The sequence below is a fragment of the Cotesia typhae genome, unplaced genomic scaffold (assembly GCF_013202065.1).
Source record: "Cotesia typhae breed Kobodo isofemale line unplaced genomic scaffold, CoteBio_Ctyphae contig_4, whole genome shotgun sequence".
NCBI lineage: Eukaryota > Metazoa > Arthropoda > Insecta > Hymenoptera > Braconidae > Cotesia > Cotesia typhae.
Genome location: NW_027423748.1, coordinates 261,549 through 333,637, shown reverse-complemented (window position 1 = coordinate 333,637; position 72,089 = coordinate 261,549). Strand labels below are relative to the sequence as shown.

Genomic DNA, 72,089 nt, shown 5'->3' with positions numbered 1-72,089 from the left:
ACTATTTTTTTTTTCAATTAAGTAAATATTCAAATGTCATATCATTGACGGTTCCAAACTTAGTTTATTTTTCTATCTTTAAATATTCATATTCAATTTCGTTCATTTTTAGATTTATTTTAGGTTTACATTAAAGACTTGTTTTGTATTCATAAATTTTCATCCGTCCTTTATAAAAGATTTCTAACTTTTGTCATATTTAATTTTTTTAATAATAATTTCCATCGTTTAGTACAATTATAGTTATTTACTTTTAGAGGAATATTTATTTAATTAATATTTATAAAAAAAAATTAAGGTCTTCATTTCTGTAATAATATTAGGGGAGGAGGGTGTCAATTGAACTAAAAAAAGTTTAGCAATTTTTGATTATTGTAATTAAAACTAGATAATAAATTTTTTTTTTTTTTTGGAAATGGTAGTTTATTATGTCCACTATTATTCTGCTATTATTGGACGATACTCAAAAAAATTAAATCGTTATATTATTTCACTTTCTACCAAAAAGAAAAAAAGATAAAATTCGATGCAGCATCAATAATATTCGTCAATTAGTATTGTACATTCTAAATAACTACCCCATGTATTATTGCACATAAATCAAAATAATTACTTCCATTCCGTTAAAGTAACTCAGTATATGTTGAAAAATAAAAATGCACACAATTTTCAATAGGTATACATAGTTAGTAAATATTTTAGTAACGAACAATTTTAAATAAAGTAAAAAAATATGATGCTGTAAAATCCTAAAACAATTTGTAATAGATTCTTATACGTATTATAAAGTTTTTCTTCTTAATGAATTATTACGACTATTTTTTTATGACCTTAGAAAGTAAAACGGCGTACCATATCATGTGTTAAATAAAAATGTAACGTCAAATTAGGTTAAAGATGCATATCTTAGACTTTGTAAGAGTTTTATAACCGCTAAACAGTATTAGACAAACAGCACTTAGTATCCGTATTTATTAATTACAAAGCTACTTTTTTCCGTCAAACGAGAAATAAATTCCATTTTTATTGATACTTAATTGATTTCAGATGATCAGCTTGACGGAAAACGCACATATGGATCTAGACCATCCTATCATCGATGCTGATCATATTGATAACAACGATATTGATGTCAACATTAGTATAGTCGCCAATAATGATAATGGTGAAGACAACGATGACAACGATGCTGATAACTTTGAAGATGATAGTGATAATGACATTGCTGAAGATGAGAATGCTGAAGATGATGATGATGATGATCATGATGATGATGATGATGATGGTGATGGTGACAATAATAATGAAAACGGTAATGTTGAAAATAATAGTTCATATTGTAGTTTTAAAAATTTACCCAATGCGAACGTTCAGTTGGCTGCTAAACGTAACATGACTGCAAAAGACCTTATTCTTTCTGCAATTGCTATGTCAGCACGTCATCGACTATCGTACGATGCAACAATAGATTATTTAAAGTGGTTAAAACTTATATACCATCATAATTCCATTCCAACTAGTAAAGAAGAGCTTTGGAACTGTCTAGCTCGCAATGACAATTTATTGGAGTATCACCACTATTGTAAAAAGTGTCAAGATTATTTGGGATTGAAAAATTCAAGAACAAAAAATTTACCAAAACAGTGTAGATGTGGTGCTTGTTATCCTGATGATGAAGAAGAGTTGAATTTGAGTTACTTCATATACATCAAACTAAGGTCACAAATAGAAGAACTGCTGTCATTACCGAATATATGTACTTCTTTGAAATATAGATTCTGGCGAAAAAAAAAGATCCTGATAATTTTGAAGACATTTATGATGGTGATGAATACAAATTGTTGAGTGCACCGGGAAAGTTCTTGGAAGATTGGTACAATTTTTCTTTCACAATCAACACCGATGGATGCAAAGTTGCTAATTCATCAAATGCAAGTGCATGGCCGATTTATGCTGAAATCAACGAATTACCACCGCATATGAGGAAAAAACACATGCTGCTTGCAGCAATATATGTAGATGAAGAACATCCCATCATGAATAATTTCTTTAGGCCGTTTACTGATGAAATGAAAGATCTTTTTTCAACGGGTGTAAAGTGGCAGCCTTTGGAGACATTAGAACTGACGTCCAGATTTGTTATAACAACGTGCAGCTTAGATGCTCCAGCTCGAGCAGCAGTAGCTTGTGTTAAGGAGTTCAATGGAACATTTGGATGCTTATACTGCTATGCAAAGGGTAAAAGTCTCGGTCCTGGAAAATTTGTTTATCCTCTTTATCAGGGTTTCAAAAGACTACGAACAGATGAAGAGCTACGTCGGGATATGATAAAAGCATGCACAGAAAAAAAAATAGTAAATGGAGTAAAAAATATCTCATCACTAGCGGTCTTGCCATTGTTTAACATTACAAAGGGTGTTGTTATAGAGGCCATGCATGCGGTATTTCTTGGTGTAGAAAAGGATCATACAAAATTATTTTTAACCGAAAATAAATCTCCATACTACGTTGGGAGCTCTGATAATCAAAAAATTATAAATAAGAATTTACTGAAAATCAAACCTCCATAATGTCGCTCACGAAAACCTCGACCAATATCATCGTACTTAAAATGGAAAGCAACGGAATGGAGAAACTGGCTTGATTATGCGCCAATTTGTTTATATAAAATATTGCCAACGAAGTATGTTAATCATTTTGCACTTTTATCCGAATCTATCCATATTGTGAATAGTGACAGTATAGCCTCAGTTGACTTGGATCATTATGAAGTTTTATTGAAACAGTATGTGACACTTTTTCAAGATTACTTTGGCGTTCAGAAAATGACTTCGAACATTCATTTAATGACGCACCTAGTGCAAGTTGTACGAGATTGGGGTCCAATATGGTGTCATGAGGCGTTTGTATTTGAGGCATGGAACAAGAGAATAATGGATTTTATTACTAGTCCTCATGCCCGGATTGATCAAGTAGCAAATCGTTTCTTGATGTATAAATTTATCACAACCTCTTTGTACGATGAAGATATTTCTGTAGAAATTAACTCGAAAATTAATTGCGAAGCTGTTAAAAATATCCATTGATAATGATCGTGGTGACATAAGAAATCGTGTGATAGGATTAGGAAAGTGCATTACAAGATTACCATCAGAAAATGAACGTGTAGCTCTAGAAACTGTTGGATATGCGCCTTTGGATATAAGATATTACAAAAGAATGACATTAAACCGAGTGAGATATGAATGCATTAACAAGAAAAATAAAAAAATTTGTAACTCAACAGTATTTTGTGGTAATAATATATTTGGTAGCATCACTGCAATAGTAAACTTTGATCATAATAATGAGGTAATTGGTGAAATTCTTATTAAGAGAATGAGACAAATAGAGCAAGCATTCAACACCAAATATATTAATGTAGTAGCGATATCTGATGAATTAATATTCATAAAAGAATCAGACCTTATAAAACCAGCAGTCCAAATTACCACGTTCAACAAACTGTATGTTATAAAACAACCAAATAGTTGGGAAACCGATTAATAAATCTAAGTTTATCTAATGTGCACCATATCAAAAATAATTGAACTCCGAATAGTTTTGATTGTTGACAAATGATTTTAATAGTTTTCGGTATAATATATCACAATTTAAAGTCAATTAATAAAATTTAATGTCATAATATATTTGGCACAATTTTCATAGTGTATACCATTTTTATTAAAAAATCAATTATTTGAAATTGTTTGTAATGAATCCGGTGAAACTATAGTAATATTCCTCTAAATTAAAATACATGATAGTCTTGAAGTTAGTCAAAGGTCGAAACTCACAAAAATCGGGCCGCGATTCATTATTGGTTCAAATTTAGGCGCGCGCGTAGTGCGCTATTCAAATTTCTAGTATGATATTAATTTGTAATGATATATTGAAATATTTTCAATAGGAGCTTTTAATGCAAAAACTATAAAGAATAGTGATATTATTACAGATATTCAGTCATTTTTTGTATAAATGTACAATTTTTCTTCTAAAAAATATAAAAAAGTTTATTTTTACATATATAATCTAGTTCTAAAAATTCAATCAATATATACATATATTACTATAATAAAAGGTAATTTATAACTGTTATCACTGTTATAATGAACAGAATTGAACTTATTAATAAATTTTCACTAACATTAATATACTGAAGAAATTATTATTTTCTGGAAGACAATTGAGATTAAAAATTCTACATATAACTCTGTAAAAAAGTGAATAAATATTTATTTTTCTACATATATGGCGATATATTCATTTTCGTATATGCTAACTATGGTTTTTTGTATTAATTTAACATTTAAAACTTTCTGCTGTTTTTACATCAACGTTGCTAAAAGAAGTATCTTTGCTTCTGATATAGATAATACAAAAAAAAATAATTTCAGCTGTTCTAATACAGCTTTTATTTTGAATTAGATATTATAATATAAAAAAGCTGATTATTTGTCAAAGCAAAAAAAATCCCAGCATCAATTCGTCAAAAAATTCTTTTAAATAGTGAGTTAATTCTTGTAATACTGCATGTAACGATATGCTTCCAATATTCAATTCTATATTTAAAATAACCGCATTAGTAGAATGTTCGAATGCTTCAATAAATAGTAAGAAAGTTGACTGAAAGAAAATTACTTGTAATAGTTTCTTTTTTTTTTAATTTCTAAAAGCTTATTAATTAATAACTTTAGATACAGTTTAAATCTATCTGAAAATATGGGAAACACTTACTCGTACAATTATATTTATTAATTCGAGTATATTTATAAGTTGAGTATTTTTTTTTAAAAAAAACCATGGTTATTAATCAAATAAACGAAATAGAAATTTTAACAAATATGAATTCAATCATTCATAGAGTATCTAAAAAAAAAATTTTGTGACCACGTAGATTTTGCCATTCTTATCTGCAGATATTTATAAAATGAGCCCTGTAAATTGGGCAAGTTATAAAATTTGCCGATTATAAGCCTCAGAACTTTTGAACGGGTTGTCTGAATCAGTCTGAAATGTCAAGAAAACTAAATTTATGTGAGCCTATTCAGAGACCGTAAACTGCAATTTGATCAGCCGACTTGTTCAAAAGATATGAATATGTTTAAATGTCCGGTTTTATCATTCGCTAAATTTACAATCGACCGAGTTTATAAACTCCGTGGACAGAAATTGCTAAGTTGACGAGGCCATATATTGTATGTTTTTAACAACTTTTCAAATGACTGAATTCATATTTGGCAAAATTTACATTTCATCCATTTTAAATTATCTAAATTTTTAAATTTGGCTTATTGTATAAACAGCATAATTTGTGATTTTCAAAATTTGGTACTTATCTTCGGTCAAATTTACTATGGGTTACTTTTAATTAAGCTCAAACATATACTAGAAATAATAAACGCGATTGTAATTTTTAGTATGCATGTATCAATCTAATGGTATGAATTCACTAAAAATACTGTCAAATTACCTAAATTTTTATTAATTTCTATTTCAGAAAAATGATTTGTTCACTAAGAGCTTTGTTGACATCCGCATAAATTATACTCTACAGATATCCCACAATATTCTAAATATTTAATTATGTCATTCTGCAAACACTCTAATTTTATTCTGAATTCACTCTGAATTCATTCTAAATATGCTCTAAAAACACTCTAATTTTATTCTATATTCACTCCAGATTCACTCTGAAAATACTCTAATTTTTCTCTGGATTCATTCTAGATTCACTCTGATCTACACTGAATTCAGTCTGAAATCACTTTGATTTAATTCTAAAAAAAAGAGCACAAAATCACTCTGAAAATACTCTGAATTCAGTCTGTTTCTACTCAGACTCTGAATTCAGAGTGTTTTCAGAATGAGTTGAAGGTTGCAAGGGTTGATATATGCATTGCAGATGGGCACTTGAAATGTATAAATTTAACGTTATCAATTGAATAATGACGCATTTTCGTTAAATCTATGATCACAACAGATGAATCATCAATTAATTTTTCAAGCCATTCTTTCTTTTGTTCACCTTCAACGTAGAGATAGCTCAAATTCCTCTTTAAGATGTTAAAAATTTCCGCAAGTACATTATACACAGTTTTACCAACGTCCCAACTAATTCCATGACGAAGTCCATTACAGTCGAGATTTTGCTTAATAACAGATGCACTAGTAATCATCATTGGAGGTTTAAATAAATGGTAGTCACACTCATAAATACCATTGAATTGATATTCATTAGTAATCTCAGTGACACAAAATTCTTTTACTGTGAATGAACCGTTAGGCATAATATAACCGGTAAAATCAATTAAGTATTCCATATTTCACTCTTTTTTATATATTGGTTAATTAAAAAATTATAACTTTACAGTCCTTTACTGGACTATCCTCACCATCTTTAGGATGTTTAAAGGTTAACAATAATAAGTTTTTTACTTGAAAGAAATCTACTTTAACTTTTCTATTAGTATAAGTAAATTCTTTCTTCTCTACTATAACTATACCCTGAGGAGTATTACTCTAAGTTACACTGTCACTGGATGAAACACTGACTTCATCGAACTCGATTTGCGCTGAATGATCACATGAACCATTATTGCATGAACCAACATTGCATGAGTGAAATCTAAAAAAAAAATATAAATTCTTAGAAACAAAATACATAAATTTTAGTATAAATAATGATTTAAAAATTACCTCAATCGTTTACGATTCATTGTAGAGTTACTGTTGAAAGAAACGTAATTCAAGCTTTTGAAACTTCTGTGTAATTTCTAACAGTTTTCGGTTTAAATTAAGTTTATCCACACAGTTTAAACAAGATACTTTTGTATACGCAGTTTCAAGCAAGTCGTCAAATACATTTAGTTTATCCACACAATGTGATCAAGATACTTTTGTATGCACAGTGTTACGTAAGTTGTCGTTATGTCTATTAGTTTCTTAGTTATATCAAGTCTATCAGCACAATTCGAACAGTTCACTTTTTCGCGAGCAGCTTTGATCACCTCTAAATTTTTATGTAAATCAATAATTTTCCCAATAAATATCACGATAACTTCGGGTGGAATGTCACCACAATAACTTTCTATTAAATCGTCAAAATCCTCCCAGTAAGGTGGCTGACTTCGGAGAAAAGCGCGTTCTACATCGGTCAAGTTATCCATGAATTATACAACTAATTCAAATGACTGCAAGCAAAGGACTGATATTTGAAGGAAAGTAAGTATAATTCCTCCTCAGGAGAGATCCCCTCCCAACAAGCTTAAAAAAACAGGTTTAAACTTGTCGGATGATGTAAAAACATGATGTAATCGAGAGAGAGGGAGAGAGAGAGAGATTGATTGATTGATTGATTGATAGTTTATTAATGCCAAGGCACAAGCCAAATGGCAATTTTAAATACAATATGATTTACAAATACAATAATAATAGAAAAATTATATAAGTACATAAACTATAATAAAGATCTAATATAAAAATTTATATTTATTTTATCTGATTCAACTAACATACTCAATAAATTATTCAATTAATAACAGCTGATAAAAGAACAAAGTTGGAGAATTTAACACTTAGAATCTAACAGTAATTATCAGAGAACTTATCACTTTACAATAACAAAATTAATAATCCAAATTCAACAAACGGTCAAAAATTTTATTTTTGAACACTTCAAGACTAGATGAGTTTACAATCTCTTCAGGCAGTTCTTCCCACAATCGTATTACACTCACTTGGAATGACCGCTCCATGAAGGTCGTAGCAAAATGCGGAAACGTAAAAAGAGAGTGTTTTTTGGCTGCTAACCTATCTGAACGTCTGACTTCGGTCTCCTCAACAAAAGCATCTCGTAAGTACTTGGGTTTACCAACTTGAAGTAGCTTAAAGAAGTAACAACTAATGAAGTACATTCTACGATATTTCACAGTAAGCCATCCTAATTCTCGTTGATAAGGTGTTATATGCTCATCTTTTCTAAGATTAAAAATGAACCTAATTGAGCAATTTATTGCACGTTGAAGTTTCAAGTCATTTTCAGATGTTGAATCTACTAATACGATGGAACAGTAATCAAGAAGTGGTAAGATGGTGGATGATACTAACAATTTCCTGATGTCAGTTGAGAAAATGTTCTTCCGAACCTTGAGAGAATGCAAGGCTGAATTAACTTTGCTAACCACTAGCTTGACATGATGATTCCAACTTAGGTTCCTACTGATGTGTAATCCCAAGCACTTGGTAGTATCAACATATGGAATTATGACACCATCTATAATAATAGGTGGCAGATCAAAGTTACTCAGTTGTTTCAGCTTGCTATTTGAACCCAAGATCATTGCTTTGGTTTTGGACAAGTTTACCTCCAAGCCATGCTTCCTTGCCCAATCCGCAACTGATTGTGCATCAATGTTGACCTGTCTGACTGCCTCTTGTAGTTGATACATAAAGAAGTGTAGATAAATATATTTGTCATCAGCAAACAGACCATGGTTACAATACACTAACCATCTGACAACAGAATTCATGACAATTAAAAACAGGATTGGACCAAGCACAGAACCTTGAGGAACACCAGATGAAGTTCTAAGGAGCTGAATTGGAGTCCCAAGATTATTCAGTATTGACTAAGAGCGATTTGATAAGTAGGAGAAAAACCAGATAATTGTTTCCATTGAAAAACCAAGCTCAAATAACGCAATCAGTATGATCTTGGGGTCAACATAGTCAAAAGCCTTACTCAAATCAAATAAGACTATTATGGTAAGTTTATTTTTGTCCATCGCCTGCCTAATATCATCAGTGAGCCTCAGTAAAGCTGATTGTGTGCTGTGATGTTTCCTAAATCCGGATTGCAAAGGATCAAGTAACTCGTTATCCTCCAGATAGGTTATCACTTGATTTGCAATGATTCTTTCAAACACTTTGGCCAGATGGGATAGATTTGCAACAGGTCGGGTATCTGACGGAGATCTAGGTGGTGAAATTTTATTCAAAGGTATAATAAAAATAATTTTCCAAATGTCAGGAATATTCCACTATCAAGAGATCTATTAAATAATGCAGTAATAAACAGTGAAATTTGTAGAAGGTGATCCCGTAGCCATCTTAAATCCAATCCATCAGGACTTTTTCCTTTAGACTTTGAAAGAGTAATATGCAATGCCTTAGTAACATCTACAATGTCAATCATGGTCCACTTGAATAAACAATTGACTTGTCTTGAATAGTCCATCGGCAGCAGATCAACAAAATTTTTACTGCAAGGTGGACGTTTTCTTACTATGTTTGCGTAATACTCATTCAATTCAAGAGCATCAAAAAAGTTTAGCGGTGATGAAGGGTTAGACTTAATTAGTCCAAGATGTTTAAGCTTACTCCAAATAGATGAACCATATGAAAGATTTGAAAGAATAGTTTTTAAGTATTCTTCACGAGCATGATTTAACTCAGCTTTTAAGTTTTTTCTCTTAATTCTAAAAAGAGCAAGCAAATTTAGGTTGATAGTCAGCAACTCATTTGGATCCGAATTCTCTAGTATAGCATTATACTAGAGAGAGAGAGAGAGAGAGAGAGAGAGAGAGAGAGAGAGATTGATTGATTGATTGATTTCGTTTTATTATGCCAAGGCAGATGCCAGATGGCAAAATTTCAAGTACAATAGTAAAATATACATTTTTACATAATCAAAGAGTTATTAGAGCAAGTATATGATGTAAGAATTTCATACTTATTTTATAAATTTAAGCTAATTCATAATTTCAAACTAATTTTAAACTAATTCTAAACTAAAAATTCAACTCATAAAAATTTTAATATTCAAGAAGATAATTTACCACACTTCACAATATAATAGTCTATTTAATTATTAAATAAAGACAGCCACCAAAAGTGTAATTGCACTATATTAATTGTCTAAGTTCAGTAAATAGTCAAAAACTTTATTTTTGAATACTTCATTGCTACTCGAATTTATAATTTCATCAGGCAATTCTTCCCACAGACGAATCGCAGAGACTAGAAAGGAATGCTCCATATAGGTGGTAGCAAAATGAGGTAGCTTGAAGGTAGAATGTTTTTTGGCTGCAAGCCTATTAGAGCGTCTAACATCAGTGTCTTCTGTGAATTGATCTCGTAAATACTTGGGTTTTTCAACTTGGAGTAACTTGTAGAAATAACAGCTTATGTAGTATATTCGGCGATACTTCACAGACAACCATCCCAATTCGCGTCTGAAAGGTGAAATGTGCTCATCTTTTTGAGATTAAAAATAAATCTGATAGAGCAGTTGATTGCACGTTGTAGTTTTAAATTGTTATCAGAAGTTGAGTCGACCAATACAACGGAACAATAGTCAACGAGTGGTAGAATGGTTGCCGATACTAGTAATTTCCTTATAGGAGTTGAAAAGATATTTTTCCTAACTTTGAGGCAATGCAGAGCCGAGTTCATTTTACTAACTATTTGAGTGACGTGGTAGTTCCATGACAAATTTCTGCTTAGCTGAATGCCTAAGCACTTGGTACAATTAACGTAGGGTATTATGACACCATTTATTACTATTGGTGGTAGATCCAAGTCCTCAAGCTTTTTCAACTTACTATTTGAACCCAAGATCATAGCCTTTGTTTTAGCTAGGTTGATTTCCAATCCATGGTCTCTTGCCCAATCAGCGACTGATTGTGCATCCAAGTTGACCCTCCAGATAGCATCATGTAGCTGATAGAAAAAGAAGTGAGAGTATATATATTTGTCATCAGCAAACAATCCATGTTTGCAATATACCAGTCGCTGAGCCACAGAATTCATGACTATTAGAAATAGGATTGGACCCAGAACAGATCCCTGCGGAACACCAGATGACGTTTTGAGTAGTTGAATTGGAGTCCCAAGATCGTTTAATATTGACTGAGATCGATCCGACAAGTAAGAGAAGAACCAATTTATTGTTTCCATACAGCAACCAAGCTCAAATAGCGCAATCAGTATACTTTTGGAATCTACATAGTCAAAAGCTTTGCTCAAGTCGAACAATACTAATACAGTAAGTTTGCTGTTGTCCATTGCTTGTCGAATATCATCAGTGAGTTTGAATAACGCTGTTTGCGTGCTGTGGTGTTTTCTAAATCCAGACTGAAAAGGATCCAAAAGTTCATTATCTTCCAGATATGATGTCACCTGATTTGCAATAATTCTTTCGAAGGCTTTAGCCAAGTGCGACAAATTTGCAACCGGTCGAGTGTCTGATGGAGATCTTGGTGGTGTGATCTTGTTTAAGGGTATTATGTAGACGATCTTCCAAATATCAGGAAAAATACCGGTGTCAAGAGATCTGTTAAATAAAGCTGTGAGAAAGACTGAGATTTGCGGAAGATGATCTCTCAACCATCTCAGATCAAGACCATCAGGGCTCTTCCCTTTTGATTTAGATAGAGTGAGATGCAATGCTTTGGTAACATCAACTATATTAATCTTTGTCCAATGAAATGAGCAATCAACCTTCTTTGTATGGTCGATAGGTAAATTATCTATGAAATTTACATCACTCGGTTGATGTTTCCTAACTATGTTCGCATAATACTCATTTAATTCACAAGCATCGAAGAAATTAAGCGGTGACGAGGGATTAGATTTGATTAAACCAAGGTGCTTGAGTTTACTCCAGACAGTTGAACCATACGGCAGATTGGAAAGAGCAGTTTTGAGGTATTCTTCACGAGCATGATTCAACTGGATTTTTAATTCCTTTCTTTTTAATCTGAAGAGAGCAATCAAGTTTGGATCATACATCTTTTTGCTTTTTTGTAGATTTCATCACGTTCTTTACACTTAGCCTTCAGCTCTCTAGTAAACCAATGATTACTACGACGAGAGACCTTACTTGTAAGTAAGGGTGCATGCAAATCTAAAGATGACAGAATTTCAGTTTTAAAAATAGACAGTAAAATATTTGGATCAGAATTTTCAAGCACAGAATTTTCAACTTTTAAAGAATTCATTAGCGAAGTCGATAGGGCTTGATAATCGCATGATCTTAGGTTTCTGTAAGTTATAATCTTTGGTGCAGGCTTTGGGTTATTCAGATCATACTGACAGAACAAGTAATCATGACCATCAATATATGGAGAATCAGATTTCACATAGGAGACTAGTTTAGAAGCACTATCCAGCAAAATTACATCTAGCCAGGAATCACAATTATTTTTATGGAATGTAGCTCCATAGGGTACACAATACAACGATGCCTCAGTTATAAAGTCTCTCAGATGATTTGCAGTGTAAGTATATTCTAACAAGTTACAATTTAAATCTCCAGCTATAATGATATTGTTGAAATTCGGTGCTAATTTATAAAAGATATCAAAAAACTCAGTAAGAAAGAGTCCTTTCGGTCTGCGATATATACATGACAATAATAGTTGTGATCCAGTGATTAAGGTAATATTAACTATCAAGAATTCTGGTTGGTTTAGGTAATCTGATGTTGAGATATATAATACTTTGACCTTGAGTGATTTGTGTACTAGACAAGCAACTCCTCCTCCTTTTATATAACAATCATTATCTGGGTGTTTTAATACTCGGTCTCGGCGTATAACAGTATAATCATCTAATGAACAAATACTATTATCCAGTGAAGGTTTTAACCAGGTTTCAACAAGGATTATGATGTCTGGTTTTTTTTGACTTACGAGATCCAATAATTGAGCAGTGTGACCCACAATACTGTTTATATTTAGGCTAAGTATATTGAGAGGTAGAGAACTTGCCTGTAATGAGCTGTTTTTATGAATTGAATTAGAGATTTGTCAATCGATTTTAAGAAGATCAGAATCAGAAAATATTGCAAGTTTTTCAGAATTTTCATCTTTTTGACAAAAATTTGCCCGTTTCTAGCCCATGCAAACTTGAACCTTTTATTTTTGGCTTTCTCTTTAGCTCGCTGTAAAAGTCGATAAGTTTCTGGCGGCAAAAATTCATTGACGTAAATAACACCACTGGAAGTTTCCTCAACAGAATTTGGAAAAGCTGCTCTTGCAAATAAATTGCCCATCTTACGTTTTTTGTCAACCACATAATCGCGAACTTGCGAGAATTTCAAGAGAACAATATAAGAGTGGCGATTTGATTTGTTCTGGCTACCACTTGATTTACCTCGGAATTTGAGATGACGTGTGTTCAAAATATCACCAACCAAATGAGGAAGTTCTAGACTATTTAAAACAGCAGTCGTAATATCAGCGGGTGATAAACTATTTTGAACTGAATCAGGAATTCCGGAGATCACCAGTTCAGAGGTATCTTTCAACGTAGGTTGGACAGATTTATTTTCTGTAGACATTAAATCACTAAGATTTGAAAGTTTTTCTTTCACAATACTCATCTCAGCTTCTCGATCTATTTTCAATTTTCCCAAATCCGAGCTCAGAGTAGTAATCGAAGCAGCATTTGTTTTGACCTGTCTGGACATTTCACCCAAGCTTACTGCAGTAGCTTCTTGTGATTTTTAAGGTCATTAATCTGGGAGCCAAGATCCTCAAATTTCTTGTTAACGTTTAAATTTGATAACAAGAATTGCTCCATCAAGCTTGTCATCTTTTCATCAAGTGATTTATCCACCCAGTTAGCCGGTAATTGCTCCATTGATGTAGATGCAATAGGAAATGAGAAAACTGTATCAGCACTGGGCGATAGTAATGTAGTCGGCGTAGTTGGAGACTTGAAAGACGAAGTTGAGCTACGAGCCACAGACCTACGATCAACTGGAGAGGAATTTACCGACCTGAAGCTTGAAACCGAAGATGTACTCGAGTTAGTTGAGTTCACAGAAGTTGATCTGTTATAAGTTGCCAATCGAAGTCCGTCAGATCTTCCGTCTATACTTTCTAACAAAGAGTTGAATTTTTTCCTACAACAATTTGAAGTAGGTTTATTCTTTATAAATTCCCGCGCACAAGCTGGATGGAAAAGTTGTCCACACTTATCACAAGCACTTGGCGCTTTTACAGGTTTTTTGCATTTAGTACAAATATCAGAGACCAGCGGCATAACAGAAAAGAAACAATTTTTAGAAATAATTACAAGGCAGTTACTCAAGATATTTGCCAGCGCAGCATTATTAACATCAATTGATGGTAACTTAGCCAAATAGTATATGCTGTTCTGTATACAAAGCACAAAGCTTAACCTCTTCAATGCTGACAGTTTTTAGATAACTTATTCCGGGATCCACAAGACTTTGATAAAAACAGTATATATTTGAATATGTTATCAAAACTTGCAACTTAACAGGTAAATTTCCAGTCATGAAAATTGTAAGTCACAATTTACCAGACAATTTACCATTGGAGTAGTATAATGTAGCAACTTACAAGGTAATTAACAATCTAGGAAATTGCAATTAGCAATTTACCGGACAATTTACAACTCGAAATAGTAGCTGGTTGCAACCTACGAGGTAAGTGACCAATCAAAATAATTGTGAGCAGTAATCCACCAAGTAATTCACCAAGCAATTCACCAATCAGAATAGTTGTCACTAATATAGTCTTTTGTATTGTACAGTCAATGTTCTACACTAGATTTGAAGCCTCAGTAATCATCATAATGATGTTCCATTAGTAAACAACAAGTTGATGTTGACATCAATGTATGCTATCTAGGCCTAACTGACCATAAAACCACAAAACACTAAAGAATCTAACCCTTTCAATACAAGGAGTTATGACGTCAGTTCTTTAACAATTCACAGGTTCAATTAAAAATGAATTTTATATTTCAATTTGCAAATGTTTAAGTTATTCTAAATTTAAACTTTAGATGAAAGTTGACATCAACTGATGTTAACTTAGCTTACAACTCACTGTACACAGTACACAAAAGCCACTATCAAGTTAACCTCTTCAATATTGAAAGATGAATATTAAATCATTATGCAATCCACAAAGAGCAAAATAATACAATTTATATGTCAGTTTGTAGATCGCAATTTGTTGCTTGCAATGTATCTGGAACAGAAAATGCCCGGGGGCAATTTACAGCAGAAAATGTATCAACGACAGAGCGAAAAATTTGACGTATTTATGTACTTACTCTTAAGAGAGAGAGAGAGAGAGAGAGAGAGAGAGAGAGAGAGATTGATTGATTGATTGATTGATTGATTAATGATTTATTCATGCCAAGGCACAGGCCAGATGGCAATATTAAATACAAAATATTTACATAAAATATAAAATATAGTAAAGTATGTATATGTAAGTACAAAAACTTAATCTAATCTAATTAGAAATATATCAAAATAAAAATAATATAATAGATAAAAATAAAAATAATGTAATAGATTCAACAATAATTTTATATTAAAGCTTTAACTACTCAATTTTTAAAGTCTTATTAACGTTTTTGATTGCCAGTTTTTGACTTCTAACTTAATTATCTAAATTTAGCAAATAATCAAACAATTTATTTTTAAACACTTCACTACTACTCGAGTTTACAATATCTTCAGATAGATCTTCCCATTAGCGGATAAGGGTTACCACTAACTAAAGTTAAAAACTGAGTTAAGTGACCAATAACACTATTTATGTTTAAACTGAGTATATTTAATGGTGGAGCTAAGTTATTAGGAGAATTATTTGTTGAATTATCTAAGCGTTAATCAAGTTTCATAAGATCAGATTCACAATTTATAACTAGTCTTTCAGAGTTCTCATCTTTCTTTGCAAAGATTTGCCCATTTCTCGCCCAAACAAACTTGTATTTAGCAGTTTTAGCCTTCTCCTTAGTTTTGAGTAAAAGTCGATGGGTTTCTGGCAGAAAAAATTCATTAACATAAATAGATCCCTTGAATGCATCATCGACTTGCGTAGGAAAAACCTTCTTTACCGGACGATTGCCAGACTGACGCTTCTTATTGACAACAAAGTTACGAGCTTGGATCGACATCATTGAAATTATAAAAGAGTGAGAGGCAGGCCTAGTTTGATCTCGCACTTGCTTGTTTTTATTCTCAAATTTACGAGCATTTAAGATGCAGCCAGTTAGTTTTGGCAAACTCAAATTCGTTAGGACGGCTGTACAGATATCATCTGGTGTTTGGTTATTCGCTACCGAATCGGGAATACCCGATATGACTAATTCGGCAGAGCTCTCTGGTACCTGAGAGGAAGAAGATGCAACAGGAGTTGAATTTCCAAGGAGTAACAATTTCTCAGTTACCGCAGCCATTTCATTTTTTGTTTGATCTCTAAGATTTTCAAGATCTGAACTGAGCTTGATGATTGATGCAGCGTTTGCCTTAATATTGGCAGTTAGCCTTTCCTGACTCGCAGCAATAGAGTCTTGGGACTGTTGAACTTCTAGTAACTTAGCATCTAGCTTTTCAAATCTTGCATTCGTTGAGACTTCCAGACTACAGAATCTCTCCATCATTGCTGTTAATTTTTGATCGAGAGACTTATCTGCCCAACCTACTGGTAACTGCGCCATTTTTGGAGATACAACAGGTGATACGAATGCTGAGTCAGAAGTAGGTGATAGTGGTGAGATTGGTGTCGTTGGAGACTTCAGAGATGAGACCGATAATCGACGTGCAGACACACGCTCAGATGTAGAAGATCTCGCGGATTTGAAACTTGAAACTGAAGAGGTGTTGGAGCTGGTAGATTTTAGTGAAGCAAGTCTCGTTTTTGCATCTAAATTTCCCAGGAGATAGTTGAATTGTTTTCTGCAACAATCAGTGAGCGGCCTGTTTTTTACAAAATCACGTGCACAACCAGGATGGAAATGTTGTTGACAAGTGTTACAAATAACAGATGATTTGACAGGTCTCTTGCATCTAACACATGTGTCAGACACTAATGGCATAACCAGAAGATTTGAAATAAAATTTCTGTAAGGTGATCAGACAATTTAGTGCGAGGTTTCAAATTACCAATCAGAACCAAGATAAATAACTAGTTATTTTAGTGTCACTTAAACCTTCTCGATATAAATAAGGTAAAGTAAAAGGGAAATGTCCAAGTAAATAACCAGTGATAAGTATTGTCACTTAAACTATCTTGTGGTACACACTGTAGATCTAATAAGTTGTTGAGTAGTAGCGATTTGATGCCCAGAAACAAGTTGATAACAATTTACCGACGGAGTAGATATCAAATTGATGATATCTTTCAAATCTGGTAAACTTCAAGTGTAATTTGACATCAACTGACGCTAATTTGGCTAACTGCCCACTGCACACAATAACCACTGTCGACTTAACCTCTTCAATGATGAGAAATAAATATTTAATTATTTTGCAATCCACAACGAACAAATAAGTAAAATTTATATGTTAATCTGCAGATTGCAATTTGTTGCTTGCAATATTTCTGAAATCAAAAATGCCCGGGGGCAATTTTAAGCAGAAAAATGTTCTAAAGATAGAGTGAAAAATTTAGCGTGTTTATGTACTTACAAGAGAGAGAGAGAGAGAGAGAGAGAGATTTGATTTTTTGATTGATGATTTATTCATGCCAAGGCACAAGCCAAATGGCAATTTTAAATACAATATGATTTACAAATACAATAATAATAGCAAAATTATATAAGTACATAAACTAGAATAAAAATCTAGTATAAAAATTTATATTAATTTTATCTGATTCAACTAACAAACTCAATAAATTATTCAATTAATAACAGCTGATAAAAGTACAAAGTTGGAGAATTTAACACTTCGAATCTAACAGTAATTTTCAGAGAACTTATCACTTTATAATAACATAATTAATAATCCAAATTCAACAAATGGTTAAAAATTTTATTTTTGAACACTTCAAGACTAGATGAGTTGACAATCTCTTCAGGTAGTTCTTCCCACAATCGTATTACACTCACTTGGAATGACCGCTCCATGAAGGTCGTAGCAAAATGCGGAAACGCGTAAAGAGAGTGTTCTTTGGCTGCTAACCTATCTGAACGTCTGACTTCGGTCTCCTCAACAAAAGAATCTCGCAGGTACTTGGGTTTACCAACTTGAAGTAGCTTAAAGAAGTAACAACTCATGAAGTACATTCTACGATATTTCACAGTGAGCCATCCCAATTCTCGTTGATAAGGTGTTATATGCTCATCTTTTCTAATATTAAAAATGAATCTAATTGAGCAATTTATTGCACGTTGAAGTTTCAAGTCATTTTCAGATGTTGTGTCTACTAATACGATGGAACAATAATCGACAAGTGGTACGATGGTTGATGATACTAACAATTTCCTGATGTCAGTTGAGAAAATGTTCTTCCGAACCTTGAGAGAATGCAAGGCTGAATTAATTTTGCTAACCACTAGCTTGACATGATGATTCCAACTTAGGTTCCTACTGATGTGTAATCCCAAGCACTTGGTAGTATCAACATATGGAATTATGACAACATCTATAATAATAGGTGGCAGATCAAAGTTACTCAGTTGTTTCAGCTTGCTATTTGAACCCAAGATCATTGCTTTGGTCTTGGACAAGTTTATCTCCAAGCCATGCTTCCTTGCCCAATCCGCAACTGATTGTGCATCAATGTTGACCTGTCTGACTGCCTCTTGTAGTTGATACATAAAGAAGTGTAGATAAATATATTTGTCATCAGCAAACAGACCATGGTTACAATACACTAGCCATCTGACAACAGAATTCATGACAATTAAAAACAGGATTGGACCAAGCACAGAACCTTGAGGAACACCAGATGAAGTTCTAAGGAGCTGAATTGGAGTCCCAAGATTATTCAGTATTGACTGAGAGCGATTTGATAAGTAGGAGAAAAACCAGATAATTGTTTCCATTGAAAAACCAAGCTCAAATAACGCAATCAGTATGATCTTGGGGTCAACATAGTCAAATGCCTTACTCAAATCAAATAAGACTATTATGGTAAGTTTATTCTTGTCCATCGCCTGCCTAATATCATCAGTGAGCCTCAGTAATGCTGATTGTGTGCTGTGATGTTTCCTAAATCCAAATTGAAAAGGGTCGAGTAACTCATTATCCTCCAGATAGGTTATCACTTGATTTACAATGATTCTTTCAAACACTTTGGCCAGATGGGATAAATTTGCAACAGGTCGGGTATCTGATGGGGATCTAGGCGGTGAAGTTTTATTCAAAGGTATAATAAAATAACTTTCCAAATGTCAGGGAATATTCCAGTATCAAGAGATCTATTAAATAATGCAGTAAGAAACAGTGAAATTTGTGGAAGGTGATCCTGTAACCATCTTAAATCTAATCCATCAGGACTTTTCCTTTAGACTTTGAAAGAGTAATATGCAGTGCCTTAGTAACATCTACAATGTCAATCATGGTCCACTTGAATAAACACTTTACTTGTCTTGAATAGTCCATCGGCAGCAAATCAACAAAATTTTTACTGCAAAGTGGATGTTTTCTTACTATATTTGCGTAATACTCATTCAATTCAAGAGCATCAAAAAAGTTTAGGGGTGAAGAAGGGTTAGACTTAATTAGTCCAAGATGTTTAAGCTTACTCCCAATAGATGAACCATATGAGAGATTTGAAAGAATAGTTTTTAAGTATTCTTCACGAGCATGATTCAACTCAGCTTTTAAGTTTTTTCTCTTAATTCTAAAAAGAGCAAGCAGATTTAGGTCCCGAGTTCTCCTAGCTTTCTTATAAATTTTATCACGTTCTTTGCACTTCACTTTTAATTCTTTTGTAAGCCAGGGATTACTATGACGGACTATCTTCTTAGTGATTTCTGGTGCAAACAAATCCAGAGAAGATAGAACACCAGATTTGAAGATAATCAGCAACTCATTTGGATCCGAATTCTCTAGTACAGCATTATCAATTCTAAAAGTGTTCATCAAAGTTCTTAAAAGAGCTTGATGATCACAATTTTTTAGGTTTCTAAAGGTAATTTTCTTTGATGCTGGTTTTGAACAATTTAATTTATATTTACAAAATAAATAGTCATGGCCATCAATGAACGGAGAATCGGATTTAGCAAAAGAAACTAATTTACTATCACTGTCAAGCAGGATGACATCCAACCAAGAATCATAGTTATTTTTATGAAAAGTAGCTCCGTAAGGTACGCAGAACAATGACGATTCAAGAATAAAGTCTTTCAGGTGCCTTGCAGTGTAACTATCATCCAACAAATTACAATTTAAATCACCAGCTATGATTATATTGTTGAAATTTGGAGCAAATCTTGAAAAAATGTCAAAGAATTCGTTGAGAAATAGCCCTTTCGGTCTTCTGTAAATGCAGGATAATAAGAGGTGAGATCCAGAGGATAAAGTGACATCGGCTATTAAATATTCTGGTTGGTTTAAATAATCAGAAGTTGAAATATGTAAAACCTTGACTTTTAAGGACTCGCGGACAAGACAGGCCACTCCACCTCCCTGGATGTAACAGCCAGTATCTGCATGTTTTAGGGTTCGATCTCTTCGAACAATATTGTAGCCATTCAGTGAAAAATACTGTTATCGTGAAAGGGTTTTAACCACGTTTCAACAAGGATAATAATATCTGGTTGAGTATCATTAATCAAATTTAAGAATTGAGCAATATGGCCAACAAGGCTATTTATATTTAGACTTGTAAGTACATTTAGTGATGAAGATATATTTTTAGTTGAGCTATTAGTTGAATCAGTTGACTGTTAATCTAGTTTGGTGAGATCAGCTTCACAATTTATCATAAGTCTTTCCGAATCTTCATTCTTTTTTGCAAAGACTTGCCCATATCTAGCCCAAACAAACTTAAACCTCTTGACTTTGGCTTGCTCCTTAGTTTTTAGTAGCAGTCTATGCGTTTCAGGAGACAAAAATTCGTTAACATAAACAGATCCCCGAAAAGCCATATCGACTCGAGTAGGAAAAACCTCTTTAACTAAGCGATTACCTGTTTTCCGTTTCTTATCAATAATGAAATTTCACACTGGAGTCGACATCATAGAGACGATATAAGTGTGTAATAAAGGCTTATTTTGATTTCGTAGCTGCTTATTTTTGATTTCAACTTTACGGGAACTTAAGACACTATTAAGTAGATTTGGTAACTCTAGATTCTTGAAAACTGCAGCTGTAATGTCATCTGGTGTTAAATCCTTCGCCACTGCATCAGGAATACCTGAAATAACTAGTTCCGTGGTATAACTTGACGTCTGTAAAGAGGTAGATGGAACAGGAGCTGACTTCTCAAGGGTACATAATCTTTTATGGACAGAATCCATATCAGCTTCTCTAGTTTTAGTTAAATTTTTAAGGTCTGAACTAATTTGAGAAATGGACTCGGCATTTGTTTTAACATTAACTGCTAAATCTGCTAAGTTAACCGCAGCAGCTTTTTGCGAGTCTTGAACTTCACATAATCTCGTATTTAAGTCCTCAAGTTTTTGGTTACTTAAGAGTTCTGTGTGACAAAGTTTCTCCATTAAAAGTGTCAGTTTTTCATCAACCGATTTTTCGGACCAATTTAAAGGTAAGTTTGACATTGTCGGTGAGATGACAGATGGTAGAAAAACTGAATTATCACTTGGAGATAATGGAGAAGCTGGTGTTATCGGAGACTTTAAGGACGAGATTGATCCACGAGCTCAGAATGTACGTTCAAGAGGAGAAGAGCTTGCTGACTTGAAGCTAGAAACTGAGGAGGCGTTGGAGCTAGTAGATTTTAGCGACACTGGTCTCTTTAATTTTGTATCGAGATTTTCTAGAAGATGGTTTAGCTGATTTCTGCAGCAATCTGATTTTTGCCTGTTTTTTATATAATCGCGCGCACAACCTTCCCCTTGAAAGTGTTGCTCACAAGTGTTACAATTTACTGACGATCTAACAGGTCGCTTGCATCTAGCACATATATCAGACACCAATGGCATAACCAGAAGTTTAAAAGAGAAATATCCGTGAAATGACCAGACAATTCAACGTCAAGTTACAATTTGCTGGTTATAAACAAGGTAAAATAACTAATCACGATAGTGTCACTCATTCCTTCCCGGCACACACAGTCTCGAAAAGTCCAATTTATTTAATACACTTAATAGGTAAATATTCAGTCAGGAGAATTGTATGTAGTAATTTACCAGACAATTTACCATTCAGAGCAGTTGCAAGTAGCAACTTACAAGGTAATTTACCAATCTTGAAAATTGTAAGTAGTAATTTACCAAACAATTTACGACTCGGAACAATTTCAAGCAGCAACTTACAAGGTAAATTTCCAATCAGAGAAATTGAGTGTAGCAATCCACCAGGTAATTTACCAAGCAATTTACCAATCAGAGTAATTTTCACTAATATAATCCCTTGTAATATACACTTAATGTCCTATACCAGATTTGAAGCCACAACAAATTGACATCCAGAATTTGATAAAAATCAAGTCAACTTAGCCTCAGTAATCATAATGATGTCCCACAAAAAACAAATTAGTGTTGACATCAATGTATGCCGTCTACACTCCACAAAACCACAAAAACACTAGGAAATCCAACCCTTTTAACACAGACAGTTACGAAATAAGTCCTTTAATTGTTAACAGGTTCAATTTATGAGAATTTTATAGTTCAGTTTGCAGATGTTTAAGTTATTTTATGATATATTAAACTGATATTTAAGCTATTTTAAACTGGTAAACTTCAAGTGAAAGTTGACATCAACTGATGCTAATTTGGCTAACAGCCCACTGCACACAAAAACCACTGTCAAGTTAACCTCTTCAATGTTGAAAAATAAATATACAATTATTAAGTGATCCACAAAAGGCAATTTAATACAATTTATATGTCAGTTTGTAGATCGCAATTTGTTGCTTGCAATAAATGAGAGCGAGAGAGAGAGAGAGAGAGAGAGATGCCCCCCGCCATAAAACAGTTCATCTTCCGGTAACAAACCGACTGTTGATAACCCCAATCGATAACATAGATCACCACTCAACATACAGCTGTCGATACTTACGTCAAATCGGTAAACAGACAACTACTTCAATACCGACATCGCAATTTCACCACCAGAGCGTAAGTATCGAACTTTCTTGCATATACTTATACTTAAGAGTGGTTTATAGATAATTTACTGGTAAAAAGGGTTCCTTTCCTTCAGTAGTAAGCTCACCTGATAAGTACATTTTATCAACCGGATTACCGACTAATAAAAAGCCTAAATAACTAGCCTAAATAACTAGCGTCCTCTATGAGAGTGATGGCAATAATAATTTTTAGACTTAAATCGATAAGTAAGAGAACAATAAAATTTGATTGGAAGTGATTATAATACTCAATTAATTATTTTTTAGTTCAAGTTATTCTTGTACGATTATTTAATTTGAATAGCAACCTGACCGTTGATTTTCATGTAAATAATAATGACCTACTATTATTTTTTTACTAGGTCTTAGTTTCATGTCGATTAAAAAAAATTCCACACTACCAGACCTAATGAAATTTTTTCAATTTCATTTTACATTTTATTTTACAATATTTTAATTCTATTTTTAATCATTATTTAATTTACACTCATAGTAAACTATGAATGGATTAAAATTTTTTTACTAGGTCTTAGTTTCATATCGATTAAATAAAATTCCACACTACCAGACCTAATGAAATTTTTTCAATTTCATTTTACATATTATTTTACAATATTTTAATTCTATTGTAAATTATTTGTTAATGAATATTAACTTCCAAGTAATGATCTGGCTTAATTACAGATTAAATTTCGTCAATTTTATCCTACTTATATTGAGTACGATAGTGTTTATTGGCATCCGATTAGAGAAATCAACAAAAAAATTTTAATTAATTTTACCTAAAAATATTAATGTCATTACCTGTATTTGAAATTATGAAACGTCGCTCAAAAACTAGTTCACATTCAAGCGATAATGTTTTGTCCATGAATTATTCCGTTGCTTATGGCTGGAGCAGTCTGTTCTGGTACTCCACATTATTTTATTAATTTTCTACTGGGCAATACATTTCAAGCTTTAAAAAACAGAATTCATTATTTCGTTATCAATATGACTTGGTACTGTTAAAATCTTATACATACCTGATTTTTTATTAAACATAATTCGTTATTTTTCGTTGCATACACGACAACTCCTACCACCGTCTGCAATTTACCTGTTCAACTGATTATAAAGTAGATGAAAGAATCTTTTTTTTAAGTACTTAGTTACTTGCATTGAAGGTAATAATAATGAATAATCAAATAATTTTTCTGTCGAATGGTTTCTTTACAATTATTCGTGCAGGATTAGCTTTGAGACCTGACCATAATATACCGATTCCAACCGCGTGGCCTCGCTAAATTATCAAGCGAGAATCTCTGCTAACCCAGCGTTAAAAAAAATTCACGGAGAATCCCACCTGACAGAAATTTCAAGATGTAAAAGAAATTTTTTTTATATTTTCTTTTTTTATCCTCTTCACCTCAGGCTATTTTCTATCGATAATCAGCTTTTGTAGCCTTTTCATTGCTACAACGTTCTATTAGTTTTTCATGTGCCTATTTAGAAACTTGGACAAGCATAAGCTGCAAAAATAATAACAATTAATTACTGAATTAAGGAGTTCTACAATAAATTACAGCTAACAAGTTCTATTAAGTGCAGCCAACAAAAAATATGTAAAAATACAATAATATAAATAAAAATTATAAATATTTGGTTTTTATAACCTTTACTGTGCATCACTTTCTACACACTGCAAACCATGATTTCACTATAGTTTTATGTATGTGATATATAATGCGCACAGCAGAATGCTTCTTTTTTTCAAAACACTTATTAAATTATTTATTTTTGACGACTACTTTTATATTATTTAATTGTAATTATTCATATATATATTTATTTTTTTTTATTAACTCGTCTCCATGTTTACACTAAATACGTGCTGTCTAAAGATGGCCCACACCAGCGCATGCGCTTGAAACAAAAAATATATTAAAATTATAGGTGTCGCTTCGAACAAATTAGCGCGTAATTTAAAGATTTATGTTCAACAATACTTCGATAATATGTTGTTCATTTTGCAATATTAACTTTATTACAGAAATTTTTATTTATAATTATCTTCATGAATATTATCAATACAATAAGAATTAATTAATTTTGTGGGAATGATGGCGAAAAAAGGGATGGATAATTATTTGTTTCCAATGAATTGCTGTAGCTGCGTAGAATAATGTCCATTTTGAGACCATAAAAATAATGAATTATTATCATCAACAAATATTATTTGTGCCGTGACTATAGCGGCGGTACAATAGGCAGTTGATGCGATGGTCACCAATGAATATCGAAAGGGGTCATTTGAAATTAATTATTTTAAAACTATTTATTCTTTTACAACGATATAAAAACTATTTATCTTAACAAATAAATTTCTATAGATGAATTTAACAAAAGCATTTATTTATCAACAATATGTAAAACTTTTGATGCTTTCTTCAAGAATTATTTCTTCTTTAACGACAAAAGTTTTTTTCTTAAAACTTTAACGTCGCCAGTTGCTGACTAATTAAAAAAGGTATTTTATTCAAATAAAAACATTTTAAGGCACTATCTCATAAATACATGTATCTGATAAATACATATGATGACGTCTGGAGTTCCACAGGGGTCGCATTTGGACCCTATTCTCTTCGACATCTTCAACATCTTTGCAAACGACATTAGGATTGAGTTTGAGACAATACTGTACGTGGACGATCTGAAAATCTACAGAACAATAACAGGCGAACAGGACTGCGAGATCTTACAGCATGACATCAATATACTAGCTATATGGTGTATAAATAACAAACTCGATTTAGTGTTTGTTATGTAATCGTTATGTAATCGCCTGTTTCCGGCGCGGAATCGTGCGAAAATTTAACTTTCGAATTTCTCGAATTAAATATCATAATAGTGTTTAGCAGGTCATTTCCAAGCGATCTACACCATTTGCAACCTTCCAAGTCCTATACCAGCAACGTTATGTAATCGACTGATTCCTGCGTGGAAACGTTCCAAAATTTAACTTTCGAATTTCTCGAATTAAATATCATAATAGTGTTTAGCTGTTCATTTCCAAGCGATCCAGGTTATTTCCACGCCTTCACGACCCATCGAAACAAAGTAATGTAATCGACCGTTTCCAGCACGGAAACGTTCCAATATTTAACTTTCGAATTTCACGATACAAAAGTCATAATAGTGCTTAGCAGGTCATTTCCAAGCGATCTACACCATTTACAACCTTCCAAGTCCTATACCAGCAACGTTATGTAATCGACCGTTTCCAGCACTGAAACGTTCCAAAATTTAACTTTCGAATTTCTCGAATTAAATATCATAATAGTGTTTAGCAGGTCATTTCCAAGCGATCCAGGTTATTTCCACGCATTCACGACCCATAGAAACAAACTTATGTAATCGACTGTTTCCGGCGCGGAAACGTGCGAAAATTTATCTTTCGAGTTTCTCGAATTAAATATCATAATAGTGTTTAGCAGGTTATTTCCAAGCGATCTACACCATTTACAACCTTCCAAGTCCTATACCAGCAACGTTATGTAATCGACCGTTTCCAGCACGGAAACGTGCGAAAATTTAACTTTCGAATTTCACGATACAAAAGTCATAATAGTGTTTAGCAGGTCATTTCCAAGCGATCTACAACATTTCCACGCCTCCCAGACCCATCGAAACAAAGTTATGTAATCGACTGTTTCCGGCGCGGAAACGTTCAAAAATTTAACTTTCGAATTTCTCGAATTAAATATCATAATAGTGTTTAGCAGGTCATTTCCAAGCGATCTACACCATTTGCAACCTTCCAAGTCCTATACCAGCAACGTTATGTAATCGACTGTTTCCTGCGTGGAAACGTTCCAAAATTTAACTTTCGAATTTCTCGAATTAAATATCATAATAGTTTTTAGCTGTTCATTTCCAAGCGATCCAGGTTATTTCCACGCCTTCACGACCCATCGAAACAAAGTAATGTAATCGACCGTTTCCAGCACTGAAACGTTCCAAAATTTAACTTTCGAATTTCACGATACAAAAGTCATAAAAGTGTTTAGGAGGTCATTTCCAAGCGATCTACACCATTTACAACCTTCCAAGTCCTATACCAGCAACGTTATGTAATCGACTGTTTCCTGCGTGGAAACGTTCCAAAATTTAACTTTCGAATTTCTCGAATAAAATATCATAATAGTGTTTAGCTGTTCATTTCCAAGCGATCCAGGTTATTTCCACGCCTTCACGACCCATCGAAACAAAGTAATGTAATCGACCGTTTCCAGCACTGTTACGTATGAAGTTTTTATAATAAACGGAGTAATAACTTTTTTAATGAAAATCTAATCTAATGTCTTTTTATTTTTTAGGTAAAAAAGAAAATTTATTAAAATTAGCTCAAAACCTAACGTATAAATTACCTAAAGTTTATATTTCACGAATAAGACAAAAAAGTACATCAACTTTTTCAAAAGATGCAGTTTTATCTGATGAAGTTTATGATTCAACTCAAATAAAAAATTCTGCAGTTTCAGTAATTTCATTGACGGATCAAGGTGTTATGAAAGATCAAACTTGTAAAACTGAAAATAGTTTAGAGTTAAACTTGATTTCTAATGGGACAGATAGTTTGTCATCCCACTTAACTGATAAATTTAGAATTTATAATATTAATACTTCAAAGAACGTTTTGTCAATTAATACATCAATGAACGTTTATCTTAAAAATGATGAATCTAATATGATATCAATACAAATTTACAAAAATTCTCGACAAAACTCCATGCTAAAGTTGAAAATTTAATTGATTTTACCGATCGAAAAATAGAAGAACACAAGAAAGAAGTAAGCTTCTTAAACGTAAATGAAAATAGTGAAGATCAAGTGAATATAACTAGTTTAAATGAGCAAAGTCTAGAACCAACATGTAATGTATCTCCAGACAGTGAAACTCAGAATAAAAGTATAATTGCTGCTACAGAAATTAAAAAACCACTTGTAAGATCAGTAGTAGAAGGTAATTTTCTACCAATTAATAATGGTTTTATCACGAAAATTAATGAGCCTCTAAATTTGCAAACAATTGACAAAATCCCTATTATTATAATGAACTGTCCGATAGAACATGATAATGAGGAAAGAACAGCTCTCTATCCATCATTTGAAGAGTTACTGCCATCATCAGCCACATTAGGTGAAAATAATGATTGTTTTTCTCCTGCTAACAACGATTATGAAATAGACATAAATTCAAATAGTATATTTGAAAATAAAACAGTTTCATCTATAGTTAAACAATGTTCCAATGAATCAGATGGTGACCCTGATGACCCAGATTATGAAGTATGTGATAATGAAGACTCTGATTATGATTCTGAACATGATGACTCCCATATTAGTGAGCTTGAAGAATTAGATGATTTTGACGAGCCTGAAGATTCAAGACAAGACATCATAGTGAGGCACGATTTTGATTCATCAGCAGATTTAAATTTTGATCTGTCATCCATTCAATTGCAAGTGAGTCGAGTCAGTGATATCGACTCAAATGACAAACAGAATGAAGTTCTTGATGATGAACAAGTTTCAGAGCCATTATTATTCGATAACTCCCGTAAGTTGGCAACGTAATTACTTATAATTCAATTTCGAATTGCCTCGTTTTTTTATTGTCTTAATATATTTGTCCATATTTTGTAACAAATTCAAATTCAAATTGTAATTTTATAACAATTCTAGATACTCGTCTTACAATCATAAAATATTTTTTAGCAATATGTCGTATAGAATTTCATAGTTCGAACTTCAAATTCCATAAATTTACGTTAAGTGTGAATAAAAATTAAAGTTGCATAGCAATAATTTATGTTCTTGAAAAATTATATATAATAAATAATAAAAGCCACGATTTTTTTGTTTATTTTCATGTATTTTTAGGTTCAAGTATATCTACTCTTGATCAATCAAAAAATGACTCCACATTCGTGCCGGACTTAGAATCATACTTGAATGAATCGAACCTAACTAACTTACTTTCTGAAGAAATTGCCAGTATTGACTCGGTTAATAATGGGAATAATTCTGTTGACAAACTTATGGCTAAAGCAGTTGCACCCAATCTTAATGAGTTAGAAGTTCCTGAAACAGGAAAGGAAACCAAAAAAACTTTCTGCTGTTTCTGTCTTCAGTTAAAAGCAGTTCCAAGTCGACATTATAAAGACGTTCATAGTGACGAAAAAGAAGTTAAGCAATTTCTCACAATGAAAAAAAGTAAGTTCATTTATATGTACTTCTCAAGAATCTTAAAGATAATTGTGCTTTTCGAAGTTCTACTTATTTTTTAAGCATTTGTTATTATATATAAGTCTTATACAAAAAGAATAACAGATTATTAAAGAATCAAAATGTTCGTAACAAACGCATTGGTATCATCAATGATAAAACAAATTTTTTTCTAATTAAGAGGTTTAAATATTTTGTAGTATTTGAAAAAAATTAAAATCGAAAAAAAAAATGATAAATATTATTTCACTGTAAAAATTTTAAGACCACTTAGAATATTTAAGATATTATTTTACAAAATAAGCAGCTTGCTCAAAAAAACTCCTTAATTAGAAAATATGTTCGGTTTATATCTTAAATACTTCAATAATTCTGTTAATCTCTTGTACTTCTTGTACTTTAGTTATCTAAGTCCGTTATAATTAACTTCAATTAATAAAAGCATTTATGCTGTTTGATAGAACCAAAATTATAATTTCTGGTATGTGTAAATAAATATATTAACCAGAACTATTTTTATAGATTCAATAGAAAGAAAAGCAGCGATTGAAAAATTGAGACTGCGTGGAAATAATATTTACAATCTCAACAGAGATTTTAACAAAGGAAAACTTCTCGTCTGCCGGCAACCTCGTCAAAGTTCGATGACAAATGCTACTGATTATAAGCCTTGTCCTAAATGTGGCAGATGGCTACTTAATGTCAAACATCACCAATGTCCTCATGAAAGAGATCACTACGACGATCGCTCACATTTAGTTAAATCAAAAATCATGATGGCTCAAATCCATGAGAATGCTAATGAATTGACGAGAAAAATTCTTGCGATCAACAACGATGATGAAATTTCTGAAGCTGTACGATGCGATCCATTACTAATAGTCTTTACTAACGATCTGACGGAGCGATATACCAACCAACATCAACATAAGATGATTCGCTCTCGTTTGAGAATGTTGGGAGGTATATTGTTGAAAGTGATGGAGTACAATGAAGGTGTATTTAAAGGTGGTAGAATCAATCAGAAACCTAATCCTGTAAACGTGAACAAATTTGCCGATATTATTGACCCCAGGGTTTATGATAACATGATTGTCGCAATCCAAAGCATAGTGGGCATGAATGTCGAAAAAAGTGAGTGCAGAGCTCCATCGACGGCTACTACGGCTGGTACATGGGTGACAAAAGTAGCGAAGGTCTATCAGAAAGAATTAATTAAGAGTTTAGACTTTGACAAAGCTAAAAATGTAGAGTATTTTCTTAAAGTCCATGAAGTTGAGTTTCCCACGCGAATCAATACTCTTGCCAGAAGCGCACAAGTAAAACAAAAACGACACAAGCAGGAATTTCTTCCGACTATGGATGACATAAATTGCTTTCGAGATTATGTTGAAAAAAATCTTGTTTCAGCAATCGAGTCGTTGGATAAAGGTTTTACATATCGTGCTTGGAAAAAATTAGCTCAGTGTACTCTGATATTTATTTTATTATTTAATCGCAAACGACCAGGTGAGTTAGAGAGAATCTGTATTGATGACTATAAAAAAGCTGAGACCTTTGAGAAAACGAACAAAGACGAGTACGACCGATTATCAAGTAATGATAAAAAATTAGTTGATGAGTACCTACGCATTGAGTTTGGTGGGAAGAGAGGCCGCGAAGTCCCACTACTTTTATCAAGCAGTATGCGTGGTTTCATAGATTTAATTCTTGCTCATCGTAGTGCAGCTAAAATACACCCTGATAACCCGTTCATTTTTGCGTTACCAGGATTTGACGGTACGCGATACTATCATTTAGAAGCATGTGCTTTAATGAGCAAAAGATGTGATGCACAGTATCCGGAACGAATACGAGCAACGGGTCTCCGTAAACACTTCGCTACTACAGTTGCATCGCTGAAAATTGACGAGTGTCAAATTTATGATGTATCTAACTTCATGAGTCACGCCGAAAAGATACACCGAGATCACTATAGACAAACTGTAGTGACTCGGGACGTATGTGGCGTTTCTAAAATTCTAGAGGTAGCATCTGGTGTTAAAAGAGTCATACAACGTAATCAAGACAGTTCTGCATCTTCGTCGACGTCCTAGAAACAATCTAATGGTATGTTTCAACTTTTATTATCTCAATTGATATACGCTAATACGGCTGCCCAATTTTAAAACACAGTAACTAACATTTATAAATTAAAAAAAACTTTTCCTTATTAAATAAAAGTTTATTTGCCAAATTAATGAAAAATTTGGTTTATAAATAGAAAATACTCGAATATAAATATTTTAAGGAAAAAATACTTAGAATTAAGGTCTGAAAGTTATAAAAAATGGAGCAATATTAGAAAAAATTAGGTATAAAAATTTTGCAGTTATTGTGTTTTAAAATTGGGCAGCCAAATATACACAATAAATTTAGATCAATGAATATATATATTTATTTTACATTGATCTGCATGATTCTCATTAATTCTAAATTTAAAAACTTCTGTTAACTAAACTTTATATTTAACAGCTTGTGACAATGACAATTTAGACGTGGATGTCTCACTAGATGTAGATGTGGACCAACGTAGAGTAGAATCAAATTCTAATTCAGACGAAGACAATTCTACTGTTACGGCTCATATGAAAAAAGTTTTTACAAAAAAACGCAAATTATATGATATTGAAACGTCAGATGAAGAGTTTGACGACGTAACATCTAGGTCTGATAAAATTCCAAAGATTCCTAAATCAAAGCCTTACGATGATGCATTAACCGGTAAAAATTTTTTACTTGTCTTGAATGAATGAGTAAATTGATTTTTGAACATAAATTTCTCAACTATTTTTGATATTTTTTAGCAAAAAAAAGACAAATAAATACAAAAAAATTATGGTCAAGCGAGGAGAAGACGCTTGTACTAAGAACATTTGGCGATTTCATTAAACTAATGCAAACTCCTTCGGCAGATGAGATGAGGAAGTTCTTTAAAGATAATCCAAGTATTAAAAGATCTGTACCCCAATTGCGCTCTTGGATCAATAATCAATATAAAGATAAATTACAAAAAAAAAATAAATGACTTTAAAAAAGGGAATTGTGATATTCTCAAAAATGATATTATGAGATTGCTGCTATTATAAACAAAAAAGTTTAATTTATATTTTACTACGAATACTACTCATTATTCTCTACTACTTATTTTTTTAAGTTAATGTTGAAGATTTATAACTCTTATGCTGTTATATACTTTTTTTTTTGAATTTACATTTTAAACTTGCAATTCAATGTGCAATTTATAATGTAACTTTTCAAGTTGATCTTTAAAATATGTTACTTATACTTTATTTTCTATTTAACGGTAATAATTTTTGCTTTACGCAAAAAATTCGATAGGAAATATTTACGTTTTCCGACCAGGACGATATTATAATATTTAAAAATAATATATTTTTGTATTTCACGCCAATATTTGTTAACTTGGGTGAAAGTAGAACGTCATACTTTTTATAAAAACTTGGAAATATGTCTTAAAGTACATATTAGATATTGTTATCAGATGCTCAATTTGCATCATAAAAATTTTTCACGTTAACTGATGTCGATAAAATCAACAAAATTTATTAAATCTAAATATCAAAAATTTGTAATACTCAACGAAATACTACTAAACTTTGTGCAACTGAAGTAAATAAAGATTTATGAAAAAAAAAAAAAAAAATTAAAGTTAGAGATCGATTTTTTGCATTCATTCATTTTAATGTTATAAACAAAAAAGGATGAGTGATTGACAGTGATTGCCAAATTCTGAAAGCTTTTATTCATTGCAGTAAAGTTTATTGCACGACTCATGATGCGAAGCATCAGAAAGTGCTTTACGATAGGCAAATTTTTTTCGCCTCATTTTGGCAACTATTTTTAGTATTATAGCCTTGTCAGTTCACGGAATCAAGATATTTTGCATACTATTGTCGAGATAGTTTAATGGAGATTAATCCCATACTTTTTAAAAATTGATTTACTGCAATATAATCGAAAATAATCATCAAAATAGGTCAAAAAATTTTTCTGTCCGTCATGTTTGAAAACCCAAAAACACTGTAACATGTGCAATAATCCATTATTTGAGTTAAATTTTTTTTAAAACATTCTAATTGATGATCATTGGTCACTGAATGCAAATGATTAATGAATATTGTGTCGTTTAATTACAATTCATCAAAAACGAAAACAACAAGACTATATATTAGGGTGGGTCAAAAAAATCGAATAATTTATTTTTGATTTTATACTCTGAAAAATAGGTTCGTACACACCTAAAAAGAATTCTCTCCAAGTATAAGCTCTTAATTATAACGGGAAGGTCCTCCGCTTTGCGGGTTTCTATTTTTTTCGAATAATCAGATAAAAAAATTTATATCTCGCTTCCAACTGCTTGGAAAAATATTCCGTGGCATAGATTTTGTGAGAAATTGAATGCTTTACAAAAAGGTCTCTTATGACTTTTTCAAAAACTCAACCGATTAAAAGATATTCATAGTTGAAGTTTGGCTATTTTAAGGAAAATATTCGTTTTTATTATGAATTTTATAAGTCGATGAAAAAAATTATTTCGGATTGCGGAACTCATGATTTTGTAGGAAATTTACTGCTCTACAAAAATGGTCTCTTATGATTTTTTGATTAAGTGAAGCCGTTACGAGATATTCATCGTCAAACATTAACGAATATCAATATTTCCAGTTTTTGATCAATAATTCGATAAATTTTAATTTAAACTATGAGTTTCAGGAAAATTTACATAAATTTGAGTTTCGATCGATAAAGAAATGTTATAATAAGTTAGATAAAGAATTATTGGAATTATCATTGATTTTCCTTGGAGAAATGCCTCAAGAAAAGATTTCTTTCAAACGTCCTGGTGCTGTTCATCATGCTAGATGGATGGCTAAGGCCATTTATAGTTTGAAAATGTATCTATTCAGAGATGAATTCAAACTCTCTCAGAAAGAATTGCATGGTCTTCGTCATTTCTGTATTTTTATAGTCACATTGTATTTAAAAGCTTGGTTTTCATCAACTTCTGCAACAACTGCTGCTTATCATGACTTGCAGTTTATGAAAAATTTATTGGAGTACAAACATATCAATCCTTTGATTTCTTCAGCTACGTGTGAAAAAATGATTTCGCACTTATGGTATTTGAGCGATGAACTTGCCATTTTATCACTGTTTGACGATGGCGTTCCATTAGAAGTAAAAAAACGTATTGTTGAAGCTGTTAATACTCGTGAAGGTACAGATTCTAAAGCTAAAAGATTTGTAATTGCTAAAAAGATTTGAATTCATTGGCGCAGAGAACTCTGAGTGACTTTGTGTCTAAAAAGTCATTAAATCTTTTCAAAATCTTCGATCTACCGTATGACTTTCTTGATGTCGATGTTGAATTATGGCCTACTAATGAGAGTTATCTCGAAAATAAAGAATACTTTCAACAACTAAAAGTTGTCAATGATTCAGCAGAGCGAGCTGTTGCATTAGTCAGTGAATATAATCAATGCTTGACAAAAATGAAGAACAATTCCAGTACTTATTGCAAGTTGTCAAAGAACATCAAAAACATTCCCAAATTGTAATAAAAGAAATTATTTATAGTAATAGCGTACTGTTATGTTAAAAATATAGACAATTATATTGCAATTGATAATTCAATAAAAAATTTATCTATAAAAAAGTTAAATACTGGTTGTTTCTCACTTGATTCAATACTTTTCATATTAAATTTGACAAAGAAATATGTCATTCACTTCAAATTAAACTAATCATTGGCTATATGTCGAAAAAATGCTCTAATTTCTTGTTTTAATGCAATCAAACAAGCTCAAGACTGAAAACAATATTAAAAAAATTGTTTATAACATTTCTTTATCGATCGAAACTCAAATTTATGTAAATTTTCCTGAAACTCATAGTTTAAATTAAAATTTATCGAATTATTGATCAAAAACTGGAAATATTGATATTCGTTAATGTTTGACGATGAATATCTCGTAACGGCTTCACTTAATCAAAAAATCATAAGAGACCATTTTTGTAGAGCAGTAAATTTCCTACAAAATCATGAGTTCCGCAATCCGAAATAATTTTTTTCATCGACTTATAAAATTCATAATAAAAACGAATATTTTCCTTAAAATAGCCAAACTTCAACTATGAATATCTTTTAATCGGTTGAGTTTTTGAAAAAGTCATAAGAGACCTTTTTTGTAAAGCATTCAATTTCTCACAAAATCTATGCCACGGAATATTTTTCCAAGCAGTTGGAAGCGAGATATAAATTTTTTTATCTGATTATTCGAAAAAAATAGAAACCCGCAAAGCGGAGGACCTTCCCGTTATAATTAAGAGCTTATACTTGGAGACAATTCTTTTTAGGTGTCTACGAACCTATTTCTCAGAGTATAAAGTCAAAAATAAATTATTCGATTTTTTTGACCCACCCTACTATATATCTATATTACGGAGTGCCGAAATGTAACTTTCGTGAAAAACCTTTTAAAATTGGAATTTTTAGTTGCGCTTTTAAAAGCAGCTGTGTTTAGGCATTTCCTAAGATATTTTGGGGTGAGACGACAAATTTGATTTTCATAGAATTTTTTAGCAGGAGCTTAGTTGGGGCACTTCCGCTGAAAATTCAAAATTTTGCCGGAAGTGCCCTATTAAATCTCCTGCTAAAAATTCTATGAAAATCAAATTTATCGTCTCACCACAAAATATCTTAGGAAATGCCTAAACACAGCTGTTTTTTAAAGCGCAACTTAAAAATCCAATTTTAAAAGGTTCTTTACGAAAGTCACATTTTGGCACACCCTAATCTATATATATCCCAGTAAAATTAACATGGATGGTGGTATATCTATATTTATAGATATTGTGTACATTTATTGTACCAGGGGCGCTTGTGTAGTACCTTCTTGGTACAGTTGTTTGTTCGACAACTAATTTTAAACGACTTTTGCTTTTTAACTTCCTGTACAGAAAATCGAAGATTTTCGAAAATTGGGAAGTTATTGTTTTCACCCCGTTTTGCAAAAATCGAGTTTTCATCAGATCTCGACGTTTTGAGGTCCTAGGAAGCTTCCCTGAATGTTTTCACGATGATGTCCGTACGTCTGTGTGTGTGTGTGTGTGTGTGTGTGTGTGTGTGTGTGTGTGTGTGTGTGTGTGTGTGTGTGTGTGTGTGTGTGTGTGTGTGTGTGTGTGTGTGTGTGTGTGTGTGTGTGTGTGTGTGTGTGTGTGTGTGTGTGTGTGTGTGTGTGTGTGTGTGTGTATGTGTGTGTGTGTGTGTGTGTGTGTGTGTGTGTGTGTGTGTGTGTGTGTGTGTGTGTGAACCACTTGTAACTTTTGAACGGCTGGACCGATTTCATCGCGGTTGGTGTCATTCGAAAGGGCTTTGCCAAACTTAGATTTCCTGCGAGTTGGAACCGATTCGGACCGGTAGATTTCGAAAAAATGCAAAAAAAAGGAAAAAAAAAGTTAGTTTTTTTTTATTTTTTTTCAAATATCTCTGAATTGGCAAAACCGATCGGTTTTAAAAACTAATCAGCTCTTGAACTTAAAAACCCGCATCGATCGCCACCAAGAATGTCAAAATCGGTTGATGCGTTCGTGAGATATCGTTGTCGAAAAAAATTAAAAATAGGGTTTTCTTGTAATAACTTCGAAATTTTTGATCAAATCAATTATTATAATATAAACTTTTTTATAGAGCTTAAAAAACTACATTGATCGCTGCCAGCCACGTGGAAATCGGTTTATTAATTCAATAGTTATAGCAATTAAAAAATTTTTTTAATCGCATTTTATCGAATTTTGATAAGACTTTTGAGCTTGAAGAGCTTAAAATCATAAAACAGGTACTTTTTTATTATAGAGCTCAAGAAACTACATCGATAGCCACCAAGCACGTGAAAATTGTTTGATTTATTCGAAAGATATTGCGGTTTAAAAATTTGAAAAATTGTGTTTTATCAAACCTCTATTAGACTTTTGAGCTCGAAGAGCTCAAAAGCATACAAAATTTATCTGTTTAAGCTCAGAGAGCTCAAAATAATAGATAAATGGTATTTTTGAGCTCGAAGAGCTCAAAAACATTATTAGTGTAATTTTGAGCATCTAGGTATAAAATGAGCGGGAAGTTGCACGGATGGCCTTCAGGGTCTACCGTTTTCCTAATTTTTTTTTTCTTTTTATTATTTCATAATTAAATGAGCATCATGAGTCGTACACTTTTGGATTTTCCAAACTTTTGATATTTTATGTTGAAAAATTACTGTATTTTTTGCATGAAAAACTGTATATGTTGTATACATACAACTACTACTTGCATACAATTTCTAGATTTTGGTGACTTCATTTATTTTTTGCTAAATATGGAAAGAGATATTGCATTCTCCTCATGTATACGAAAATTTTCTATATATAACATGATTTCTTATAGATAGGAACGTTTATCATTTTGGTGACTTATATACAATTTATATATAAAAATGTATATAAGTCACCAAAATGAAAAAAGCCTTTATTTATTAAAAATTATGTTATATATCAAAAATTTTCATATACATGGGGAAAACGCAACATCTTTTCTCGTATTTAGCAAAAAAAAACGAAGTCACCAAAATGTAGAAATCATATACATATATATATACATATATATATATATATATATATATATATATATATATATATATATATATATATATATATATATATATATATATATATATATATATATATATTGGCCACGTCTAATCATATATAATCAGATTTACTTATGCATTATTATATATGATCATATATAATTATTTTTACTCATATATGTCTGATAAAAAAATGCTTTCGAGAATAACAAATTCATTTCATAAATACATAGAGAAATGGAATATTACGGTAATGGTTCGTTACAATATTAGGATAATCAATTCATGACAATATTAAATAAAAAAATCGCAGGCGTATGGAGGGCTCGAACTCAAATCTTTTTAGCTGGAAGCCGTCTGGAACGCTGCTCACTCGTCCAAGTCACCAGCATTAATATTGAAAGACATAAATTTATTAGACTTTTAACAACAGAAAGTACTGGTTTTTATAAAAATTTTTGCAATTTCATCAAATTTCGGTAATCAATAGATTTTTATAAAGTTTAAGAACTTATTAAATTTGATCAAATTCGCAAAGTACAATAAAATTACAAAAAAATTATGTCATTATTTAAAAAAATTAGAAAATAGTCACTGTCCAATAAATTTTTCGGTAATTATTGACAGGCTGTATGTCAGTGTCAAAACAATCGTATTGCCAGTCTCAAAAAAAACTTTTTAAGGTCCCAAGAGTATTATCGCAAGATGTTTTGGTCATATATGTTTGATCATTCCAAACCTCATGTATAATCATATATGATCAGACAAAAATTTTTTTTCATCGTGTATACGATACTACTTGACGTACAAGTTCAGAGAAATTGACGTGATAATTAATTTGGATATCTAAATCGAAACATTGTCAAGTTTGGTAACTAAATAAAATTGTGTAATATCATTATAATATTCTGATCGTTTCATTTTGTTTATAATTATTGGACCTATTAATTCTTGAATTTCATTTTTTTCACTGAAAACCGACGAACGAAATGCTACTACGTTGGTCATCATTAATTTTTGACTTCTTTAAACCATAAAATTTGAAAGTAAACTAACAATGAAAGTGAACTTTGAAGTATTACGACAAATTTATTTTTTACTTTAAATAAAAGTCATTGGAAAATTAATTTTTTTCAAGTTGTATATGGGGTATTCCATGCCAAATCGACCACTTTTGACCCCGACCCTTTTCGATTTGGCCGAAAGTTTTCCATCCTTTTCTACCCTATAAAAAACGGTTCTCAGAATTTTTTTGAATTTTTTTACCTAACTCCAAAAAAGTTATGAATTTTTCAAAAAAATGGCTTTTTTATTTTCAAATAGCCATAACTTTTTCAAAACTAAACATTTAGGTACCTTTTTTTTTTTTTTAAATTTTTGTTTTTAGATGTACATTCCGATAAAAAATATTAAAAAATTTTTGTAAGTCAATACATATGGAATTTTTCAGTTTTTTGACAAAAATCAATGATTTTTCGAAGTTCGACATTTTTTTTTTTTTTTTTTCTAAAATAAACTTTAATCAATTCCACAGTTATCCCTGTAGAACCCAGATTGGGCCGATTTCTCTTTCTATTTTTTTTATTCAATTGAAAAAATATTGTTAAATTTTCAAAAATGGAAAAAAAATTTTTTTTCATAAATTTTATTTATATAATGAGATAAATACAATTCAACGATTTTACGGCATTACATTCACAATTTAGAGGCTTCATCGATGACTGTAATTAGTAAGATCAATAATTGATGCAGCTAAAATTAATTACTTTTCTCTCTGTCGTTTAAATATTTTACAAATTCTGTGTTCATTCGAATTCGAAAAGTTTTTAACTAGTAAACAACCATTTTTGTCCGGAATTATACAATGTAGTTGTTGAGTTCCTGTAATCGGTTTCGTTTTCAAAAATCGATCATTTCAATCATTTACTGCTGTGTCATAATCTTCTTCTGGGGAAAACTTTACTATAATATTCGGCAAGTTATCCGGTGCAGAAGCCCATTCAAAAAGTTCTTCTGGTGTCGTTATTTGTTTGTCTACCGCGAGTTGGAGACTTGCTCTCGCTGCAAGTCGTTTGAGAATACCACGGATTCCATCACACGGACCTTTCCCATGGGCAGTCGCAAAAAAATGCCATTCAGCAGGAATATCAAAATCATCTTCGTGGTAATATAAATTTACAAAGTTTTTAAAGTTTTTAAATTGTTGAGGAGCTCCATCAGAAAAATAATAAATCTTGTTACAACGTTCAGGAAGACTTTTTACGTAATCAGTTATTATTTCGATGAAAACATGAACAGCAACGGCATCATGTTTGTTAGAATCTGAGATAATTACTAAACTTTTGTGTTCAAGTTTGTTATTTACTGTATAATAAATAACGACTGGAAAAACTGTTGCCTGATTATTATTCCAGTGAAAACCAGCTGCCGCATTTTGTACTACGAAGGCATAATTTTCTGCAAAATCACAAATAATAACGTATTCGTTTGGTTTCAATGTTTCTTTCAATGTCTTCAAGAATTGGGCTTGCTCCTTAGCAATGAACGAATGAGGTAGAAGAATTTCTAACTCACTACAAAATTTTTCCACAAATTCTTCTGTAGGCTTAATAATAGTTTCTAAACTACTTCTCGGTTTTGATATCCAATATTTATATGTAATATTCTCGATTTCCCGGTCCTCAAAACATTTTAGTAAAATTTTACTCAACTCATCGACCCCAGGACAGTTTTTAAATCCACCTAAATAACACTGAAAAGATGGATTTTCACATATAATCATGCTCAAGTAATCGCTGTAGTGTTTAATGGGCTTTTCTGTGTTCCTTGTCAAAGAATAAATATTTGCACCTAAAATAACAGTAATTTAGTAAACGTAAAATTCACGCATTTATAATTATTAATTAATTTAATAATTACCAAGCATCATTAACTTCACGTTTTGATGAATCGTACACACGCAGATGGTGTGTGTTCCACTTGCCCCTGCTAACACACAATGTTTTGGTCGCAAAGAAACGAATTTTGAAAATCCAATTCTCTCAGTAGGATTTATTTCACAGAAACATTGGTATAATTCTTTTAAGTTAGACAGGATAAGTCTTTTTGGACGTGTATCCGATTACCATCATCACTTCGAATTGATACAAAGTCTTTCATACCGGGCATTTGAGCACTATATTCATCATCGTTGTAAAAATTTTCAACTTTTAATTTTACCTGATCAGTAATTGTCCTTCCTATACAAAAATGTTGAGTAATTTAGTTTTCAAGTGTATTTAAAACATCGATTTTACGCTACCCATACCTAATTTCGATTCAGGTGTAGAAAGTAAACCCGTTTCTTCAACCAAATTTTTGCTACTCTTGACAAATGTCTTGATGTATTCATAGTTTCACAAATACGTCTCTCACTCCATTTTACAGGTAATAATGTTAAAATTTGTATTTTCAAAAACTTATCAGTTTCTTTATCGTTGAATTTATCATACAACATTTTAATTAGAGAGCGAAAATTTTCACCATCGTCATCAATCGATTCTTCATCTGAAGAAGAAAGCAAAACTTTTTCAAGCTGTCGGATACCCGATTTATTTTATTGTTCAAAAATTGATTATCATTCAATTTCTTCGATGGAATCGGTGATTGATTTAACAATTCTAATGCATGGTTTATTACGGGTAATTGAGTTGCAGCGCTAACTTGGGATCCTGAGCTTGATTGTGATGCTTTGGGTTCGCTATCAAATGACATGGAACCTTAAAAATAATAGTGAAACATATAGCTACTAGAAATGTATTCAAGTAACGTATAAATAATTAAAAAAACTTACGGAATGATAAGGATAATGGGAGATCCATGGCAGTTGTATTACTATCATTATCAGCCTGATCATTGTTGTCATTATTGTCACTATAGTTGTCTTCACGGTCACTTACATCAGCACTAGGATCATTACGAGCATTTGTTTGTTGTTTCACTAACTCTGAAGCTTTTTTTCGACATGAACTGCATAATAAATAATTATCATCTAATCCTAACGTTACTTTCATAATATCAGTCGCCGGACGTAAACCAATTTTTTTAAAATGAGATTCCAACTCAAAAGGATTACAACACCGATCAAATACCTTTTTTGACGCCATAAAGACAAATTAAAAAAGCGCTTATAAACTAGAGAAATTATTTATTTATACAACAAATGTAATGACAATCTTTTATAAAACACTAGATTGCACAAAAGATTTATAGGTTATGTTTTAGATCTCAAAATGAAAAAGCCACACTTTTAATCAAAACATACCCTGACAGCCACCTTAACCGTAAGTTTCCTATTAGTTGATTGCCAACTTATTTACAATCTACGGCCGCATTTTGTCATCAACTTGGCAGTAAGAGTTGGAGAGCAAGTATTACCGCTAACTTTCCTTTAAGTTAGAGTAATACTTTCCAATGCCGGATTTGAAGGAAATTTTACAAATTGTATCCACCAATCGATTATTTACCTACAGTTGTCGGTAACCATTTCTACAAAGCATGCCTATTTATCGGCACACACGTGAAATAGCCAATAGATGGCGCTACCACATTAAGACAATTCAAAATAAAACCGCGAAATCAGTTAATGTTTTAAAGGAAGGATAATTTAAAAACTGCAATAACCAAAACGTGATTTTTAAATTAATAACAGTTGTTATTAGTTAAAACTGTTATAACTAGTTAAATCATTAGTTAAAATTATTACTCATAAATTATAAATAATAACAAAGTAACATGGATATAACAAAAATACATATATATATATATATATATATATATATATATATATGTATATATAAGGTTTTAGATATCTTCATCTTCACTGTTTATCTCTTCTTTCTTTCTATTTTCCTTCCCTTCTTCTTTTTTTCTTTCTTCTTCTTCTTCTTCTTCACTTTCAACGGATGGAACATACTTCGAATTAAAAAATTCGGTGTCCGAGAGCTTTCTTTTTTTTTCTAATTGTCCACTTTTTGCTTTACTTCTTTTTCTTTGGTCTTCCCGAGAGTTGGCACTTTTCAAAGCCTTTTGCACTGCTAATTTAAACTCGCTATCAGTCATTGAGGGGTACATATCAAGTAGAGCTTCTGAAAAAAGAAAAATGTTAAAAGCAATGCTAGAAAAGCTTTAAAAATGACTAGTATAAGTTAAAGAGCGTAACTATTTAAGCTAAAATATTCGCTAAATTTAATACTTACGTCGCAAATCATGTGTAATACGTCTCCGAAAGAGCTGATTTTTGGACGTTTTTCTCCCATTAGTGCCTTCCCAGACAACGAGCGTTAATAGCTCGTCTGTCATGAGTCGGCCTTTGGAGAAAATTTCGCGGACGGTCTCTGCCACGTTAGTGCCAATACGGTGAAGATTCAGCCATTTTCTCTAAAAAAAAAAAAAAAAAATATGAGGAAAACGGTTGACCCTAAAGGCCATCCCTGCAACTTCTTGCCGATTCTATACCCAAACGCTAGAAATTGCACTTATAACGTTTTTGAGCTATTCGATCTCATAAATATATTTTATGTGTTATTTTGAGCTCTCCAAGCTCAAATAACTCTAAAGTTTGATAAACGTTTGATAAAATAATATTTTTTGAATTTTCAAATGGCAATAACTTTTGAATAAATGAACCGATTTTCACGCGGTTCGTGGCATTCAACACCGTTTTTCAAGCTTCATGAAAAATCTCCTAGTTTCAATTGATAGAAAAAAAATTTTCGGAGTAATTTCGAAAAAACGCTTTTTTCGGTTTTCTTTCGTCAACGATAACTTGCGAACGAGTCAACCGAACGAGTCATTCCAAAAAAATTTTTGGTTTTTTTTGGGATTACTCAAAATCAGTGCAAATCGGTGCAAATTGCATTCAAAATTTCAGTTTGGCCAAGCCCTTTCGAATGGCATCAATCGCGATGAAATCGGTCTAGCCATTCCAAAGTTATGAGAGGTTTACATCCACACATCCACACACACACACACACACACACGCGCGCGCGCGCGTACATACATACAGATTTACAGACACCATCACAAGAATTGCCCGGGAAGCTTCCTAAGACCTCAAAACGTCGAGATCTGACGAAAATTCGATTTTCAAAAAATGAGGTGAAAATAATAATTTCTTATATATTTACCAATTTTACTTGTTCTGTCTCTGATGACTTGTCATAATTTTTGATTTCTTTATAAGCAGTGAAAGGTATAAAAGCCGGTTTCTCGAACTCCATGCCCGATGGTGTCGTATGGATAGTCCTCACTACTTCCCATAAGGATCTGTGAAAAGAGGAAACAATTGTTAATTTATAGATTTGAAACTGTCCAATTATTAATAAAAAATTCATCATTTTTAATTTAAGTACATTATTACACTTACTGCAGACATTGTGCATTTTTTTCAATTTTTATATCTTGTGCTCTAAAATAATGAAAAACAAAAAAAAATGAAAACAACAACTAAAAATTAGTACTAAGTCGGTTTTACCAATTCAAGAAATATTGGAAACAGTCACTCAAGAAATTTTGTTCTGTTACTCACGTTAATTTGGAATGCAGAATACCTACAGTATTCTGAATTTCTTTTAAAGTAGCCAAAATTTGTGGACCTTCCTTGGATTGAATCATAATCGGCTTGTTGGTGGATACAGCCGGCAACCCAATTTTCTTTGCGGGCGTTTGATTAATTGATGATGTGACCGCAACTGATTTCTTGAGCTGTAATTTGAAATCATTTAAAAAAATGTAATAGTTGTGAAAATCTATAAACATATGACAATAAATACCTTATCAGAATAATTTTGATGAGAGCGACGAGGTGATTGCTGAGGGGTGTTCAAGAATAATTTATTTGCCGCTTGTTGACTAATGTCAGGAGTTGACGGGCGTGATACATTTATCTGAAATTATAATTCTTTTAAAATAAAAGATAATTTCAAAACTTAAAAAGAAAGGAAAAACAACTTTTTTATAACAGTATATTCTAAAATTAAGCTGCTACAATTAATTCGTTACGTGTACAACTTCATTGTCATTTTGTAGATTATAAAACGGTCACATGAAAATTTTTTCATTGAGGAACCAATATAGTTAGCAAGTTAATGAAAGGCAACATTAAATTTTTTTGTTTTTTATATTTATTAAGAATTTTTAGTATATATGAATATCCATTACTGCTATAAGCCTACTTCATTTTACATACGCGTTTCAAAAAAGAATTATTGTGCTTTCGATGGCGACTCATGCGCACATACCTGCGAAGGATTCGTAGGCCTAAATACCGAAAACACCGATAAAAGAAATTGTTACGAAATCTAAATAGGGTTTTTTGTTTTACCCACTTTTCCCTAAGAAGATAAAAATATCAAATAAATACATACACATATTGTTAACATTAATTTAATTTATATAGAAATTTAAAATAAGTTAAAGCCCAACGATGGACCAGGAATTATTAAATAAAGATTTATAAGCTGATTATAATTGAAAAAATGTAATTGGAAAATAGCAAGGATCAATAAAATATATTTAATAAAAAAAAAAAAAGAAATTGTTATTTGAACCCAAGAACGTAACCATTAAGTTTATAATAAATGTTTTATTATAATTTGTTACTATATTTTATCAATATGAACATTGTTATTAAATACTATAAGGTGATATTTCAAAAAGTAGTTCAATTTAAAATTATTAAAAAAAAAATTTTTCATGTTTTTTATTTACTATTTATTTTTGAAGGCATTAATTAAAATGGAGGTAAATAAAAATATTATCTAATATTTTTACTTGAGGGAAAAAAACTTTTTGAAAGTATAAGTTTATTTTAATAAGGCTATTCTAATAGATACACACAAACATCGGCTAACTAGATACATATATATTAAAAGAAATGTGGATTACGTTATAAAGTAAAGTAGACGAGTGAAAAATTCAAGCTGTACGTTAGTTAAACTACAGATTACCCTGATTAAAAAAAAAGTATTGAATTACACAAACTGTATATCTGTATATACGCACAATATAGACATACAGTTGCATAGGTTTAATACTTTTTTTTAATCAAGGTAAATATTTATACCCATCTGCCTTAATTATAATCAACAACATGGCCATCAGGTACTATCGCATGTGGGTACTCGTTTATCTAATATATTTTGTTGAAATATTAAATCTTTCTTTCCGGTAAAGAATGCAATATATCGGCAGTCTTGTGGATGTAAATTTTATTTTAAAAAATCTCTAAATCTTCAATCGTACACGAAAAGATTAGAACCCGACTGGTTCGTGTTTTGCACCAGACTCAGTCGTGTGCGGTTATTATGTACATAATGTACGGATTCTGGTGCAAAACACGACTGAGTCTCATGCAGAACACGAACCAGTCGGGTTCTAATCTTTCCGTGTAAATAAGAAAAATTAGATGAATATACATCATCTTAGATTTTTGTAATAAATTATGTTATCGAGATTAACACGTGGCCCGAAAGACAAAATTTTGTTTATTAGTAAATCAATAAACATTACGTTAACAATGTGTGTTATGTATTATAATTAAAAATTTTTAGAAACAACAATGCGGAGTAGAAATAGTAAATACCAAACTATTGTTTAATAGAGAGATATTTTTTATTGAAAAAAAATCTTTGTTAAAAACTTCGTAAAATACATTCACGCGATGCAAAAAAAATTATTATTAATTATTATTATATGCTAAATATAGAGTTATTTTTGAGGAAATAATTGTTATTTATAATATATTATCAATAAATAATAAATAATAATTAGTGATTAGTAAACGACCGAGTGAGATACCCATTCCTGTACAGAAAGTTTTTTTTTACTCTATTAAACAAATCTATAAAATATATGGGACCTGGAAATGTAGTATAAACTTCAAAGGATTTAGGGAATCTTGTTTATATATTATATTTTGCGATCTTAAATAATGAAATTAATAATTTATTTCTATTTTTAATCTACTTATATAGTATTAATCGCTAACATCATGTACTACGTTATATGTGTATTTTTTATTTCTATTTTTTATCCTAATTTTTATTCCTATAGGAAAATATATTTTCTCATTCACAAATGTTGCCTGATTCATGGGTCAACTGCAATTTACTAATAGAGAAGGTTTTTTTGTTTAGGAAAATTATATGCTTACATACTAATGATATTCGTAAAAATAAATGTTTTACAGAATGATGAACAGACAAAAATTTCTTAAATGAGTGTATTTTATTTTCTTCTTTTGGATTATGTTGACTAGATTTTTGGTTGTAAATATTATCCGAAGACTTATAACAATTATAGTATAATAAACATCCGCTCTATTAATTTTAAATTTACTAAAAACTTTTCGACGATTTTTTTTATCTATTTAACTAAAAATTTTCTTGGGCTTGAAAAAAAAAATTGAATTTTTTTGCTATGCTCTTATGGTTCCCGGGTGCCATGAGGGCGTAGAATTTTTATACGCCCTTATTGCATCTGTAACGCGATTTATAACCGACAATATTTTCATTATTTTTTGTTCCTCAACCAATAGTTCTATTTTATTGAATTATTAAATGATTGTAGTTTAACTACCGGCAATACGCATATTGAATATTATGCAACTCATTCTAGATCATTTAGCAGATAAGAAGTAAATATTGAAAGTAATTGACTTCAGTAAAAAATAATACTATTCTATCGTAGAATACTCTCTAATAAATAATTTTAAGAGTCGTGAAATGTACAATGCAGCTAATGTTATGTCAATTATTTTGAATTCCGAAAACTATTGTAATAGGCTTTTAATAACAACTAATAAAAGAAATATTTTCGTAAATGCAAAACACTTAAAGAAATTAATTAAATTATACTATAAAATTTCAACAATATTATTAAGCACTGATAACTTATTGTATCATCAGACATTACTTATGTATTAAATGATTACACTCATGACTTAAATATAAAAACAATAGGTAATTTAATAGTTTTTGTCAACGAAAAAAATCGAAATTTTTGACAAAGCTATTTGTTTAAAATCAAATCAGATATATTATTTTACTTATAAATAATCTATAATTTACGAACTACTATATAGTTAATTAATATGTACAGTTAACAATTTATTCATAATAAATTTCATTTTAAATAAAACCTGTAAAAAAAAAATATTAAAAAAATTTTAAGATTTCATTCTTTGTTGCCAAATTCCTCCGTCAAGAATCTGGACGGGTGGAACATCAGATATTTCCAATACATAATTAGGATAATTCACAACATAATTGCCTCCAATGTCGTGACAGATTTGATGAGCATCATATCTCAGTTACTGTAAACATCATATCAATATTTAATAATATTAAATACTTAATATTTAATCTAACACACACAACCATAGCAATATTAGATAGCAATGAAATAGATGCATCGAAATAAAAAAACTAATATAAATCATACTTAAAGCTAAATAAAAATTATAACAAACATGTTCATACAAAGACGAAAAAAAAATAGAAGTGAACAATTCATCAACAATTAGCTGAAATGAATAAGAAAAATAATAATTCTGGCAGCAGCAAACAAATTTTTGTCTCTTTTTTTTTTTTTAACGAATCAATCTAAGAAAAAATATTAATTATAATAACATAAATAATGATAGTAACAATGCACAAAGATTAGAGTTGCTATGCACAGATGCTAAAAAAATATTTTTAAAAAACTAAAATGACCCAAAATATAAAAAATTATTTTATACATGCCATGCAAATTTTATCATTTATTTATCTCATAAAACTAACCTTTTGTGAATTAGACATCTTGTCAATATCTTTTACACGAAAAATCCTCGCAGAAACTTCTAATTTATTATTCTTTTAGAAATCTGCAAATTTATACACGACTTGTAACAGAACAATTGTAATTATTACAATTTAATTAATATAATATTTTTCGGCTGATAGCACGCGAAAAAAAAATTGCTAAGACAGTGACGCTTGATTGTCTTTTAGTTGCACTTCATGGGGTTGTCTGTACCCAGAACAAGGAATCTTGACTGTTAAGTCTTTTCAGCTAAAGAACCGTTTGGTTTAGTCAGTCAGGCTATAATAATTCTAGTAAAAAGATGGAGTGGGGAACCTTTCTTTGGCTGGAGTAACTATAGACTAAAGTTATTGAAGGTGAAGGAGAGGATGCGCGAAGATTTACGCGGCTAAAAGCTGTGCATGCGCTTGTGTGTAGCCCAATCCGAGTTGCACGTTATACGTTATACGATACTTTAACACACATACATATACACGTACGTAACTACGCTGTACTTTCTTGAAACCAAGTGTAATTGTATATGTAAAACATCATAACCACTGAGGCCATTGTTGATGTTTTTTTTCAAAGAAAGTAATTGATTATTATAAGGTGGATACATTATTAAGTTGAAATAAGAAGAATAAACTAAAATTTTTAATTTCAGAGGTAATTATTTATAACCTATTTTTATATATAATTGAAATCAAATTAATTATTACTCGTTGTAATGTGCGTTGTATGGATGTAGCGTTAGTTTGCCATCATAAAAAATATAATTCAATGTAAATATTAGCTTTGACGGAAATAGAATCACATAACATTTTTTTTTATCATAAATTTATTATTTTATTTAACTACATTGCAATACCGTTAATTTCATTATAAAATTTGAAAAATTAATAACAATAAAAAAGTAAAACTTACATTAACAAAGTACGATAAATGTACTTATATTATTTTTCGTGAAAAAATGTATTTGATCAATTTTAATTTACATTTATTTGAATTTATAGGTTAATAATTTTCTGAACGAAATGGATCCAGTTAAATTTCATCTTGACAATCGTCCAGGAGTTCGGAAATCATGGGATGAATTATCAAACGACGGGAAGCGCAAACGTAGGAAAGTATATGTTGACTCATTAGATTCCGAGTTAAAAAATATTGAAAGATCTAATTTACATTCAACTCCTACTATCTCTAATAATCTAAATAATGATGAAATAATTAGTATCAATATCATTGAAAATAGCGAGTCTGAAAATGTTGCTGACGCTGGCTGCTCTTTAGTGCCAGAGACAAATAGTAATAATTTTAATATTGATAATTTAGTCTCTGCATCACCGCCGACGATATTATTAGATAATTGTAACGAAAATTTGACATCAGACAAGACTGTGACTATTTCTGATTTCATACAACATAATACAGCTCCTACTTTTTTAGATAACAGTAATATCAGTTTAAAAATTAATGACAGTGGTAATAGTGAAGAAACACATGAAATCTTACAAACTAATAATAATTCGAGAACAAACGAGCCTAAAAACATGAATAAACCTACAGGAATTTTATCTACTGAAGAAACATTAAAATTAAATCTTTCTAAATGTATAGTTCATAATAAAATTAATCAGGTTCAAGGGAATGCTTTATTAAATGTTTTACGAGCTCACCCGCTATTAAAATTCTTACCTAAAGATACCCGGTCATTATTGAAGACTCCGCGAGATAAAATTGGGACAAAATCTATTGCCCCGGGAGAATACATACATCTAGGATTAGAAGTCATGTTAAAATCTATATTGAATCGTGTAGCTATAGAATCGATTCCTTCTGAATTGCTTATAGATTTCAGTACTGACGGAGCAGAATTGAATAAAGAAATACAAATGTGGCCTATACAGTTTAGAGTCGTTAATTTAGAGTATGATAAACCAGAGCTTGTCGGCATGTACGGGGGTACACAGAAGCCAAACTCTGCTAAAGATTTTTTTTTAGATTTTGTTAATGAAGTAAACGCAATTCATAAAAAGGGGGGCATTACTTTCAATGATAAAATAATTCCTATCAAAATTAGATGTTTCATTGCGGATGCTCCAGCTCGTTCATACGTTTTAAATCATTACGGTCACAACTCAGATTATCCTTGCTCAAAATGTCATTTAAAAGGTATTACACATATCAACTCAAAGCGTTTTCCCGGTATAAATTTCAAATTAAGAACAAATGAAGAATATCGATTGCTCACAGACGTCGATCATAATAAAGGAAAATCAGCTTTAGATGATTTATCACTAGATTTAGTTCAGCAAGTACCATTTGATTATATGCACCTAGTGTGCTTAGGCGTAGTGAAGAAAATGATAGAATCGGTTGTGTTTGGAAAATGTAACCCCCCAAAATTGCCAACTTTTAAAAAAAATATTTTGTCTAATAGATTTACAACACTTCAATTATACTGTCCACGCGAATTTGCTCGTAACCCTCGGGGGTTAGATCAATTTAGTAATTTTAAAGCAACAGAATTCCGGCAAATGTTATTATATACATTGATTGTCGTTTTCCGAGGTGTTATCAGTGATAAGCAGTACAATCACTTCTTATTGCTTCATTCATCAATGCGGGTTTTATTGAATCATTCGTCTTCTCCCGAAAATTTAGATTTTGCTGATGAATCATTAAAAACCTTTGTACTTGAAGCCGAAGATATTCACGGTTTACAATTTCTTACATACAATGCACATGGCATTTTACATCTTGTTGCTGATTACAAATTGTATGGTCCTTTAGATTCAATTTCAGCTTTCCCTTATGAAAATAACATGCCCAAATATCGGGAATTTGTCAGAAAACCGGATAAACCACTCCAACAAGTATATAAAAGAATTCAAGAAGAGGCCCGATTCCCCATCACTAATAACATCAATACTGAAAAGTTTAAACCTTACAACACTCATGACTGCGGTCCAATTGTTAGTGCAATCGAAAACATATCCACACAATACGAAAATTTACAAACACCATCTTTTTTTTTTTTCTCTATTCAAAATACAGATAACACAATAATTACTCAGAACAGTCAAATCGGTATTATCAAAAATATAATTTTTTGTAACAACGATTATTATTTTGCTGTTTATTTTTTTAAAGATTTACAACCATTTTATACAATTTCAAATAAACAATCGACAGATTTTGGAGTTTTTTTATGCACATCCCTTGACAGTTCTAAAGCTGTTATCATTACATACGATGAAATTAAAAGTAAATGCTACCGGATGCCGTTGTGGGTCAATAAACCTTTTTTAGACTTCAACGTCAATGATGAACAATTAAATGATGCTTATGTTGCAGTAGTAATGTAATATTTTTTTTTTTTATTGAATTAATTCCTAAAAAAATTTAAACAAATAAAATTATTAATCGTAGTATGCTTACAGTTATTTACTTTACCATCGAATTTTAATATATTAGTTAGGAATTGCAGCTCCATAAAATTTTGACTATAGTACAGCAAGAATTATTAATATTGACTTTTTCTTATTCTTTTGACAATGTTTATCTTCCTGAAAAATGTTTGGTTACTAATAAATTTATGAAGACTACAATTTTTTTGTGCATGAAAGCCATTTGCAAATAATAATTTTAATATTATTTAATAATGTTTGAGAACTCGTATTACATTTCACCATTTTTCATGTAAGCTACATTAATTAGGCTAACTACTTTTAAACATATGAATTTTTTTACAAACTATCACATTATTTACAATCATCCTGAATCTTACAATAAATTTTGATTATTTCCAGATTTTAACGGAACTTAATGCTCTTCCGCTATCGGAATGTTTTTAGACTTGATTATTTTGATAGTCTACCACTTTTCCCATGTCATTTTTTATTAAAATTTTTATAATTAAATGTCTTTATTATTAATTGTATTTTTTTTAAGTTTATCAGCGATTCGGATTCTGATTTTAAGAAAAAAGTTGAATGTACTACAAGGCAACTATGAGTAAGTAGATAAACATTTATTCATTTACATCTCAAAAATAATATAAATTATTGATTGATTTCATTTTCAGGTGGATAAATCAATGTCAGCATGGATGATCCAGCATAAGTAAAAGACGATGGAAAAAATTATGATACTCTTATACGAGGGAATGAAGATTATCATTAAAAAATGAGCTCATGTATTGATAATGCTCCGTAAAAAAAAATTACTTGTATATTTATTGTAATAATATTTTTAACTTCCCCTTTGTGTTATACCTTATAATATAGAGTACTCACTTAAAAATTCGTCAATTTAATCATATGTAATTGCTATTTATTTATTTGTTATGAAGTTTTACATGTTTTAGTTGTAAAATCAACAATGGGTTGTAATGAGAAGTTCATTAATATAATTAAAGAAATGAACTATAAAAAAATTGATATAATTATCAACAAAATTTTTGTCAATATCATTATTAACAATATAATTTGTAAAACCACCAAAGTTCTGAATAAAGTTAAACAACTTTTTTTTTCATTGTTTTAATTAAAATTAACAAATAAGTTCAATAAAATAATACGCAAAAAAAATTTTAGTCAGCTCTTTTTTTGTAAAAAAAACAATATTAGCAATATTATTAAAACAACGTCTTAAATATTGATATTAAAATTAACTGACGTTCAAGAATTTTCGAATTTTTTAATAATTAAATAAAAAAAATTATATATTTATTCAAATTGCACGGATAATTTTTAAAACTTTCTGCATGTTTAATTTTTTCAGTTAATTTTTTTCTATAAAAAATTCAAAACTTTTTTGATATCAGCTAACATTATTTTGTTGTTCGCAAACTTATATTATATTTCTGGGTCAACGCTTTCCTATAATTTTTCGGCAATAATTAACTTTTTAATTTTTTGATATACTTGTATACAATTTACGGTTAAGAATTTACTAAACAAGTGTTGCCGTCAAGTTAGACGTAATTTTCTGTAGTAAGTTGATGACAACTTGACAGTAAGATTTTGTAGAGCAAGACTTACCAATAACTTACCTTCAATTGACGGTCGTAGATTTCCTTCCACTTACCGTGCAACTTGAACACAAATTATAGATAATATCCGAACAGCACGACTTTCCGTCAACTTGGCGGTAATTTTACTGAAAGCACTGCACTACAAGATCTTGTAGGGTAAGATGTGGCTATCAGGGTACTAGCTTATAGCATCTAGTTTACTGGCTATAGGTAAGTCGATAATTGTTATCCCTAGTTTATCGATCTAATTGATATATTAAAATTTGAATCTTACTAAATACAGTCATCGATGAAGCCTCTAAATTGTAAATATAATGCCGTGAAATCGTTGAATTGTATTTATCTCATTATATAAATAAAATTTATGAAAAAAAATTTTTTTTCCATTTTTGAAAATTTAACAATATTTTTTCAATTGAATAAAAAAAATAGAAAGAGAAATCGGCCCAATCTGGGTTCTACAGGGATAACTGTGGAATTGATTAAAGTTTATTTTAGAAAAAAAAAATTAAAAAAAAAAAATGTCGAACTTCGAAAAATCATTGATTTTTGTCAAAAAACTGAAAAATTCCATATGTATTGACTTACAAAAATTTTTTAATATTTTTATCGGAAAGTACATCTAAAAAACAAAAATTTAAAAAAAAAAAAAAGGTACCTAAATGTTTAGTTTTGAAAAAGTTATGGCTATTTGAAAATAAAAAAGCCATTTTTTTGAAAAATTCATAACTTTTTTGGAGTTAGGTAAAAAAATTCAAAAAAATTCTGAGAACCGTTTTTTATAGGGTAGAAAAGGATGGAAAACTTTCGGCCAAATCGAAAAGGGTCGGGGTCAAAAGTGGTCGATTTGGCATGGAATACCCCATATTTTTTGCCTGTGATTTTTAATGCACAATTATAGACTGTATACATATAGTGAATAGGTTCATGTACGAAAAGCATTTTAAAAAACAGCTGTAGTAAAAACTATTTCATGATTGATATGTAATTTTTTTAAGAGAATTTAGGAGAAAAATTGAAGCATACATTTTTACCGACATATATTACGCATGACTTTATTTTCTTCACTAGATATATTATATATAGACATTTACAATTTTCTGAAACTTACGTTCTATATGATAGGAATTTTATATTTTCTATTTTTGATTTTAAATACAATTTTCGATGCTGATCAACTCATAATTGATATAATAAAGTTTTTATTAAAATAGTTTTAGTGTACGTAAGATTGGGAGAAATCTTTAAATTTGTCAAAGATGAGATGAATAACAACTTTGATTATAAAAACTGATTAAGAAGAATTAATTTTTAATACTCTTTAATCAATATTTGTAAATAGAGATGTGACTAAATAAACAAACTGTTAATGTTGATTAATATATTAATATATATCATTGAAATTATAAAAGGATACGTTTTCCACTATGTAACATCTTATTATGTACATTTATATAATAAAGATGGAAAAAACTTTAAGAAGTATATTAATAATTGATTAATTTTTTCCAAGGAAGGTAATTTATTATTTATATTAAATTATTTACACATTCAGATCCCTATGATGTTTTATCGGATCTGACTTTAGTTTTGCTGTAGTTTTATCTTAATTCATTTCGATTTTATCCGAACTTATTCTAAATTTACTGACAGTTTAATCTAATTTTTAATAACTCCATTGTGACTCATGCAAATTTCACGTTGACTTCACGCTAGTTTAAATCTGAATGAATTCTGATTTGATTATTATTTTACTCTGATTTCATTTTAATTTCATGTTGATTCCACTTTGAAGCAATCTTGATTTTATGTAAAATTCACTTTGATTCTAATCTGGTTCCATTCTGGTATCACTCTGGTTCCACTTCGGTTTCATTCTGGATTCACTTTGATTCCACTCTGGTTCCACTTTAATTACATTCTGAGTCCAATTTGATTCCACTCTAGTTCTAGTCTGGGTCCACTCTGGTTCCACTATAGTTTCATTCTGAGTCCAATCTGATTCCACTCTGGCTTTAGTCCGGGTTCACTTTGGTTTCACTTTAGTTTCATTCTGAGTTCAATTTGATTCTACTCTGGCTTTAGTCTGGGTTCACTCTGGTTCCACTTTAATTTTATTCTGAGTTCACTTTGATTCCACTCTGGCTTTAGTCTGAGTGCACTTTGATTTCATGCTGGAAAATAGGCACAAAACCACTCTGGAAACACTCTGGAACCATCATGATTCCATAATGTTTCCAGAATTTTTTCAGACTGATTTCAGAATGATTTGAAAATCGCAAGGGTATATCTATATTATGACAACAACCACAACAAACTTTAAAGTTATTTTTATTTATCCACCTAAGATTTGAAATATATATTTAAAAAAAAAAATGTTTTCACAATTAATATCTTATTGATACATTAATCGTATAGCAGGTTACCTAAATAAAATTCGATGTTTAATCAGAAATCAGAGTTAATTTTTGTTATATAATTTCGATGCTACTTTAATGTCAATTATAAGATTAAATATGTAATTTTCGATTAAATATTGTGAGTAATGGCCATTCAAGTCCTGACAGGATTACAGCAAAAGTTATACAATAAGCTGTATGTATTTTTGTAACTGATATATGCTTCCTCGGTGATTATCAATTATTTAAACTGTCCAAAAATTTTTTTTTATCACGGCTTTACAATTATAAAAATAATAAATCAGGTATTTTCTTTGGCTTTTAAAATATTTTCTAATTTAGCGATCCGTTTTTGTGGCCAACTGCGATTTCATTAATATCTGAACAGGAAGTTTATTTATTTTTAGTAATAGCAGTTAGTTACTAAACACATCTTGTTGCGGAATCATTCAAACCTTCCCGCAACAAACTGGTAGCACCGAGGCGCCGCTACACAAGCGCCCTCGGGTGTTCTACCTCAACTCAACTGGCTCACCGGCAAGCGGCCATACTCCTCATAACACGTGCCAATTGTACAGTGTACACACGCATTTACCGTGACCGGTGCATTCCTTTGTGTATTAAAAAATCATCAAGCTCATCCACTCAACTTCACTGAAGCCAACTACAGCATCGCTACTCATCTTTGCATTGCAGATGTTGCTTGGTGGTGACTAGGGGTGACTGCTACCGGCTCTTGGGCCTGTCGGCCATTCCGTGTTCAACGTTGTGTATTCTATCTCGCATCCCGAGACTCACGTAATCAATGAAGCTCACTAGTTTAAGGCTCATTTCGCTCACACTGTGAAAGTTAATTATATTGTTAATTGATTAATAATCCAGTGACTCTAATTTATACAGCTCATCCAATTAATCATTACTGTGAACTCCGAAGATTTAGCTCAAGCTCTCTCTACACTTGCACTCACTCACTCTATTAATCATTGCATTCAGTCAAACCAATTCATACGCTCATACTATGACTATTAATTAAGTGTAATTAATTAATCGTCTGGTGAACCTAATTCTACATCATTACTCATATTTATCGCTCATAATTGCTAGTGTTAATTACATTGTAAATTAATTAACATTTCAATTGAAGATCAAATTCCTACAACTCATACTCAGTATAATCAACATACATTAATTAATACAACTCAATCAAACTCAACCAACACGTACTCATGAATCAATGTAATAATTCAAGATCATAATAAGTGTTCAAAGTGCTCAATATTTGTAAACTACTCAAACTCTGTACAATCAAAACTACGCCTGTGATTAATTTTAGAATAAATATCATTATAACCACGAATGTGTCTCCTCCATCTTTTAACACCTGGTCCCGGAAAATAAATATTTAATGTTAAGACAATTATCTTACACTTGTCAAAGAAAAGATCTCTGGACAAGCTTCGCAGATACTCGAAGCCCGGGGCGAACCTAAAAACTTCGAAGAATTTACAAAGCTAAAGAAAAATATGTGATGCATTATTCTTCATAAATTGCTGCCGAGTATATATATATATATATATATATATATATATATATATATATATATATATATATATATATATATATATATATATATATATATAAATATATATATATATATATATATATATATATATATATATATATATATATATATATATATATATATATATATATATATATATATATATATTTATATATATAAATGTGATGACACTGACATACTCGACGGATCCTCATAGAAATACTGATATAGTACTACTAGTTGTTATTCGCCCTCTTCGCTGGGCATTTTATAGAATTGTATTTTTAGATTTAAACTTGAAATTTAATTAGAGTATTGTTTTGACTTTCACAAATTCCAAATTTCATCGAATTAGCATATACCTTTTATCCATGTAATTATTCTAGCTAATATTCATTGTAACTTTCAATGTGCAATCATTATAATGTTTGCGTGGCTTTTTTTCAAAGATGAATAATAATTGACACGAAGAAAAAAATTTGAAATGAGAATTTGGAGCCTATAGGAGCTATAGCTTGGAAATTAAAATATTTAAATGTTAACACCCGCCTTCGCAAACCCCTGTGAGGTGAGCTATCATAAAATTTGCCCATCGACTTTTTCTACATCTCTTACAGGAGATTTCTACCAAATTTGGAGTCGATAGGACCTTTAGCTTGAAAATTAAAAATTTTCATTGTTAAAAGCCACTCCCGCAACCCCCTGTGGGGGTGAGATATCGTAAAATTCGTTCATAAATTATTTTTACATCACTTACAGAAGATTTCTACCATATTTAGAGTCGATAGGACCTTTAGCTTGAAAATTAAAAATTTTCATTGTTCAAAGTCACCCCCGCAGCCCCCATGGGGGGGGGGAAATATCGTGAAATTCATTCATAGATTATTTCTACATCTCCTACAGAAGATTCCTACCAAATTTGGTGTCGATAGGAGCTATAGTTTAAAAACGGGAATTTTTCATTGTTAACGCCCCCGCAACCCCCCTTGTGGGTGGAATTCCGTAAAATCCGTTCTTAGCTGACCTCTACTCGGCGAAAGGAATATTCCTACCAAATTTCAAGTTTCTAGGTCTGATGGTTCCCGAGATATCGTGATGAGTGACTATATAGATAGGAATCTCTTATATATATATATATATATATATATATATATATATATATATATATATATATATATATATATATATATATATATATATATATATATATATATATAGATAAAATAGGTACTCATTGAGGCACGGATAAAATCTTTTACCGTGCGTGCCTGAAGTAGTCTTTATGTAAAGTATTATATTAGTGTTAGTACAAATATCTGTGAGTGTGTCGGTAGTTATTTCAACATATTATTTTTGATATTTTTGTGAACGTGCAATATTAAAAATTTATTTTTCTGTTATCTCCAATCTTTGAATGATAAAAAATGTGTACTTTTACTAATCACCAACAATTGAAGTTTACGTAGTACAGGACAACTTTGATTAATGCATATAATAATGTGAAATACTTTTATTATTACCAAACTACTGCATTTTAGCATAAAAATAACATTCCAATAAGTTAATGTAAAAAATGTCAATAAATACTTCTAATAAATTACTTGGTAATATTTAAAGTTATTTATTTACTTATTTTTATTTTTTGCTCAATAACTTTACGAACATATATTTATTTGGAACTGTATATTTCCAAGAAAATTTAATCAAATTGAAATAAATTTGTAAGTTCTCATATATCCATAGATGGACTAAAAATAAGTTACATTATACTCTAAAGTCATCATAACTATTTAATAGATCAAGGAAATTTTTAATAAATCTCTAAAATTCAGTGTTTTAATAATTAACTATACAAATCATGAACATTTTTATTAAAAAAAAAGTATTATTTTAAAAATTCAAGATATATCGGCTTCATATTTCAAAGAATAAGGCTTGTTCTGCTTGAATAATACCGTATATTATGTCATATGGTTTTGTCTTCTTTCATCATACAGTTATTGAAGCATCGCTATATTTTATAATTTTTAACATAATACTGTCTGCTAAGAAAAATTAAAACAAATCGTACGAACTATAATTTTCAAATAATAAAAAAAATATTCTACATTAATGTATGCATATTTTGGACGCGATAATTTTACAATCAAAATACTTTAAAAAAATAAAAAAAAAAACGTTACCCATTTTTTATCAATCAAATTTTTTTAACTATACGTATATTATAAATTGTTGCATTGAAGCACACCTCATCGGAAGATATAATTAATTTGTTTACATAATTTGACGTTTAATGCCTTAACTTATTGTTCGTTATTTTATATTGATTATTATAACTGTTAGATCAAGCACGTAATACTATATTTCCAATACAATATTTATTCTCCTATTCTTCATACTGTTTCTAAAAAATTTATCACAATCTTCCAAAAAATCTAATTATTCAAACCATAACACGGAGAAAATTTTTGCTTAATATAACCAGATTTATTGTACAATTTACTGTAAATAATAGTCCAATCACCATGAACTATAACAAATTTTGATCTGCTTATTAGAACAAAAATATAATTTACAAAAATGAGACTTTAAATCTTTGATTAAAAAATTTGATCACAAGAATTCAGATCAAAAAATTATTCGAACTACGTTTTGGTTTTAGTTGAATGTTTCGTCCTTTAATTATTAGGACTTCCTCAGCAACTTAATCATACTAGTTCACAATCTATTATATATTATTATTACAAACGTATAAAACATTGGTATGTGTCCTTTATGAAACCTTATGTCAAAATATCTTAAATTTTTTTATAAATTGTTTACAAAATTATCAAATGTACTTACAATGAAATCAGCTGTAATACTCATGTAACAACATGATTTCATTGTAGGTACATTTGATAATTTTGTAAACAATTTATAAAAAAATGTATGATATTTTGACATAAGGTTTCATAAGAGACACATATTCCAATATTTTATACGTTTGTAATAATAATATTTAATAGATTGTGAACTAGTATGATTAAGTTGCTGCGGAAGTCCTAAGTAAAGGACGAAACGTTCAACTAAAATCGAAACGTAGTTCGAATAATGTTTTATCCTGAATTCCTGTGATCAATTTTTTTAATTTATGTAGTTTTGTGGACATGATTGATAATTAAATATTTAAATCTTTGTTTTCGTAAGTTAATGATTATTTGTTTTATATCGAGATTATTGAATTAATTTTAAAAGTAAATTTTACTCCCGAAATTTCGTTATAATAAACGAAAATTTATCTCCGTGCGCAAAAGTAAAAAAAAAACAATAAATGAAATTTTTGATAATAAGAAAAGTCCGTATGCAAAACACGATTTTAGAATAATTTTACATTGTAATCAAAGGAATTAATAATTTTCAATTTATGTTAATTGGATGTTAATATATTTTAGGTTAACTATGTTAAATATTTGTGAATTAAAATTGAAAATTTCTAAAACTGAGGTTAATTATTTAAATTACTTTTCTTTACTAATATCTGTAATAACATACCTGATGCTACTATAGTAAAATAAAATCAAGTAAACCTCAATTTTAAAAAATTTTTAATTTATATACAAATATTTTACACAGTTGTATTATCATAACTGTACATAAAAATTTTCTTCGATAATATGTCTGCTCACAGATATCTTCTGCTGTAATTCATTTGAGTTTCTAAATAAGTTGATAATGAAGTTGTTTTAAAATGAAAAGCTTTTAACACAATATGTTACATCTAGATTCTGAAAATAAGTTTTAATAATACTACTTTTAGGAATAAAATCTATAAAAAATTTCTTACAATATTATATGATTTTTATAAACTTTATGGTATCTGTGTTAGTAAAATTTTTCGTGTTTAAAAATTTCCGAATTTAATATTTTATTTTAATAAAAGCTTTTTTTTCTCTTTATTACACCGAATTTTATATATACTGACTCATTTTGGATTATATGAAGTTTATCAAAATTAAATGTAACTTATTCTTCATTATTAACTAATTATGTCCCTTAAATGAATTTTCATAAGAAATATCGGTGTAAGGCAGCAAAATACTAATTGTTTTTGTAATGATGTTTTTCTAATGTCAATAAATTTTTTTTACTAAATCACTGTATATCAATTGTCATACAGTAGTTAACAGGTTTGCAATTAAATATTATTACATCCATAGGAAAACAATAGATTTTTTCAATCATGATATTAAAAATATGGAATACATTCGACAGGAAAGCTTGCATACGGACTTTTTTCTTGTACATAGACAATTATTATATTTGGTTGAATGTAATGAATATGATATATAATTAATTTTGTTAAAGAATTGACTTATAACTGTTTTAAGTAAATCGTTCATAATTTTGGGTTTTTCATTATGTACGAGAAATATAAAAATTACATTAAATCAAAATTTAAAAAATATGATCTATTAAAGTTTCAAAAATTACGTCATATTCTTCAAGTATGTTAGTAATTCATTTTTTACAACAAAAAAATTAAAATTTGTATTTATATTACGATGCATAAAAATGATGCATTACTTATTCATCATTTGTGTTTGCCAATTTATTTTATAAACTATCTCGTTTCAAAAGTCATTAACGAAAGAAATTAAGAAAAAAAAATTTATAAAGGAACGCGAATAAAATAAGAAATTATCACTCTTACTATAGAGTTCTTTGAATAATGAATTTTTCGATTTTACTTTATTATTCTATTATGTACTTCTAAGTAGATCTACTGGGAATAATTCTTATACAATCTAATTTAGATAGATATTCAAAATACAGAATTGCCATAAAATAATTATCAATAAATAACTAACATACCTGAAAAATTTCTTGACAATTCTATTATAAAATAGAATGAATTTATTTATTAAAATTTATTGTCAGCTATAATGAAAAACTCAAAATTATTACGGTTCTTATTAATCTTTATGTTCACGCTCACGAAATTATTTACCATGTACTCTTACATTAACACCATTCATTGTCTGTCCGTCTGTCGGTTTCAACACACACTCGCATAAGCATTCATTTGTATCTACACTCACGCTCACACATTCACCCACACACCTCCCCCCCCCACACACACACACATCGCAGATACCATAATTTTGAAATGAGCATTGATTTTTGAGAGGTAATCTATTTATATGTTATTCAACGGTTAAAAATTATCACGAAGTTCCGGAATTTTTTATCCGTATAAATTTTTAAAGGTTCAGATGTCCATTGGGTTCGAAAGTTACTTCTAACGATTCAGAAAATGGAAGTGGTTATGAGAATGACTACGTTATCAGCTGTTTAGCTATGAAATAGTTTTATGTGTGTTTTAAGTTAAGTTTTATTATATAGAAATGACGTTGGTAAGAAAACAATTTACAATCCACCGAGAAACTATCTGTATATAAAGTTTTTATCATATTTTTAAATACCTATAGTATATTACACACCTAGGGAAGTAAAGTAAGAAGTAAATAAGGAAAGGCTTCGCCTAGGCCAACAATTACATGTGATCTGAGACATTTCTTAATTTACTTCCCTCGGTGTGTAATATACTATTAATATAGATAAAAAGTCCGTTAGCGAGAAGTATTAAACTTTTTTTAAATTAACAATAATCTTATAAATCAATTAGAAATCCGTAAAATACATTTACCAGCAAAAAAAATTTTTTTAGCTAGTTCTTATTTGAATCAATCATTTCTAATCATACGAAATCTTCCAAATTTTGTATTTCTAATAGATATAGTCTTTGTACTTTTATAATATTTTATTTATTTAAAAATTATATAATCTATTAAATATTATACGAGTGCTTACGAATACAATAGTTGTAAAAGATAGTATTTTAGTTCATTTTAGGACTACTTATTTGTTCTGCAATATTTTTAATTGCCTCCAAGTTCAGTATTTAATTTTAAAACATGGTAATTTTCATTAAGATTATGTTTCAGATTTCTCGAACTATTTCAAAATTAAATAATAAAAATTTTAGATTAGTTTTAGCATCATTAAACAATAATAATTATCATTATGTTATTAGTTGTGATTATATTACAAAGATAAGTAATAAAGACGATAGCTAAAAATAAAAGTGATACAGAATTTAGATTTATAATGTTATGCTAATTGTTAATATCTATTAGAACTTTTCACTAAAGTACGTAAGATACAATCTGAAATATGAGTCTAAGAAAAAGACCAAAAATATAACCCTAAGCTACACAAATGACCATGTTTGTACTGTACAACTAATTTTTTTTGAATCTCAATAAATACAAATTGTTTCAAAGTTATTTAAGCGAGATGTAGTAGAGTGCAGTCAGTTTAGTCAAACCATTTAATCATTACTTCTTATATTTTCTTACCACACACACACACACACACACACACACACACACACACACACACACACACACACACACACACACACACACACACACACACACACACACACACACACACACACACACACACACACACACACACACACACACACACACACACACACACACACACACACACACACACACACACACACACACACACACACACACACACACACACACACACACACACACACACACACACACACACACACACACACACACACACACACACACACACACACACACACACACACAGACACACACACACACAAATTTGCACCTGTAAGTTGTCTGGACAAAGTAATTGAAAAAAAAAAAAAATAAAATTTCATAAAATATACAAACATGATACTTGAAAAAACTTTTTAAAATTTTAATTTGTAAAAATATTAATTTAAACAAATTTTATTATAAATATCCCAACTTCAAAATACGGTTAATATTAATTTTTATTTTTATAATACTATTTTTATTTCTTTGTTATTTTCAATCTACAAGCGAAAATTAATGTCCATGTAACACTAACGTCTTGCTCAAATTACCTTTTACGAATCGCAATTTATTTTCTCACCAACTAAATAATATTAAAAATATATATACGGTTTATGATGAGATAAATACACAAAAAAATGAAGAAATTATACTAAAGAAGAATAGTATATTACACCCCTAGGGAAGAAATGTAAGAAATGTCTCAGAGCACATGCAATTGTTGGCCGAGGCAAAGCCGAGGTCAATAAACATGTGATCTGATGCTTTCTTATTTACTTCCCGAGGAGTGTATACTATTTTTTTCCCCAACGAAGGCGTAAAGTGGAAACTTTGTTTAGCGTAGCGGGGCTAAAGTTGGGCAAAAAAAATATTATTTTTAATATATCTACTGCAAAGACTGAAAATTACAATGGTTAATTAGGTGTATATTAATTCTACATACATTAGTCAAGAATGCAAAATAAAATTAAAATAGCTTCGAAAAATTAAATTTTAGTGAATTTAAAATTTAAAAGGAATTATAATTTAAAATGAAGAAACAAAGTGAATAGGAAGGATTCATATTTACGATCATCAACACAATTGATGGTTAAAAATGTACTCAGAAATTTTAGGCTTCACAAAACTTCAGTCCGATTAAAATATTAATAGATTATTAGTTATTGAAGTTCGAAATCTTCGGCTTTATTTTTAAAGAAAATAGTATTAAGAAGTTGAAATTATCCGATTGCTTCAGATATTCAATCATATATTAATTACATTTAATAAATTATTTTTAACGTAGATAGTCTTTATTTAGTTCTTATTTGTTGAATTCAATCTTTAAAAGCCAACAATATGGCCGTACCTCCAAATTTAATTATACTTTAATATCATACTCACTTTTAACAAATTCAAAATTAAAATATACCAAATACTTGAAAAAAAAAAAAAAAAAAAAAAAAAAAAAAAAAAAAAAACCAGTTAAAGATAAAAATTTGCAAAAATATAATTTTTCAATTTTTTTTAGCAAAACCAGCTAAATTTTACAAACTCAGAACATTACTGTGTTTTTTAATATTAAGCAGCTTACAATCTCTCTGTTATTTAATAAGATTATTACAACGTCAAGGAGATAAATATTTCGACGTTCTTTACGACAAACATGATTAAAGCTGCAAAATTAATAAAAAAATGTATAAGTAATTTTTTAAGATTCTCACTTGGATAAAATGGATTTAAAAAATTCAAAACTGATTGGTCTCATTGTCAGTAAAAAAAAATTTTTTTTTCAAGACAACATAAAAATTTTAGATTAAAAATAATTCCTTAGCTCATTAATCTTTACTTTTGTTTTAAAATTTTTCTCTTTAGTCTAGTTATCCTTTTCATCAGTGTACGTTTCGTACGCTGTTTTCGTACGCTGTTTTTAATGATGTTAAACAATTCCTGGAATACTCACTTTTCCTCGCAAATATGTATAACTCATACACGGAGAAAATTAAATGATAGAGGTTATCATACTAAATTTGTAGCTCCAATCATCTAGGATGATTGAAACATTTTTCAATGCAAAGATGATTAGTGCTATTATTTTTTTGTGATAGCAGTTACAATCAGGATGATAACAGTCACTATCAGGATGGTTATAATTACTATCAGGATGATAATATTTACTATCAAGGATAGTAATTAATATTATTGAATTCTATAAAAAAATTGATCAAAAATTCAATAATTTTCAAGTACACGGAAAGAAAATTAAAGAAAATATATTTCATATATTTATATTAGGGTGTGCCAAAATGTAACTTCCGTGGAGGACTTTTTAAAATTGGAATTTTGAGTTCCGCTTTTAACAGGGGCTGTGTTTGGGTATTTCCTGAGATATTTTGGGGGGAGAGGATTTATTCGATTTTCATAGAATTTTTAAAAGCAGATTTAATTGGGCACTTCCGGCCAAATTTTGAGTTTTTACCGGAAATGCCCAAATTAAGCTTCTATATATAATATATATATATATATATTAGGGTGGTCCTTATGTTGGGTTTTTGAAATTTTTTTTCACGATAGTTCAAAATCGGTTCAAAATCTATAAAAAAAAAATCATGCCAAGTTATAGCTCTTAATTTTAATATTAACCCGCGCCCCCCGACGGTCAAAGTTTTAAAGGAAAATAACATGGGAAAAGTTATATTTTTACTTTGGAATTTTTTACGTCATAAACTAACCAACAAATCACATCAAAAAAATTTTTCTAATGCAAAATTTAACGGTCTACAAAAAGGTCTCTTATCATTTTTGATAATTCTAACGGTTTTGAAGTTATTCGTGGTCTAAATTAAAACTATAATCTTTTTCATAGTTTTTTCTGGTCATTTAATAATTCAACAATCATAGACGGGTTATTATTCATATTAGATTACTTTTTTTACTTATGCATATAATTTTGAACTATAATTTACGTGAAAAGTATTAATCAATTAAAGAAGTGTATTATTAATATTTTAATGAATCGAAAATGTACAAACATTACCATTTTTATTTTTAATTACAGATACTTTCATGAAGTTTTTACATTAGTTTTTTTAAGTGCGTCAGGAAACATTTGACGATGATCTTTAACCAATTGTAACACGTATTGCATTTGTTTTTCATCCTTAGTATAACGATTACAAAAATCTTGCACTCCTTTAACTCCTCTTTCAGCACAGTCATTCACAACCGATAGTTTTTTAGCGAATCGTAATGCAGTTTTATAGTGTTCATTATGAGCCCATTCAGAAGGATGAATCTTTGAAAATTCTGTTTGTAACTCGAATCTATTGAAAAAATTGATCGATTCTGCAGTTACGAAAAAGTCAATATCATTATATAATAATTCAGTTATGCTCTTAGTTTGAAAGCGTTTAACACTACATTTTTCACTAGTATAATCCAAGTCTTCTTCCGGAATAACATCAATCACAATTGTTTCTTCTTCTTTACGCAGCTTAGCGACAATTTTTAATTTTGTTTCTTGTGAAACTTCCTCATCAAAAATAGCCATGATTGCTAATTCTGGTGATAAATACCACAAGTGATTCATAAATCTACTAATTGCCACAGTAGCAAGATTACTGTTGATTGCCTTCAAGTTGTTGAGTTCTTTTATAAACTGTAGATCATGGTACGGAGCTTTGACACTATTTGACGTCGAAAACCAAGCTTTAACATAAACCATCTTCACCTTTTTTCAATGACAATTGCTCCCGAAGCATGTACATTTTGAATATATAAATAGCTTTTGCCATCCATCGTGCATAGTGACAAGCTCCTGGCTTACGAAAACTAAATTTTTCGGGGATGACACCGATAAAAACTAAAGTAAGCTCTAATAACTCTTTGTAATCATCACGAGGCAGTTGTGATGCAAGAGTTTCAGTCGCAAAAGTTCTAATAGAATCAACTTTTTCATTAGTCAAGATATTATCATTTTTCGGATCATCTAAACCTGTTTTGTAACTGAGTTTATTTAAATCTCCCCATTGCTTTTGGAATCGGATAAAAAGTGGAACATTAGGACCAACAGTATTTGGAAAAACAGCTTCGAAGACATATCTTAGGACTATTTCAAATATATGATGCCTACATGGAAGATACAACAAATCTCGTTCTAACAATTTTTCCAGTAATGCAGCAGCACCATTACGAAGGCCTAAATTTGAAGAAGTAGTGTCACAGAATATTGTTTTTACAGATATGTCGAATCCCCAGTCACATAATGTCTTATGAACTACAGAAGCTTGTGCCATTCCAGTTCCATCTTCACTCGTTGGTACACCTAACATAATTTCTTTACTTTCTGAAGTAATTATTACAGGCAATCGATGAACAGTTTCTGTATTTAACAAATCACCGATCAAAAAAATGTTTTGACGTAAACGTGATAACTCCATATTTAACTGATTACTTAAATATCGGATAAATAAACTCAAAAAATTTATTTATATATCAAAAAGGCATCAGTACTAGTAATTGAACGATTTTGATCAAGCTGAGAAATAAATGTAGGTTATGAGTAATCTGAGAATTAATTTTAGTGTTAGAGATTGAAGTAAAATCTAATAGATGGCGGCATGATCGGTTTCTAAAATGTTTTTAACCAGAAATCAAAATTTGAAATTGGAGTTTGTTGATATTTGTACCAATAACAATAAAAATCGAGACAATAGGTCCCGAATTTCTTTTGTATCCAAAAAAGTTAAAAATCTTTAAAATGTTCGACAGTTCAGGCTCAGGCTAAAAATGAATTGGTGTTACTATTATTCCAAAGTTACAGTTACTTTGAAAATTTTCTAAACAAAAAAATCCAATGAGATTATAAAGAATAACCGGTTCATGATTTATGAACTATTAAATGACCAAAAAAACAGAAAAAACTATGAAAAAGATTATAGTTTCAATTTAGACCTCGAATAACTTCAAAACCGTTAGAATTATCAAAAAATGATAAGAGACCTTTTTGTAGACCGTTAAATTTTGCATTAGAAAAAATATTTTTGATGTGATTTGTAGGTTAGTTTATGACGTAAAAATTCCAAAGTAAAAATATAACTTTTCCCATGTTATTTTCCTTTAAAACTTTGACCGTCGGGGGCGCTGGTTAATATTAAAATTAAGAGCTATAACTCGGCATGATTTTTTTTTTATAGATTTTGAACCGATTTTGAACTATCGTGAAAAAAAATTTCAAAAACCCAACATAAGGACCACTCTAATATATATATATATATATATATATATATATATATATATATATATATATATATATATATATATATATATATATATAATGTACAAGAAGTTTCGAACGTTAACTATAACAAGAATTAAAAATAATAAAAAAAAAATAAAAAACGACACGGGCTGACTTGGAAAAGGTTGACATAAATTGAATACGATACTTAGTGACATAAAAAAATGTTTTCCTCCTATTTTGTCACTCCCCTGACCCACCCCTATACTGAAACATCACTGTGCTCCCTGTTAGCAGTTGTAAAAAAATCTGAAAAAATTCAAGACATCTTTTCTTATCTCTACCAACACCTTCCAGTTATCTTAGTATTAAGAAACAAATATTATTAGTATAACTTTCATTATTTTAATGGTTCTGGAACAATTTTTATACCCCGAGAAAAATTTTAATTTCTTTTATTGAATTTTTTCGCAATTTTAGGAATATTATTTTAATAGCTAAAATTTTTAAATCGAAAAAAAATTATCTAGTAAAGCTTTAACTATTTTTTTATTATGATTATTTTTATTCCTTTTTTTTTCTTAATTTAATTATTTTGACTGAAATAATGGTTCTGTTTTTTAGTTAAATTTCGAGATTTTTAATTCTCTATAAATTTTCTATTTAATATAATTCGTCTAGTAAGATATACTTATTATGTTGTAACTATTACGTTTTTTAGGTTTTCTTTTGAATTTTGTAGATTTTTTTATCAAAATATTTGGTTTATGATTATTCCATGCTTTTTTTTTTCATTTAATTAACTAACGTAAATTTTTATTCATTGCAATTTTTTGGTGATATTGTGATTTCAGTATAGTGTAACGATAAAATGTTCATAAAGTTACGAGTAATTAATTGGTAAGTATAAATATAAATAATTATAATTTTTTTAGTTAGTTATATCATACGTTTTCTCTATATTTTTAAATTCTTTAAAAGAAATCTCACTGTTGTGTATTTGTTTCGAGGATTATTTATTTACTTTATAAAACGCGTGAAATTTGTTACTGTTTCCCGACTTACATTCCATTGTTTTTTTTTCTTTTGTTTGATTTATTCATTTGGTTTATGTTAAATAATTTTCTTGTCAGCGATAACAGATGCAATTACAGAATTGTAAAGTTACTATCTCTTGCAGTTTTTATCATAGTTGATTGTGCAGTGCAATTGAATTAACATATAATTTATAGTGCTTAACTAGTATGTTTTTTTTGTTGGATTTAAATTTGTTTGTGCAACTGGACACATTTATTGTTCATAAGTTCTGTACATTTGTCTGTTTTTTGTAATTTTAGTTAGTACAACTTATAAAAATAGTATCAGTGAAAGATTTAGTTAATTTTCACGTTTGTTTAATTTTTATTAGTGCATTTGGACACAGTTATAATTTGGTGCTGAGTTATTAAGACATTAATTTTTTTTAAACTTTCTTAGTTTTATTTATCGTTATTGAGTTAATCATTATTATTGTGCACAAACATCGTGGGACACTTATAATTTTTTTTGTTTCCGTGTTTGGCTTCTAAAAAAAAATAAAAACTTTACTTATAAGATACTCTGGCTGCTTTACATTTTGCATCTGTAACTAATGTATTTTAATATCGTCAAAATGAATGAATCAAAAAATTCATTTTCTCTCATCGCGCAAGTTATTGCGAACAGCGTCAACGAGATTGAAGAAGTTTCATTTACATCCATGGCTAGTGGATCACTTTGCCAAAAGGTAATATCATTTTTTTTTCTTTTTATAATATCATAATATTATGTACCTGAAGTTCCGGACGTTCGTGATACGAAATTGTTTTTAATTCATAATTACGACGATATGAAAAAGATTACGCCAATTATTTCTGAAAATCGCTCTTTTGGGGTCTCAAAAGTATAAAGAAAATTTGAATCCTCTCCAACTTCCGGATCAACCCCTAGTAACTATCCTTAACTTTCAAAAATTCATAACTACGTGTCTATTGAATAGGTCACTCCAATTTTTTCAGTAAATATTTATTTTAGGTCCTCAAATGTATAAAAAAAAATTGCAATACTCTCGGACTTCCGGAACACCCCCTGATGATCACCCTTAACTTAAAAAAATTCATAACTACATGTCTATCTAATAGATGACTCCAATTTTTTCAGTAAATATGTATTTTAGGTCCTCAAATGTATAAAAAAAATTGTAACACTGTCTGACTTCCGGAACACCCCCTTATGCCCCTCTACTGACCACCCTTAACTTTTAAAAATTCATAACTTCATGTCGATTAAAAAGATCACGCCGATTTTGTCTGTAAATCTTCATTTTACGTCCTTAAACGTATAAAAAAAATTGCAACACTCTCCGACTTCCGGAACATCCCCTTATGCCCCCCTACTGACCACCCTTCTGAAAAAAAATTCATTATTTCGCGTCTATGAAAAAGATCACGCCAATTCTTGCTGTAAACTATCATTTTAGGGTCTTTTAACAATTAAAAAAATTTAAACCCTCTCGGACTTCCGGAACACCCCCTTATGCCCCCCTAATGACTACCCTCAACCTTTAAAAATTCATAA

General features: G+C 30.3%; 4 protein-coding genes across 5 annotated transcripts; 1 reads left to right on the top strand and 3 right to left on the bottom strand.

The window, feature by feature from the left end:
* Positions 1–39,653: 39,653 nt before the first annotated feature.
* On the bottom strand, positions 39,654–41,066 carry LOC141527445 (uncharacterized). The gene is made up of 2 exons (XM_074242933.1): positions 40,958–41,066; positions 39,654–40,888 (listed from the first exon to the last, which is right to left on the bottom strand). Exons 1-2 carry the CDS (start codon positions 40,965–40,967, stop codon positions 39,954–39,956), a joined length of 945 nt encoding a protein of 314 aa, XP_074099034.1. The 5' UTR covers positions 40,968–41,066; the 3' UTR covers positions 39,654–39,953.
* Positions 41,067–41,539: 473 nt separating this feature from the next.
* Positions 41,540–42,313, bottom strand: LOC141527364 (uncharacterized). The gene is made up of 2 exons (XM_074242791.1): positions 41,871–42,313; positions 41,540–41,796 (listed from the first exon to the last, which is right to left on the bottom strand). Exons 1-2 carry the CDS (start codon positions 42,181–42,183, stop codon positions 41,540–41,542), a joined length of 570 nt encoding a protein of 189 aa, XP_074098892.1. The 5' UTR covers positions 42,184–42,313.
* A 543-nt stretch (positions 42,314–42,856) lies between these two features.
* LOC141527314 (uncharacterized) lies at positions 42,857–49,060 on the bottom strand. 2 transcript variants are annotated; one of them, XM_074242726.1, is made up of 7 exons: positions 48,862–49,060; positions 44,851–44,964; positions 44,607–44,782; positions 44,445–44,486; positions 44,206–44,344; positions 43,276–43,456; positions 42,857–43,161 (listed from the first exon to the last, which is right to left on the bottom strand). In XM_074242726.1, exons 1-7 carry the CDS (start codon positions 48,877–48,879, stop codon positions 42,881–42,883), a joined length of 951 nt encoding a protein of 316 aa, XP_074098827.1. In that variant the 5' UTR covers positions 48,880–49,060; the 3' UTR covers positions 42,857–42,880. The 2 variants fall into 2 exon arrangements, with proteins under 2 accessions (XP_074098827.1, XP_074098826.1); XM_074242725.1 differs by having other exon boundaries at positions 42,863–43,164.
* Positions 49,061–49,394: 334 nt separating this feature from the next.
* LOC141527129 (uncharacterized) lies at positions 49,395–52,554 on the top strand. Its single transcript, XM_074242446.1, has 2 exons — positions 49,395–49,531; positions 49,879–52,554. The coding sequence occupies exon 2, from the start codon at positions 49,900–49,902 to the stop codon at positions 52,231–52,233; it is 2,334 nt and encodes a 777-aa protein (XP_074098547.1). The 5' UTR covers positions 49,395–49,531; positions 49,879–49,899; the 3' UTR covers positions 52,234–52,554.
* Positions 52,555–72,089: the final 19,535 nt, after the last annotated feature.

Excerpts from the sequence above, each read along its gene's own strand:
- LOC141527364 (XM_074242791.1), bottom strand. The coding sequence starts at position 42,183 with ATGGCGTCAAAAAAGGTATTTGATCGGTGTTGTAATCCTTTTGAGTTG. Across the intron at positions 41,797-41,870 it reads CCCATTATCCTTATCATTCC|GTTCCATGTCATTTGATAGC; the intron begins GTAAGTTTTTTT and ends ATTATTTTTAAG.
- LOC141527314 (XM_074242725.1), bottom strand. Across the intron at positions 44,783-44,850 it reads ATCAAAATTATTCTGATAAG|CTCAAGAAATCAGTTGCGGT; the intron begins GTATTTATTGTC and ends TTCAAATTACAG. Across the intron at positions 44,345-44,444 it reads AAAAATGCACAATGTCTGCA|ATCCTTATGGGAAGTAGTGA; the intron begins GTAAGTGTAATA and ends CTCTTTTCACAG.
- LOC141527129 (XM_074242446.1), top strand. The coding sequence starts at position 49,900 with ATGGATCCAGTTAAATTTCATCTTGACAATCGTCCAGGAGTTCGGAAA.